The sequence below is a fragment of the Tetrao urogallus genome, assembly GCF_951394365.1.
Source record: "Tetrao urogallus genome assembly, chromosome: 2".
In the NCBI taxonomy this organism is placed as follows: Eukaryota; Metazoa; Chordata; class Aves; order Galliformes; family Phasianidae; genus Tetrao; species Tetrao urogallus.
The window spans coordinates 78,070,596-78,142,684 of NC_136814.1; the positions used below are offsets into that span (position 1 = coordinate 78,070,596).

The window sequence follows — 72,089 nt, forward strand, 5'->3', positions numbered from 1 at the left end:
ATGGTGTCTGAAGGAATCAGCTGTTGGTTGCTCACACCAGCATTTAACTCAAGCCATACCATGACCCAGATAGCAGCAGGAAAAGTGACTTGGCATTCTGTTAGCTGGCACAGCTGAAATGAACTGTGTGGCAATGGAGAGGATCATATGGAAAAGGAGAGTTAAACACTATACAGATGTCATTAGGAAATTATCTGGCACATGAGAGAGTGACATGAAAAGAAGCAGGGAAAACATAAACATGAAGTGAATTGTGTGAATATTTGCATTTGAGGTAACCGTGATTTTATTGCTTCCCGTGTGGCAAAGCAGAAAGGTAAGCTCAGCACATGATCATAGAATCATCCAATCATCAAGTTGGAAAAGACCTCTAAGATCATCTACTTCAAGCATCAACTCATCCCTACCATGCCCACTAACCATGTCCCTCAGTGCCACAATATCTACACCTTTTTTGAACACCTCCATGTACGGTGACTCCATCACCTTCCTGGGCAGCCCGTTCACGTGCTCACCACTCTTTCTGAGAACATTTTTTCCAAATATGCAGCTCAAATCTTTCCTGGTACAACTTAGGCCACTACCTCTCATTCTATCACTGCTACCCACCTCACTACCACTTCCTTTCAGGCAGTTGTAGCCTCCTCTTCTCTAGACTAAATAATCCCAGTTTGTTCAACTGTTCATAAAACTCATGCTCCAGAACATTTGCCAGCTTTGCTGCCATTCTTTAGACATGCTCCAGGGCCTTTCTAAGACCATAAGAGCTGTTCGGCAGGCATGCCAGTAGGGAGTAAAGTCAGGAGAGGAGAGGGGTAATTTAGGCAAAAATATGCAACAATCCGTACTGTGGATACATGCAACAAATCCATATTTAAGATAACTAAAGTCATCACGTGAAACTTATCGAAGATGTGAACAAAGCCCAGTCTGTATCAGTCCTAATACACTGATGGCCAAGGATGTTCAATAATCCTGAACTGAAGTCATCTACACCAGCAAGCTACTAAAATGGTCCCTTCATGTTTTCTGCCTGAATCAATCAGCCTTCTCTGTGTGCACTTTGTTTCAGTACCTGGGAACCTTCATGTTCATACCTGGGAACATGCCATTTACAGATATAAAATGTAGCCTCTGTTGTCAGTAGACACGCAATCACCCAGTATAACTTCATTTACACATTCATGTAGAAGGAAAAGGAAAAGAGGCATATGCTGTATTTCTTTGATTAAAGGGTCCTGCAGAATCCAGACATGTCAGTCATTTGGATACACAAACATCTCAAGCATCTGGAATAGGAATCTGACCCTTGCCCTGTCCTTTGTCAATCTGGCTAGATATATACCAAGTTAATGTGTGCTTGGTGTGAACACATCAGGAATTATCCTGCACACATCACACCTCAACCTATTTACTTTGAATAGGGCAGAAGCAAGCACTATATTACACCGTATTGACTTGTGAGCCACACCTTGTTATTACCTTATCTTTGGGCTACAACTGTGAGGCATCCTCTGGTATTTACATTTATGCCAATTGGTTTTCTCTGCAACCTGGGACAACTTATTTAAACATGTTATGGCTGTATTTCTTCATCTCTAAATTGTGGTTAATTCTTTCCTCATGAGATTGTTATGAATCCACATTAATTAATGTTTATAGAGCACACAGACAATATTCTGGGGTGAATGATATAGATGTGTGAAAAGTATTCTTATTGTTCATAATAGGACAGCACATTCAACTTGTATGTATATAAAGGTGCAATTCCTTTTCTTTAGCCATCCAGAAGTTGGGTATCATAGCTTAGTCACTCTTCTAAGCTGTTTACATTATTGCTAGAGGCAAAAAACCTCAGGCTATGACTTATTTTACCTGACAGTAGAAGGATTCGTGTTCCTCTAAAGTGTCTGTTTCTCCCCATTAGCTATGAAACCTAAACTAGCTCTCACAAGATACCCAGGGAAACAAAGTGAGATTAACTGCAGACTTACTATTTTGTTTACTCAACTACTTTGAGCAAATATGCTCATAAGAATGACATGGCTAAAATCTCAAAATCATGACATGCATTCTACCCACCACAATTCTCCATACCCTTTAAGTCAAGCTGGACCACATTACAAGAATCATACAAATGCATTCATATCTCCAGCATTGCAAGTAGGTTATTATTACGATGTGCTCTTAGTGTACAGAAGTGACACACGAGAACCTACCTGGGTTCTCCAAGTCCTGCAGGCATGAGCTCAGGTTTCCTCACTGAATACATTACAAGCCCAAACCACAGAAATTGAATATGGTGCAAGAATCTATTTAGACTTAGCATCAAAGTGAGCTCGTGTTTGAGAAAAGGAGGAATGGGAAGAGGTGAAGGAGGAAGAAACACCTCAGGTACAGCAGTAAGATCAGTGAATCATTATGTGAGGTCACTATACCTATACAGAAGTGTTTTCTTGGCAGTCTCTGCTCTACCATTTTCCTTAGCTTCCCCTCCTATGGTCAAAGCATTTTTCATCAAGCATGTCAGAGGATTTTGAAACCGGCCATATCAGACTTGCCATTAGGATATTTTTATCCAAATCTATGTTGTAAGTTCCTTATGGCAAAGGGCTGTGCCCTTGTTGTAGGTGTAAGTCATCTTTAGCATGCAAGTTGTAGAGTTTCTTATTTCTATGGCATTATAGTTAAGCTACTATTATTCATAAATAATAAAGTCTTTTTTAAACCTCTATAATCCGTAGCTGTGATAGCTGGGTATATTCCACTTGGGGATCAAATTCCATTCATATGTATATTCAACATGCTGACTATTCACACTTCAGGAAATAATAAATGCAATTTATTTTATACTTTAGGAAATAATAAATGCAATTCTGACATTGAATATGTAGAAACCCTGTATATTCACAGGTAATCAACTGGCGATAAAATTTGCTGTCACTACCACTATTAATACTTACAGAACTGTAATTCCATAACAGTAGCATATTTGTAATTCCTATCACAGCTGACAAATATTCCTTTACAGTTTGTCTTATGTGTATCATTCATGAATGTGGGGAAACTTGGAGTTAATAACATTGTCAGGCCATAAATACTGTGACATAGTGTGAGACGGCATATATGTCCTATACTGGAAGTACATCTCAGGGCATGCTACATTTTAACCTGTTTTCTAGGGTATTTGTACATATAAATATATATATATATATTTATAGTTATATATGGATTTCAGTTTTAGTTACCCTACAAAAACTTTACTGTCATTTCTGACACATCAAATGCAATACACCTTGAACAGAATGGAACTTGCACCCCAGCTGGCCACACATCATAAGCCACTATGTGAAGCTGTCACGCCTGAAAGAATGGAAGTAATATAATTATTGGATACAGATCTGTAGTTTCACTGGTAGTTTCATAAATTAAAAATGCAAATAAATACAGGAATGAAGAAACAGTCTCGAAGAGTACTGAAGTAGGAAAATGGTCAAAAAGCTATCTGAAAGATTAAAGTTGATTTTTGTCTAATCTTGAAAAGTTCATTTTCAGTTCATTATGATAAAGACATCCAAATGTTAAACTGGTTGATTTTAGAAATTTGTAAGGCATAAAGTAAACAAATATTCAGGACTACCTAAAAAGGTAGCAAAAGGATGCCATAAGAAAGAAAATAAAATATGTGGACAGTTAATGTCCATCAACCTGGTGTTATGAAATATGGATTTCTTCAGCTAGGCTTGCTATTTGAAGATCAAAAGTTGGATTTAACAAGGTAATGGTGCTAATAAGTAAGAAAAAGTTTTTGTAGGCGCCTAAATTGTACAAGCTTGTGAAAAAATAGGGAAGTATAAATTTCTCAAATTATATGGATTAACAAGTAGTAGTGACAGAAAAAAAAAAATGGGTAAATGCAAATGGATTGCCATTCAGCTCTAAGGATTAAGGCTATTTCTAAAGTACTGTGGTCAGATCTGACATTCACATTTCTAAAAAACCTACTGAAAATATGTAAAACCTTTGGTGAACAGTGTAACATCTGTAATATATGCCTGATGTTAACATACTAAATAAGATTAATCTTTTTCCATACAATCAAAAATCAAGAGATTACAGAACAGGGATACTGTGTTAGAAGGGATCCCACGAATTCATTAAATCCAACCCTCTGTTCGAAGCTGGGACATCTTTGACTTTGGAACAGATTGCTCAGGTTGGGTTCAGAACAACTTTTTCTAAGCTGCAGCTTCTGTCTCTTGCCTTCAATCCTTTCCCTGTGCACCTCTATGGAGAGCCTGACTCTGACATTTGTGTCCCTTCCCTGGAGGTACCTGTAGACAGTGTAAGTTCTTCCTGAAGCTCTCTCTTCTCCACACTGACCAAACACCCATCCCACCCCTTTTGCTGAGATGGATGTTCCAGTGCCTGTCCATCTGGGTGGTCCTCACATAGGCTCACACTATTATATCCATACTTCTCTTGTATGAGAACCCAAAGCTGTGCACAGTACTGCAGATGCTGTCTCACGAGAGTCGAACAGAGGAAAGAATAGCCTCCCTTGTCCCACTGGCTTCATTTTTAAGGCCCAGGAGTGGTTGACCTTCTTCACCTGTGACTCATAGCTAGCTCACCATTCAGGACTCCCAGGTCTTTTTCTGAAGAGTTGCTTAATTTCTCAGTTTCTACTGCGTACTGTTACAAGACATTATGCCATCCAACACGCAGGACTCACTTTTTCCTCTCTGAATTTCATATAATTTTTGTTAGCACATTTCTCCAACATGTCAAGGTATCTCGGACAGCAGCCCCATCCAGCACTGATCTGATATCATCTGTGAACTTGTGAAGGATGCATCCCCTTCCACTGCCAAAGCCATTAATGGGGCTGTTAAGCAGTGTTGTCCCGGTATGAGTACCAAAGGGATGCCACTCTTAAATAACCATCACATTTTCAACCTCTTGTTCCAGCCTTTTTTTTTTTTTTTTAACCTTGTAATTCATGCAGATAGTCCATATCTCTGCAGTTTAGCTACAGAGAAGCTGCAGGAGACAAAGTCAAAATCTTGCCTAAGTGAAGGTGAAAGAAATCCACTGCTCTGCTTTCATCCAAAAATTCAGTCATTTTATTTGTAAACGTAATTAGGTTGGTCACTTTTTCTGCCAATCTGCACTTGGCAAATCCATGCTGTTTTCTCCCATCCGCCTTTTTCTCCATCATATGCTTGGACACAGCTTACAGAAGGATTTGCTCCTTCTGTAATAATCTTCACAGGGAATGAAGTACAACCAGCTGGCTTGGCTTTCCCCAGCTTTCTCTTCTTGGCTTTCTGCAAGACAGGTATGACATTTGCTGCTGTGGTCACAGGAACTTACAAACACCACAAGCTGTTGGAGAGACAGAGAACAGCCTTACAACTGAAAGTTAGCAGTCTGTGTTTCCAATCCCCGACTTCTGAGCTAAGATAATACTGGGTGCACTGCTCCCACAGGCTCCACCAGGAACCACTTCTCCACATTGTTGAATCTTCACTGTTTGATTCCTTCCAGAACTGTGACAGTTAACAATCTACTTAAGGAGCTTGTCCCTCCCAGGAATGGGAACCTGCCTTTGCTACCTTATTGCATTTCCTCACCTTTTTCTTTTCACTGAAGCAGTATATAAGCCAGGTCTGTGCAGCCACATCCCAGAGAATAGGGGAGCAGATGGAGAGATGCTGCCTGAAAGGTTCTTTCACTACAATCACAGCTAAAAAAGCTTTTGATTGGCTTGTCTTAACTTTTAGTTACATGATTACATTCTTGAAGCCCCTATATTCTCTGACACAATACGATATCACGGGCATGATATCAGCTATACATACCATTTGGCTTTGTGTTCAGGTTTCTTAAGTAATCCCTAATCCACTCTTTCTCTAACATCAGTTGCATTCCACTAAACACATGGAAGGACTGAGAACAGACCTTGCCAGTGTGGGCTGGGCATAAAAACTTCAGCCTTTCTGTTTCCATCATCACTAGGTCAGCCTCAGTCTTCCTTTTCCCTGTTCTGCTCCTATAGAAGCTGCTTCTGAATTCCTGCATGTCTTTTACCTGTTTATACTCTGTCCAATCTTTGAATTTCCCAATTGAATCCCTGCATGCCTGGGCATTTCTCTTTTATTCCTGCTGAGTAGCTCATCCCTGCTTCCACCTCCCATATGCTTCATTTCTGCAACTGAGCTCTGAAGTTTCCTATTCAGCTGGTCTGGCCTCTTCACACCTGCATCATGTCCTGCAGACACGAGTGGAAGCTTCCTGCGCTTTGAGGGTGTTGTCACTGTACATCAAGCAGCTCTCCTGAGCTCCCCTGTCTTTCAGAGTGGCAGCCCTTGAAAACTAACCCACCAGAAATTGTCCTGAGGTCTCCATTGAGAGCCTCTATTGACACTCTAAATCACTATTCTGCTATGTGCCTTTTTTTCTTCCCATCTTCAAATCATATGACTTTCTTAGGAGTAAACCAGACAAGCCCAATTCTATCAATATTAGATTAGATTAGATCTGATTAGAATCAGATAGGAAGAAATAAAAACAAATGTATGTGATTCAACAAATTAATTTTTTTTAAAAAGGATTTTTTTCATATTGATCTGTATTAGTTAAACTGATCCTGAGTCGATGTTAATTTAATTATATAAATTTTACTGTGCTCATCTAGTGCAGTTTCTTTGGCTTCCTTCACACTTTCAATTGACACTTCATTAATGAAAAGGCAAGTAGTATGTTTCTGTTGGTGTTTCTTTCTGTATATTTCATAAAATATGTACCCAAAAGACTCCACTGAATTTGACATAGTATTCATTTGTACAAGCTGAGAATCTTGTCTGAATGTTGCTTCGTGAATTCTTGAGATAAGTCTCTGTCTTGGAGCTCTTCAGAAGCTACGTGGATATGGTCCTCTCTCTGGTGCCCTGCTCTGGGTGCCCCTGCTCAAGCAGAGACTGGGACAGATGGATCCAGAGGTCCCTTCCCAACCATTTTGATCTTGTGGTTCAGTGAATAGAGACTCATTGAAGATTTCTGTGTCCAATGTCCACAGTAGCATTTTCTCCTATTATTTTGGGGCAGGTATCTGCTTGATCTTTGTTTTGGGGGCATATGTTGACATTGGAGGATTGATCCTCTTCCAGTGTCATGCTTTCCAAGTTTTGTTTTTAAGTGTCCTGCTCTGCTATGTAGATATGACCTAGAACTCTAAGAACTAAGGGAAAATAAAGGTTTGTGGCTAGATACAAAATTGACTGGGGCTGACTGCAAGCACAGTTCACAGCAAATAAAATATATATATTATGTCCACCTATTCATATTTAATAGCTGCCTTTATGAAAGCTCAACAGTTTAGGGTGTTACCTTCCCTTCTGGGACTCTATTTAGCTGCCAGGTTGAGCTGTGACTCCTACCCTACAGACAGGTGACTTCACTCCCACCAGAGCTTTACAACCTTCGTAAAATCTTCCTGGATATTAATTGCATCTTGTTGTAAGAATGAATTGCTCACAGGCTAACACCAAGCCCAGCATCACAACACCCTTGGCCAAGCATTACAAACCCAAGCAAGGAAGCGCAGCATACCTGAACCGCAGCCCTTGTTAGGGATTTCCCTGCCTGTCCTCACGCCAGAGAGATGGCTGTGTGGCAACATCAGTGAGCATGTACAGGGGCTCTTAGAAGACAACCTCAAGGTCCTCTACAAGGTAATGACTGTTTTTCTGTCTCCCAGCATTTAGCAGCTAAAAATCCTCATGTTGTAATGGCTTTTTCTGCTTTTGTTTTGTACAACACTGTTCTCTTAAAACAGCATTGTTACGCAGGCACCCGTCCACTGTATGTTCTGTTGAGAGCCCAGCCAACTGAAATGCTTTAGAGCTGCCACTGCATGAAACATACAGGAAAATTCTTGCACTTTTATAAGAAATCTGAAATTGCATTATCCAGTATAGGAAATGTTACATTTTTATGTGTATGGCTTGCCTAGAACTGCTTAGTGGGTGTCCAGGCTCTTTCAAAACAGGGTGATGTGACCAATGCCCTAATTGACAATGCCTGAATATCGCACTGGCAGGATAGGTGAGCCATGAGCTTAGATGAGTGAGTGTACCAGATTTAGTTAACCTAAGGGAAATACCACCATTTTTTCTTGATTCCATTCCAAAGAGCTGGGATTGACACTGCTTTTCTCTAGGCTTATTTCACCATACAAAAAAATGATGTTAATAATGATACCCACTTGTCTCACTAGGGTGCTATATAGCAATGGTTAAACCATTGTTAATAAAATGGTATTCTCCTATGGTGAATACTTCCCGTGATCTTCTGGAGATAGAGCACAGTGAGCCTCTAATGAGGACTGGCTCTCTGCCTCTCTACCAAGAACGTTTGGGTGTTCAGAATACCCCTGTTCCAGAGCAAGAGCTTGAATGTGCGCTAGGTTGTGCAGCTTAAGAGACCCAAAGGCTGACACTTCCTTTATGTAACTCATTCACCACAATTTTGTTCTTTTCACATCACACAGATAAGGGGTATGCCCAGCACCAGGCTTACCACCCATACTCCGAGTTACAGAAGCAGCCAAAGTCGGTGTAATAGTGCATATCTTGTGCAATCAGCACCCCTCCGCCTAACGACATTGCTCTAAGAGGCTTCTGCAGGGGACTGTGCCCTACATTTCAGGCCATTACTAGTACAGAAGCAAAGATGCAAAATCATCCCTACAAACAGCTACACGCCTTCAGGTGGCTGACACACCCAGCAGAGTGGGAGCAGTAGCAGTGACACACACCTATGGAAAAAGCTGGATTTGGTAGTTAGCGAGGTGCTGCAGATCTGACTATACATGTTGCTGTCATTTCAACATAGTGCCCTCAAAACATCAGCTGATATTTGGGCATCACCATTCTACGGCATGTACACATATGAATCCTTCATTGCAAAAGTGTGTTTGCCACACCTCACAAATGATAGATGCTGTGACAGATATCACTGCAGATAAAAATCTTAGCTGTGTAAAAGTATGAGAAACCCTGTAGAAAAGTATCAGTAGGGCAGAATTTGAGATAGTATGCAGACAGGGTTTTATCATCCTTTTGCCCACAGAACACTTCTTTTTAAAATAAAGTTATGAACTTATACCTGTCAAGTATACAGTGCATCTCATATACTGTGCATTACACATCAGCTTTGTGGTTGGGGAGAAATCTCCCACAGAGGAAATAATTATATGTAAATCTCTTAGAATGGGGCTGGGAAGCATTGACCTAATGTCTCCTCTTCCAAACCAGCACAGAGCAGGAACAGCTTGAGCTGAACGCAGCCCAGAACTGTGGTCCAGAGCCTCTACTCACTGTCCAGATTTGCAGTCAACAGGCTTAGCTCTGCAGTGTGAACCTGCAGAGTTCTGCCCTCATTGGGCAGAAAGGAGGAGAAGAAATGTCTGTGTGTATATCACATCCTCTGCAAAACAAAATTGTATTTCTGTCACTAGGAATTCTTTCTGTTGGATCTGGCCATTCAGTGATTAAGCTGCAATATTGAATATATTTAAATTCTGATTCCAGATACAGTCGCAGCAAAAATGGTTAAGATTTAAAACTTACAGTTGGTACAGGCCAGAAAATAAATTCATTATTGCTGCAGGCAGATGCAAGTTAGGCAGAACTCATTGGGAACTTACATCAAAGATTAATTTTGGCCAAAGTCCTCACTGAGTACTAACATCTCTTGATACTTTCTCCAATATATCACTCCAATATATTTGCTTTGGAAAAATCTGTTTTGAAGCAGTAAAATCTGCAAGAGGGCAGATAGCATTAAGCAGACTTTAGAATACAAAAAGCTGAACACATTTCAGGTCCTGAAACTGACGATTCCCTTCATAAAAGCTGTGAAATCCCTGTTACCCCACCTCAAATTACAGATGTAGCAATGTTTGTTATTAATTAACAAACAAAATTAATTAGTGTTGAAAGAGACATTGTTGGTATTAATGTTATTTTAAAAAATTATGGTTGTTTTAAAAATTGTCTCTTTAAACTTGTATAGTATAAAAAAGGCCTTAAACCAGCCTCTGTATTGAAGCAGATAGCAGCTGTGCTATTGCATAAGCAAATATTGAATTCTGTACTTGTTGATTCAAAGATCGGACAGGCTTATTTGGCACAGCTAGCCATCTTCACAAGAAGGCTTTGATGCAAGGAGCATACAAATTAACAGGCTTTGTATGGAAATTCTATATTTGCTGATTTATTTCAGTTTTTCCCTCTTAAAACACTTATGAAATCAAAGGAGAAATATGACAGTTCAGTATTTAAAATATGTAAACCACACATATTTCTGAAGTTAAGGTTTTTTGAACTATTTTAGTTTGGCTATGCTTTACACATAAAATATTTTGTATACATTCTTTACTGGTAAATGAGTGAGTTGTATCCTGCGCATGGCCTAACATGTAGATATATCAAAATTGATTCAATGACTCTTATGACTCTTTTCCCCACTGGGAAAGTTCTTGGTTATTATGATTTTCTTTGTAGCTAAGGAAAGCTCCTCACTTCTGTTTATATCTTTTGGTGAGCTATCTGGAGGAAATCACTGGTGACAACACACAAAGTTCCATCTGCATTCTTCCTCATATACCTCATAAAGATTATCCAGCACATCTGTATGTCACTTTCCCCTCACAACAACCTCACTGCTAACCTGAAGTGAACCTCAAGTCTGAAAACATTTGATAATTGCCGCAGCATTTGCTCATTCATCAAATACTGTAATAGGACATACTTCCCTGAAATTCATGAATAAATGCTTTTTCATGATCACTGTACAGATCATCTGGACTTTGAAACAGAATCTCAGAATCCCAGAAGGTTTTGCATTGGCAGGGACCTCTGGGTCCATCTGGTCTAAGGCCTGTTCAAGCAGGGTGTCCAGGACCATGTCCAGGTAGTTTCTGAAGATCTCCAAAAAGTACAACCTGTGCTCAGTCACCTGGACAGTGCAGAAGTGTTTGCAGACATTTAGAGGGAACCTCCTGTATTCCCATTTGCCTCTTTTCCTATCCCTGGGTATCACTGAAAAGAGTATTTTGTTTGCACCTTTCCTGTAGGTATTTACAGGCATTTATGAGATTCTGGGTCTCCTTCATGCTGAGCAGTCCTGCTCTCTCTGCCTTTTCTTGTAGGAGAGATTCTCCAGTCTCTTCATCATCTTAGTGGACTTACATTGGATCTTCTTCAGTATGTCCATGTCTCTGTATTAATGGGGAGCCCAGAACTGGCCACAGCACATCATGTCTAGCCTTTCCAGTGCCAAGCAGAAGTGAAGGATCACCTTCTCTGACATGCTAGCAATGCTTTGCCTAATGAAGTCCATAATGCCACTAACTTTCTTTGTGACAATGCTGGTTCATGTTTAGCTTGGTGTCTGCCAGGCTTTTTCATTGAGCTTTTTTTTAGCTGCGTGGTCCGCAGCACATACTGGTGCCTGACAATGTTCCTCCCCAGATGTTTCTGGTGTTTCTCCCAAGGTAACATTTATATTGTTCGTTATTTTTATCATGAAGAAGGAGAAAATGACTTGAAAGTTCTGAAATATCACATTGGTTTTTTTAGCAGAAAGGTCTGGAAGGAATAAAAAGTTTGTGTCTTGGGGTATAAGCATGCCTCTAATAGCAGCTGGGAGGAGACTTTCCTTGGAGCTAGCTATCCCACAACTTCCTGTTACCTTTCGCACCTTTCCTGAAGCAATCTGGCTCTCCTGCTGTCAGCACAAGTATCCTGAAGTGCTGGACAAGTGGCTGGAGCTTAGCTGGGCATTCATCCACTCCTTTGGGGTTGAGTGAAACAGGCCTTCCTTTTCCAAGAAGAAATTTGCTCATCTGAGATGTCAGGTTTTAGGAATGTGTGGATTACATAGGTACCAAGTAGAAGATGACAGAACTGGCCAATTAATAGCATTAAAAAGCCATCTTTTTCTGACTACCATTTTGCAGATTTCCTTGCATGTTACTTTGATGCTCTGACTTTGGTTGCCTTCCTCCTTCTCCTCTAAGGAGAGGACATTGTTCTCACCTGTGTTAGAGCCAGCACATCTAGCTGGGTGCACAAACACAGGAAACAAGCTGAGGTGTGTTTGGATGCCTTCAGACCCAGATCTAATTTTAAAACCGTGTTTGCATTCTCTCAGGTTGAAAGTTAAACTAATGAGAATAGTTAGCCATATATGAAATTACATTTTTTAGCCAGTGTCAGTCCTTCAAGCACAAGGGAAGTTACTCTGATCAGACTGATCATCTTCTCCCTGCGGTCCATTCTCTGTAGTTCTGTTGTTGCTGTTTTTCAAGGCTTAATTGCCTTGTAAAGTTGTGTATGTGCAATCATATTGCTAATATAAAGAAAGCAATTGCAACAAATTAAAATGCATTTAAAATTAAATAGATGAAGCTCTAAAATGTATCATATAAATATTTCTTATATTATAATTATTTTTTCATGTTAATTGTGCAAAAATACATTCATGGAATAAATATATAATCATTCTAATAACAAAGTAGGCATATCTATATTATAATACAAATAATAGCTATTATGAACATGTATTTATATTGCTAATATGCCTTGTTCCTTTTTATTCCTTGGTAGGCTGTGGTTCTTTACTCTCTGTGCCAATGCACTGTGCTCAATTCACATCTTGCCTGATATCAGGGATAGTAGGGGACTGATCTTTGGGATGCTGAGTAATTCAGTAGCCCATTCTGTTTCAAACATTCATTCAAGATAAATGCCAGTGTAAGGATCACAACTTGCTCTTCTGGTTTCCTTCTGATTTAAGAGATAACATTAAAGAAAATCCAAATTCTTGCTTTAGGTGATGCCCAACACACAAGTTTCTAACTGTTCGACAATAAGCTGCAGCAGTTTCACCTGAAGGCGGCACAGGAACAACAGCAAACACTTTGCTGCCTTCCTGCAAGCTGCAGGTTGGTGTTTTCTGTGCCCTACTCAGTGACAGATCCACTTCAAAGCTTCCACCAGGCCTTCTGCAGAGATCAGCACCATCAGAATAGAACATAATCAAAGTCAGTATCGTCTATGCAGAATTTTGATTGACTCTTCCCACATGAGAAAAGTAGCTGTCCATACAGGTTGGTATATGGCAACCTTGCTTCAGCTCCAACTTTCAAGCAGCAGTGGGATAAACCAGGCTGCCATCACGATCCAGACCTCCAGGAGTTGACGTGTCTCTTCTTTCTCTCTCCAGAGCACGCAGTCCCAACTCTGAAACAGCTGCTGGCATCCAAGCTGCAAAGGCAACAGACCTCATCATGGGGAAGACAGCAATGGCTAGTGTGCCTCTCTCATCCATAACACTGGGACCACAGCTGCCAAGGCAGTACAGGAACCAAGTTGATGGTGACTCACCCAGGCAGGAGGAGTGCAAACCATGCTCACAGAGACCAAGTGACAAGTGACACACGGTAACAGTGTACTGGGGGAGGAAGAGGTAGATACTATCTGATTTACTGTCTGCCAGAAGGAAAAGCTCGCAACACGGGCGGAGAAGCTCTCCTCCAGTCCCTCAGTGAGGAAACCATTCCCAAGCATGTCATCTACGCTACGTGGATCATAGGAGAGAGAGAGACAAGTTGGCAGGAGATAAGAAGGAAAGGGTGTCAGGAACATCTGGTGCACCCACATCAGGCAGAGAGCTTGTTTGTTTGGGCTGAAGTGCTGGGTGCAGAACAGTCTCACCAGCCTTTGCCATAGGAGCTTCTTCTGCAGCCTTCAGAGATAGACTGGGTGGGCAAACCCCTCTGAGCCAAGAAATAACCATAAAAGCTCTTGGGGAAGAGGTGGACGAGGCATGTGGGTGGGAGACATGCTTTGATGGCAGGCAGAGAAGTGTGGGTGTGCTGCTTTGTTACGGCAGTGCCACCAACAGCCCATCAGCAGTGGATGGGATGATGGTGAGGTTTCTTGGAGTAATGGTGAGCTTTCTTGGGGAAAGCTGTAAGGCCCACACCTTCATGCCAGCAACCTGAGGTGGAGTGGGTACGGCTCACACAAGTGCCTCAGTAAGGAGTATTGGAACAGGCTGCACAGGGAGGTGGTGGAGTCACTGCCCCTAAGCAAGAAATGCGTGGATGTGGCACTGAGGGACATTGTTAGCAGGCACGGTGGAGGAGGGCTGACTGTTGAAGTAGACGATCTTAGCAGTCTTTTCCAACATTAACGACTTTATGATCCTAAGAGGAGAAAGACGGGATGAAGAAAGTAAAAGCTGAATGACACATTTATTCCTCCGACCAGTTAAAAAAACGATCGATTAGAGAAAGAAAAAGAAAGGCAAGACGAGACGCGGCCGCCCATCCCGGCCCTGCACCTGCTCCCCGCAGCCGGGGGCCGCCGTGCGCCTGCGCGCAGGGACCGATGCTCCGCGGCCGCCGCGCCGCGCCCCCCCCCGCCTCCTCCCCGCCCGCCTCTGCCTCCGCGCCCTCCTCCCTGCCCGCGGGGCACGGGAGCCGGTGACGGGAGCGAGGCGGAGTCTAGAGGGAAGATACCGAGAGATAGAGATTTAAATCACATCCCCGGCTGTAGAAGGGCAGCAGCAGCAGCAGCCCCGGCGCAGAGGCACGGACGCAAGCACCGAGGACAGGTCTGCCGGCTCCGCCGCTGCTGCTGCTGCTCGCCATGGGTGCCGCCGCCGCCGCCGAGCCCCCCCGCGCCGCGGGCCTGGTGTCCAGCGTGCTGAACGACACGCTCGAGTTCTACCGCTGGACCTGGAGCATCCGAGGTAACGCGCCAGGCCGTGTCCCGCGCCCACCGCCCCGCGCCCCCGCCGCAGCGCCGCCGTCGCCATCGACGCCCCGCGCCCCCCGCCCGCGGGCACTGTCGCGCTCAAAATGGCTCCGTTGCCACGGCGACGCGGCGCGGCCGAGGGGTCGGGACCGGCTCCTGCCGGGGTGCCCGGGCGCGTCCTCTCGAGGCGCGGGGGTTCGCTATCCGCTTTAATCCCCCGAGGCACGGGCGGTCTCGGAGCCGCGAGGTGAAGGGCTGCCCACGGGCCGGGGGTGCCGCTTCTCTGGCCGCGAACCTTGCAGCGGAGCCTCCCCGGGCGGCCGCGTTCTTCTGGGGTCCCTCGGTTCCCTCCGGAGCTCCGGCGGCCCGGGACCTGCGCGGCAGCCGGGAGCCCTCTGACAGCATCCCTCGCGCTTTGCAAATGGTGGAGTTCAGCGATTCGGCGAGGAAATGGCTGTTACCATCGCTGCGGCAGCGTTTCGCTTTGTATTAAGTGCGTCGGGGGTCGTTCTGCTGTATTCCGATTTCAGTGTGCTCAGTTTTCGTATTGACACCCAGCATGGAAGATGCTGAAGGAAGAGGAAATGCCTTGAGAGTCGGTATGGGGACGGCAGATGAGGCAGTAAGTCACCCGCTGACAGGTAGCTCCGCAGGTACTGCTGCGTGTCAATGGCGGCCTCAAGCTGGTCAGTGAAACGAGTGGGGTAGAGTTTCTGTTCATTGCTGCCATGAGTGGGCCTGCGCAGCTGACAGAACAACAGCACCTCTCTGGATGTTTCCATCGTGTTTTAGTTGACTGCACAGTGATGAGCTCTAGACTAGTTAGATGTAAGCCTACAATCGCATGGAGCACTCTGGAGCAAATGTTTGTGGGAGGCTGCTAAGGGGAAGCGTGCAGCCTTGGTTTGGGCCGGGAGCTTATACTGCATCAGCAGTCGTTGCTTCTCTGCCCCCCTCTGTTTTGCCATCTGCCAAATAACAAACTGATCTGTCATAGGTGTAGAGGCTTGCTTTTTTTCTCCTGAGCTGCCTTCCCAGTCTATCCACTGGGTCTTACCGTATTTTAAAAATTGTTAAACCTATATACATATTCGTTTCGTCTTTACTTGCAGCCTGTGAGAATATGAGATCAAATGAAAGTGCTTGCAGCAGCAGTAAGTTGTGAGCTGTCAGTGCCTGCTCTGCCTCTTGCTGCATACAGTTTTTGTAGGTTCCCAGGTAATGCATTCCATCCCATTAAGAGCATTTTTGGGTGGACGTAAATACAAATATGGTTATTAAGTTTATGTCCTTATATCCTTACTTGCTTTGTTTGGAAGAGAGTTTCAAGTTCTCATATATTTCCTGAACTTCAAATGCTTTATTTAAATCTGTATACAGACTATGTGTGTTGTAAGGAAAAGAAGGGAAGTATGAAAAAAATGAAGTTTGTCTAAGGAAGGTAAAGATAAGTTACTTACATTGGCACTACATGTTGAGCAAACTTTTGTTTCCTCTTTCGCTACTTAAGAGCACCTTAAGTGGTAGGATGTTCTTGTGATGCTTGTAGAGCATGCTCAAGTCCTTGCTAATCCTATGCAAAACTTTTAAGTTATTACACTAAGATCAGTGGCGTTGCTGTTAATGCAGGAATCCTCTATAATGAAGTGCATTAACTGCATTTGGCATAAGGGACTGAGAGTTTTTTTTCGTGTTCTGAATTTCGTGATTCCATGCAGGGACAGTTTTGGACAGAGCCTAAGTCACATTGTACTCATATTACCACCCTTGTTTATACCCAGCAGTCTGTAAAAACAAGGTCCTGCTGTACTTACGACCAGGTGTGGGTATGTGAAATGTAGCATCATACCATGCAATTACCATGTAGCTCTGGATAAGAAAGTGCCATTATTGCTATCTAATAAAATCATCTTTTAATGTCAAAGTTTGGCTAAAATACTCTCTCAGTTTGCAGCTTTTCTGCATGCGTCTTCATTCAGAGCAAGATATTGTATCCATTTGTCATCTTTGAGTGAATGTGCGCTAAGATCATGAATTTCACGCTGTTGTGTGAATTCACCTTTGTGTCAAGAGTGGCAGTGATGTTGCTCAACAGCCAACACAAATTATGGCATGCAAGACCATTGCCTAACATTCAATATCATTAAATAAAAAACTATACCACGCAGCAAAGTTGCTCAAGAAATGATGCCATGCAATAGCATTACACAATAAATCATACTGAAACACTACTACACAGCAAAATTACACAATGAAATGTGAAGAAATTTTATTCCCACTACAACTCCTACACAAAGGCTTCTCATTCATATAAAACCAAAATTATTTGTTCTCCAATACTTGCTTCCATCTTCTATTGGATGCCTAGATCTGTCTTTCTCTCTGATCTCCATGCACAAATAGATTGTCTTCCCAGCAGATGTTTTACTCTGTTGTCCCATACTCCTGTGATGGGACTGTATGTAACTGCCAGAATATCCCACTGAGTACTGTGTTGCTTCAGTTTTATGCAGTAAAGATTTGGTCTTTTTCCACCTTGCTCTGTGATGTTTAAAAAGCAACCAACCCTTTCTGAGGTCAAAAAGATATCTGATAAATCCTGTTTCTTTTGTTTGCTTGTTTGTTTTTTAATATGTCACAGATTTTAGTATTAAGCATTCTATCCAAAACAATTGCCATTGGGCTTGGAGTTCTTTTTCTTCTTCTTGTTTTGGTGTTTTTTGGGTTTTTTTTTTTTTTTTGTTTTGTTTTGTTTTGTTTTGTTTTTGGCTTTGTGTTTAATCTTTAATCTTGTATGGTTAGCAACAGTCTGTCTTTTCCTCCATATTTATTATTCAAATATATTTTCAGCCTTAGCAATACTTAAATGTGTTTTTACTCTTGCTAATTTATTTAAAATACATATTTTCTTCTTCTCTTCTTTGACAGTCTTTTTAAACACCTCTTCATGAAAACCTAAAATCCATTGTCAGCGTATCTTCATCTGAGGAGGCTGAAGGAGATCATTTAGGAAGCCATACATTTTAAAGGGAGGCAGAAATGGCAAAAACATTATCAACATTACCAAGGGATAAAAAAAGGTTGTTGGGGGAACAATTATTATCAGGAAAGATGATCTAGGAAATTCCATGCCATTATTCCTGTAAGGGCATGGGAGCAGGAATGTGTAATAGATAGGGCAGGGCTTCTTCTTTCTTCTGGCTCAGATAGCTGGTTGGGGTTAGATCTGGGCAGGAAGGATTAAGGGTATGATTAGATGACTGAGCAAATGACTTAAAGGGAGGTTCCAGGCTGAGTCCAGGAGAACTATTAAGATGAATAACTCAGGACAAAATCCAAGAAAGAATGTGGAAATCTCAAAACATGGGTGAAGAGACTGTTGACACTTAGGGAGGAGGAGTAGGAGACTGGCCTGAAAAGGAAGTGTGTGAAACCCATTATCAAAAAGAGGTATTTTAGGGGAATGAGTTAATTTGAATGTGCTGAGCTAAATAACAGAAGGATTTATGGACTTTGGGTGAGAATTATTGTTCTTGGAACTCCAAGTTAAAAGAAGGCAGGGCTAGCCCAGGCCATGTGCGACTGCTTTGGAACAGCACTTATTTACAGCTGTTGCAGTTAATAAGATTAGAGTTTTTCCATCAAGAGGAAAGAGAGGCAAAAGATGCTGCTTAGAGAACCATCCTACCACTGAAGTGGAAGTTTACATCTTATTCAGGAGTGACATCAGCTGTATCAGTTGGGCCAGAAGTGTAAGGGCATGAGGATAGGGAATATGGGGGAAACTCACAGCTACTTACATTTACAGTGATCTGGTGGAGCTGCTCTCATGGAACTCTAATTGCTGTAAAATCTTGTGCTGGGAAAGTCTTGAGACTACAGCTTTATGTGAGGAATCTATCCTAGTTTGTTTTTCAGCCCATGGAAAAGAACTGGAAGAAAGCACGTTTCTTCTTCTTCCCTTATTCTTTACCCCATGGAGAAAGTGAAAATGGCCAAATGATCCTGGATATTTATGCCTGGAGAAAGTTCATTGAGGTGGTTGGCAGAACAGTGGATTTATCTGAGTGAAAGCAGTATATTGTTGTATTGGAGTATTTGTGCCAGAGCTGGAAGCCAGAAGCATCCTGATGAAAGTTCTTCAGAAACTGAAGGTGGGGAGAGAGATAGAAGAACGAGACAAAAATTCTTGCAGGCTGCTTCACAGAAGGGAAACAGAATGTGCTCCTAAGTTTTTGGAGCATCAGACTTGGTGATTTGGGCGATACTTGATTTGCAAATGCAATTTTCTTCTCAAATAAACAGTTTTTTGATCTGTGACCATGACTGTAAAACAAGGATTAGGCGTGGGAAGACTTAGACTTCCTTGTAAAACAGGGAAGACCAATGCCAGAAAATATAGAACTGGGTAAGTGTAATTGGGTTTGGCTGCCCTGGGGCAGAAGCAGCATTTAGAGAAGTTGATTGCAGAAGTAAAGAATGCTGAAGGCGAGAACACGTGAATCCACTGTCAACCAAACCAAAGAATAGGAGCATCCCAATTTGCTTCATTTGCATTTCATTAAGCATCCTTCATAACTGCCAGTGAAGGAACTTATTTGATGTAAAAAAACCAGCTATTGTTTTTTTCGGGGGGGAGTTTTTTGCTGGGTGTTTGAGGGAAGCCTCACCCATGTTTCATCACCAGAAGATATCAAGTTGCAGAACTCAAAGGAGAGCTAATCAGAGCAAAACAGGTGCAAGAACATTTGGAAATGGAGCATAATTCAGAAAAGTGTGTTCCTGAAGTGGAAGCTCCCATTCAGAGGTTTTGGATCACCAACCTTGAAGAAGTGGAGCCTTAGGGAGTAGCCTGAAGCAAGGCTAATGATGTGAGCAAGAAGCTGAGTTGTAAAAGGAAGACTCCTCTTTCATAAAATGAAGAAGTGATAAACTGCAAGTCTCAGCTCCAGCAGAGAGATGAAACAAGAAAAAGGCCTTCAGAGCACCTGTAAGAATGTGATACAAAGTTCTGTTTGATTTATGAAGTTAGTGTTAAATAAGACAATACTGCTAAAGCAGTTTCCTTAAAAATGGCTGAAAAACTAAACAGAATTTAACCAAGCTGATTGCATGACCTTAGTATCTACTGTAGCTAATCCAAATGACATTTAATATTACCGCACACCGTGAACCACTGTTGTGGAGCTCTTGGCAGATCACGTTTCTCAGCTGAGGCCACGTGCCATCAGTGAGGTGCAAATCAGAACATTGTGCAGGAGCCTTACACTGCAACAGGAGGGAGGGAGCTCTTAAGCAGTTGAAATATCTGTGGCGTGAAGCAGAGTCGTTCATCTTGGGGACAGCACTGGTTGCGTACATTAATGGAGCCCAGGAATTGAAGTGTTGTTTGTAGGTGGTTGTCTCTGATTAGTGGAACTTGACTACAGATTGATTGTGGTAGTCATTCTATATTTATGCTGTGCTCAGGGTTATAGTTATCGTGATGGCATTCAGAAGAGGTGGTATCGAACACAGCTCTGTGTTGAAACCAGGAAAGACTGTCAAAGGCAACTTAAGGACAACCAGTAGAGGAAGAGGTAGGTTAGAGATGCTTCTAAGGACTTGAAGATCAAGGGCCATGAGATGTGGATGAGGCAAGATTCTACTTTTGCCAGTCCAGACAGGTTTTTGGAGTCATTAGATTCACATGGAAAGAATAAGGAGTGTTGAGATGAAAGATGGATGAGTGAAAAGGCTCCAAGCAGACATTGGGAAAACTTTGTGAGGAAGAATTTGCTAGGATGCAACATTAGGGGGAAATGGTTGTAGTGTGTGCTGTAGAGCTTTTGAACTGGGAAAAACTGGGGCTGAATGATAATTCATTTAGCTAAAAAGAACTGGCCACAGAAAGAACAAGCTATCTGGCTTCTAGAGAGTGTTGGTGTGATCAGAGCGTGCCTGGAGCGTAGAAGTTGGGACAGTGTGCTTGAAAGGGCTTTGGACAGTAAACTGCTGTGCTATGGGGCTTTCAGCCTGTATTTTATTTAAAACAAAGCTGAAGCTACCATGACATTTAATAAGGAATTCACTTTAGTGTGTGATACAGACTGACCTCCTTGGCAAGATATAGACAGATAATAGCTAGTTTCTTGATCTTATTTAGGTGTGATGTGTAACTGTGCTTAATTTTGTCAAGACGTGTGTGCATTTGAGCACATGGACTGCAAGTACTTTTGGCATTTTTTAGACAGAAATTAAGGTGGGTATGAGGCTCATCCTGCTGATGGTCAGAAAGCAGCCCTATGAGAATTCTCAAGACTGCACCCAGTAGAGCAGGAAAAGTGATATATAGCTGCAAGGCAAGCCCAGAGCTACAGTGCGCTATGTGCTTTGTATTAAATCCCACTGTGTGAGCTTGGATCTCAAGATAAACATGAGGTAGTTTACCTTTCTTTCACAGAAGGTGTGAGGTAACAAACTATGTCAATTTGGCTTGCGTTTATTGCAGAACAGTGTCAGGCCTATGGGCATTGACTGCTCTGGGTTGTGGTGAGCTACTCACTTAGGTGCCTAGTGCTCAGCTCTTTTCTTCATGCAGTTGGTTTTAGTGGCCTGATCCTTAAGTCCTGGCTGTGAATGTTCTCTCTTGGTGGCATTGTGTCGGCTTGTACGGTGAGCTCCTCACCTGGTTCACTCCCTCCATCCACCTCCCACATGCATTTCTCTGTTTCATCATAACCTTGAGTTCTGACAGTTTGGTTTATATCCATCTTGTTTTCCTCTTCCCTTTATCTCTTCCTGCATTTCTCAAAAGTGCCTTTTTCTGTGTCTTGTACGTATTATGCTTCAGATATTCTGATTGAGAACACTGAGAGCATTTTCCTCTGGGTTATTTATTTTTTTTCCTGAATGTGAATATCATTTCCTCATATCCCACTGCCAGTTACAGCAAGTGTGAGTGATTGCTCTGTTGATGGTTATAAAATATTGCTGGAAGAAGACATTTATAGCCCATTTCTTTCATCTCATCTGTTGAGCCAGTAAATCTTGTCTTTGCAAAAAAAAATTTATTGTGTCCTTCTATTCCTCTATCATAATTATAATACTTCCTTTTAAGATGGTTTAATATACCACTCTATAGGAAAAAATAAAAAAGAAATACAGGTGCTAACTTGAATAGCTGGGCTGAAAATAAGAGACTGTTTTATTGTATTTTCTGGGTTTGCATGTAATACTTAATATTTTGCTAGGAACAAATGCATCCCTTTGAAGTACTTCATGCAGAGTGCCCTGATGGACTTTGATACTTAGGCCAAATTTTCTTTTATATACTGTCTAACCACTGTGTCAGTGATCTATGAATTTTTGATCAAGGGTGAGAAAGTATTTCAGAAATCATCAAAGTTTAGATCTGGGGACCATATGTGACCGTGAAAGATAACCATGAAAAGCAGAGAGACTTAATTGTGGCAGTCATTTGGATATGGCATTACACAGCAGCCAAACTCATTGTTTTTTCTACTCGTATACTTAGTGAAAGACTCCGATATTTATAATTGTTCTGAACATCTTTGGGCAGGAGAACACTTTCTTGTTCAGTTTACATTTTCAAAAACAACTTTTCCAGAATTGTTATTTTTTTTTCCCCTGGATTTGTCATTGCTGATATTGAAAGCATGTTGAGGCTTATAGTGTTATTCTTCTGTGAGGGATTCTTTTGTGGAGGCAGATGTACCAACAGAAGACCTGCTATACCTCACTACTGTAAATGTTACTTCTGCCCTTGAATTTGGAAGATAAGAGCTAATGCATTTTAATATCTTCTTATGCAGTTGTACTCCAAACAAACTTTTGACCTTGTTTATCCTTCTACAACCAAGTTAGTTAGCAGCACCCTCGTGCTGATGCAAACAAAAGCAGGCAGTTTTATCAGCAGGATTTATTGTGCAGCTCCTTGCAAATGTTCTCTGGTATCTTTTTTCTTTCGTTGTTTTTTTTTAAATAGATTTCATTTGCCATTCCTGGTCCTCCGACATGTTTGCGCACTGCATCTAGGAGTCTCTAAATACTCATCTGAAATCCCAAATCATTCTTAGTTATGAGAACAACAGTGTAAGTTGTTTGCAGTCGCTGTGTAGTTAAGCAACTGTATGCTTCTGCTGTGTTAGCATATCAGCAAGATATTTCAGTGCTGCACTTAATGTTCCATTAGTGCTGAGTGTGTAACTTCTCTCTACAGAGGGTAAGACCTTGCAGAGATTTTAATTTAAAGGATTATTAATAACAGTTAATTTTCAAGGATGTTAGCTTCTATCTGAGGGAATCTAATATAGATCTGTCTATGGAGAAAATCTGTTCTGCGGTCATCTACCCTGTGCCATTACAAAAGCCCCAGTTTATACTAGGTGGGCCAATACTCCAGTCTGCTATTGCAACACTGAATGTGTGTACATCGTATGCTTGTATGACTGCTTACTAATACTCTAATACTCATGCAGGTATTTTAATTGTACTAAAAGATAGAACATGGTTTAAAGAGAAGTTCTGATAAGGAAAACATTGCAGAAGAAAATCTTTTCAAAGTGTATTTCATGCTGCACATATTTCTGTAGAAATAGAGAGACATGCTTGATCACAGCACTGTGCACCTAGTTCATAAAATTGCAGCCTGTGCTTTTTGTTTGTCTATTTTGTTTTTTGTTCTGTTTGCATCTGTATCTTGTAATCTTTCAGGAAAGGCATGCAGGTGTCACTGCGTTGGGAATGTATCTTGCTTTTGTGATGGTTGGGAAAGTCAGATTTGACAAATGAATGAAAACAAGCCTTGAGGGCTTATTATCTTGCACATCTTGTGTAAGCTTTAGCAAGGATTACATTTTTATTATTCCTTGAAGCAGAGTTTTTGTAGTCCCCACGAGTAATCATAATCAATGGAGGAGGTAAATAAAAAATAATTGGAACAAGGCAGTCTTGTTGACTTGAAAATCCTGATGAAATGCTGAACTGATGTGACTCCTGAGCTTAATTTCATTTCAATCTTTGCCTCGAGAGAAGTGCGTCCTGTAATTGCTGTGCACAGGCTCAAAGGTGGTATGATACTAGCAGCTGAGTTATAGGAGTCCCAAGAAGACTAGGATGCTACTTACAATACCAGTTACACCACACCTGACCTTATAACAACAAAATGGGATTATGCGTCCTGTTACTTTAATGGGAGTTTATGAAATATGCATGTTGCCCTGATGTTTAGTAGCTGCAGGAGATGTTCTTCATACCTGTGTGGTATCTTGATTTTATATTAGGTTCATGTATTGCTGTGTATAGTTTTATATTAGGATAAGTAGTCAATTGAAAAGCCCTGAAGTACAAAGGAAAACCACAGTTTATTGCATGCAGTACCTGTTAGTCTTGTCTATACCTCTTTTGGTTTGGGCAGGCACCTCTAATTTCTGGATGAAACAGTATTTAGTTTTTCCTGCAAATTTCTAAAACCTATTTTGGTTTTATTTGGTGTGGTTTTTTTTTGGGGGGGGGAAGGAGAAGGAGGAGAGATTGTTTTGTTTTGGAGTATATATTTTTATTATTTGCTGTGCTATAGAAGAACATTTTTTCTTCTTGCATGTTGGTGTTTCAAAGCTTGTTATAACGATAACACTTGGCCATGAAATTGTGATGCTTCTTTATTCTCAACCCGACCAAATTCAGTGATTGAACTAGATGACCCTCCTGGTCTTCTCCAACTTTAATTATTCTTTGATTCTATGAGATTAAATTGTTCTTGTTAAAGCTTGAGCATAGATGAAATACTTGACTCGCATATTCCTGTTTATTCTCTAAGATCTAAGTGAATGTGACATCTTTGTACCATTGTGTGCTAAAAAGGGACCAAAGTGAAGCCTGCTGTTGTGCTCCCTTGTTGGAAGTGTTGTCCATACAGCAACAGACTCTTTAGCAGGATCTGTTGTGATAGGACAAAGGGAAATGTTTTCAGATGGAAAAAGGGGAAATAGCAATTGGGTCTAAGAAAACAAATATTTTACAGCGTGGGTAAGGAAGCACTGAAACAGGTTTCCAGAGAGGTGGTGGATTCTCCATCCTTTGGAGGCATTCAAAGTCAGACTGGATGGGGCTCTGAGCAACCTGATCTAGCTGAAGGTATCCCTTTCATTGCAGGGGAGGTGAACTAGGTGACCTTTAAAGGTCATGTCCAACGCAAACAATTCTCTGACCATGCACGTGTGCACGATGATACAGAGCTCTACTGTGAGGGAAAGTGGCACAAACTTCATTGGCACAGTGGCCATTTTCCCATCAAACAGGTGCTAGGCTAATTTCAGTGTTGGAGGCTAGCCAGAGTAGAGCTATGAGAATGGTTAAAGGTCTGAGAATATGCCTTTCAGTGAATAGGGGGAAAAATGCGAGCAAGCTGAAAACTGCTTGTAAGTACACAAATGAGAGGAAAAATGATGTGTCTTCAGTCTACCATGGAAAATTATGATTAATTGACTGGCTTCAAGCTTAATTCTAATTTTTGCAGTAGGTGTAATTAACAGTTTATAGCAATAGGTTTTTTTAGGGTTCTCTGCCTCTGGAAATACATACTGGAAAGTAAAATGAGAAATTTTTCTCAGGGAGGTATCTAAGCTAGAACAAACGAGTTAAAGGAGATTGGAAGGCCTTTGTTTTGTAAAGTATAGTGCATATCTGTATTCCTCAACAAATACAGGTATCTTTGACCTGTCAGACTCCTTTAGAAATACCTGTAGCGCCTGCAGACTGCAGACATCACTAAATATGATGGGTGAGATAAAGGCAACAAGCATAAACTAGGCATTCCCGGTGTCCCAGCCCTTCTGCTTTCCTGCACTGCCCCACCTGGGAATCTATACAGAGTTTTTGATGAATCAGATATGGTATGGGCATGTTTGTGCTCTGGCTTTGGTCCTTTATTGTAGGATTTCCCATGAGGAAGGTTGATAACCTGAGGCATTTGAGGACTGGAGCGCAATGAATATGTGTAATAAGTAATCTGCATCAGAACAGACAAGCTAATTCAAGAGCTGGAGGACTTTAAAAGAATATTTAATTTCAAACTGTATAGATGCTTTCTTGAAATTACAATAAATAAATGCATAAAAATCTTTTATTTCTGTTGGTATTCAATCAACCTGTTTTGAGTGTGCAATTTTCAGTCTCAGGTTATGGAGCCCACGCAGTTCTACCGTTGTATAGCTTACATTTGTAGCTTCAGCTGTTTCATTTGTGTGTTCTGCGGCTTCAGTTTGTCAGACTGAAGTAGTGGTTTTTGCTTATTTGTATTTTCTTAGAATCTCCACAAACTGGTAATGATAAATGCACTGCTCAGTGGTTCTGATGTGTTACTCCAATTAATTTAAAAAGCCTGGGCTCTGACCACGGAGATGTTTACTTGAGCTGAACTAGTCTGCAAGTGGTTGTGTAGCCACAGTGAGTATTTTATTCATTTGTAAGCATTTAAGGGGCTGAGCCAGTGGTTATAACACAAAAGTAGGAAGAGAAATATGTAGTATAGAACATTATTAATCATCACCAGAAATAAAAAGTAGAGAAGAACGCTGGAATACTATGAAGGAATTTAATCCTGTAACTTTGTATGCATTACGTTACAAGGTGCACGAAGGTGTTTCTCACGTGTTTTCTTACAAAATGAAAACACAGATCAGAACTCTGAATTGTAGTGCTACTGGAGCTGACAAGCGAAATTGTTTGATTAATACCACAGAGTTTTTCATTGAACAACCAAATACTGCTTACTGGTTTGCCTTCCTTATCTTGCAGGACCTAAATTTAACTTCTTTGAGGAACTCTTTTTCAAACGTGTGATGGGGCTTTGGGAGGGCTTCTCGTTTGAAATAAACAGCCTGATCTGCAGAGAACTCTCACTGCTAAGAACCACTTTTAAACAGCCACCGTCATTTCTGCAGTGTCTTTAGAAATGTGATTGGACAGATGGATGTGCTGGATTGGCACTGTAAGTGTCTTTGCGCTGAGAATAGTATCAATAGCTATTAATAACTTCGAAAGGCTCTCCAGATAAATTAGTGAGTAGCAACCTCATAGCTAAGGAGTACACATGTCGTTGAGCTAAAAACTTGCATTGATTTTATTGTTTTTATTTTTATAAAACAAATGTGAGTGCAAGGAATTTCAGAAGTCGTGTCTTTTAGTTGTATTTCCTCTAAAGCTAATATTAAATGCAGAGATAGTCACCATTGTATCGGTTCAGGATTTCTCCTGATGGGTGTTCAAGTTACTGTGCTGTGCATTTTTTGCTTACTTTTAAAGTTTGTACTTCTTCATTGGGGGGAAAAAATCATAGGCTCAGTAACATGCAGAAAATGTAATGACCTAAATCCGTCTCAATTGACAAGGAAATGCTGAATCACACATAATAGAAGCATTTGCTTATTAAAACACATACAGTGCTCTTCATAGACATTTCTAATGATTTTAAATTCAGGTCTCTGTCAGTACAGCCTTGCTTGTGAAGTTCATCTTCTTTTGCCTTCTATATTTCAGTATAGGTATATAGGACAATTACATCCTGTTCAAACAGTGGATGGTAGAATATTCAGTCCTTTTAATGGTTCTACTCTCAACCTTGCATTTGAGGAGCAGTTCCTGCATATATTTCCTGTTGATTGCCTCACACAATAAAGATATAAATCCTGAAAAAATTAGATGCTTTGAGGCAATTTCAAATATGTGTGTTCTCCTCTCTCTTGTGTTGCCTTTGCAACGTGAGACTTAAAAATGTGTGTATGCAAAATGGCAGGTAAATCTCATGCATGTGAAGATTCTTGCCTTACATAACATGTTCCTGCTAGAAAACTGCTGTTAAAAGATGCCTTCCTTTATTCTGGATTCACTTTGCAATTGAGTACTGCTTTAAATGTCTGGTCTACAAAACTTGTACCACCTTACAACAAAGCACTGTACTACAGGTTGTACCATCACAACAATCGTTTCATTTGTGATCAAATTAGAATCTGGGTCTTAGGATTTGAAAGACAAACGCATTAATCCCCTGAAAGATGCAGTCACTCTCTGTCAATTCTAATCAAGTGAAGGCATTGCTCATTTTGCTTCCAGGCAATTGGAGGGGTTGGGGTTTTTTTTGTTGTTGTTGTTGTTGTTTGTTCGTTTCTTTGTTTTTTAATATGGGGAGCTGGGCTTTTTGTTTTTGTTTATTTTGTTTTTGTTTATTTTGTTTTTCGGGTAATAATGCACCTATTACATGTAAAATAATGCAGGATTTGGCACCCTTGTATGTCCTTTCAAACTATCACAGTTCTCTGTAATTTGCAGAAATCCTTTGTGGCCGTCTGTACCAGAGAATAAATGGGATACAAAATTCTGCTGTTTTTGCTAAAACAAGGGTGGGGTGAGGTTATTATTATTTTGAGTAGCTTGGAAAATTTGTCACTTTAAACAGATGATTTAATTTCTCTTGATTTGAAAGAGTTTATCTTACTATCCTGAAAGGAAATTTGGGAAAAAGCTGTGTGTGTAACTGTTTTCTGCATAGATCTTGGGTAGGAAGTCTTGCCCAGTAAACTGAAAGGAAACTGTGTTTGTAATGCTTTCTGTGCAACAAGAATGATATATTCAGCTGATCTAAAAGTTAACTAGTTACTTTGTATTGTCCAGGCAAGATAGTAGGATGAATAAGTTGTATTGTTTCATGTTGTTTTGTTTGCATGTCTGTTTGTTTATATCTAGAATTTCTGGGATAAAAATTACCATGTTTTCTAACACCATCAAGTTAATCAAAAGTAATCAGATATAGAGTCTTTCAAATGCCCTTAAAATGAATGCAGTGTTTCTGTTTTGATTATCTATGATACAGAAGTGAACTGACTTGTAATATTGAGTCTTCTCTTCAAACAGGTGTGTTATGCTGAGAATGTTTTTAGTTATCCTAGGAGAGGTCAGGCTCAAATGCTAGTCAGGCACCTTCCCAGGGCAATAGGATGTGCAATCTGTGCTTTGTAAAGGCTGGTATTTGAGCTGTAGTGGTTCACAGACCAGGAACCCCATGTAGAGGGAAGGTAACAAGAAAACATGCAGGTATGGAAGCATACCATCCGCTTCTATGCTGGGAGATGTACTTATGTATTTCTTTGGTTTTTTTTTCTCCAGCAAAGTGGGTGAAATATTGGTTGACAGCTCTGATGAAGCGTGAGGAGGACCCGACTTGCGAGTGGGCTTTCATAAAAGATTTCATTGTTCCCCTTCCTTTCGCCTACAGGCATAATCTTTGCCTCCTGACACAGAAAGAGGTCTGAGATAGATTATGCTTTCTTGTTTTGGGCAGTGGGCAATAATGTTCATCTCCTGTTCATCTCAAATCTTCCACTTTCCTGTCTTCAGAGTCATCACTTTAGCAGTTAGGATGCAATGAAATGCCAGGTCAGAAAATAGAAGCCACTGTGTCCCTGACTTTTTATACTGCTTAAACAACATAAGGAGACTGGGAAAGCCTCTTGCTTTTCTTGCTCTTTACATTTTGTGCACTATAGTGTCTGAAGCAAGATGCAGATTTGATTAAAGCTTGTCACGTTGACTATTCCCGAACTGTCTTAATTAAGAAGTGAAATCTTTCTCCTTACTTGGCAGAAATAAATCTCTGCCCACTGCCTCATATCATGTGGAAATGACAATCTCCTTTACTATGTTTTTTTTTTAATGGTCTTTTAAATAACTGTGGTTTTTTAGCTAAGTTTTGTTGAGTGATCACTAAAAGCAAGAGGAAATTGAATTAAAAGGGAGATCATAGTGTAATAATTGCAACACAGCAGTGTCATTTCAGTTTCAGTAGGTAATATTCTATGAGGGGTGGAAAATGGGGCAGTTCTTTCTGTGTCAACTCACTGTATACTATACTGGACAGCAGTTATTTTACACAGAGTACATTATATTGCAATAGAATTGCCTGTCCCAGGGACTTGCTGAAGTGTAGAAGGCAACTTTTCTTTTTTTTCTTCCATTGTATTTAACTGCCTCTATTTTCACAGCCAGATTTTTTTATTTTTTTTTGCCAGTCCTCCCCATGCTCCTTGCTCTGTTTGCCTGTGGCTTCTGTCAGGGGCTGCAGTGCCAAGTCTGACTGCTATCACTCTGGCAGTATCCAGCTCACTGCAGGTTTCCATGCACAAAAACAACGCTGCCTCTCTCTTGTTTGTCTCTTTTGTTAACAGTCATAATGGAAGCAGCTAGGCTAGTTTCTATTTCTCCTTTTCCGCTTCTTATTAAGACTGATGGCTTCAGTCCTAAAAAGCACTGTATTTGCAATTTGCAGGTTAAATATTGTAAAATCAACAGGAAGCGAGATGAGTCAGTGCTGTACATGCTGTCTTTCTGTAGACTACAATGTGTGGGATTTATTAGAAATACAGAAAGTCTCCTGACATCTGCTTCTAAAAATATGGTTCTAATGTATGTTCTTAACCACCAAGGCAAGGTGGCTGGAGAATGGAATGAGAAGGAATGGCAGTGCTGTTCTGTTCCTACCTCATTGCCCCAGAGTTCTGTGCAAAACAGACTCAGTCTAGAGAGATTCGTGTGATTTATTACCTACTGGTAATAGACCAGAGCTGTGAGAACTAAAAGCAAACTACAAACACCTTCCTCCTATCCACCCTTACCTGCCTTCTCCCCACAAGTGACACATGGGAATGGGAAATGGGGACTGAAATCTGTCTGTAGTGTTTGGTTTCTGCCACTCCCTCATGGTCACTCTCTGCCCATGTTCCACAAGGTTCCTCCCATGGGATGCTGTCCTTCCCAAACTGATCCTGCGTGCGCTTCCCACGGGCTACAGCTCTCTTAGCACTGCCCCAACATGGCTCCATACCACAGGGCCCACCCTTTGGGCACTGCTCCCCAGGAGTGCAGCTCCCCCAGCCCTCCCACCCCACTACAGGCCGCTCCCCACAGGTTGCAGCTCTGGTCTGGCTGCTTCTCTGGGGGTATCCATGGCTGTGGCTCCTTTGGGCCTCATCCACCACTGCACTGTGGGCTCCTCTGTGACTGCATGTGGAGATCCACTCCATGTGGTGCTTGTGGCTGCCTGGAACACCTTTTGCCCTCCTTCTGCACTGACTTCAGCATCTGCCGGGCTGTTAGTAATGGAACAGTTACTTTCTATCTATTGCTATAGCCAGAGATTAGCCTTCATAAGAAGGGCAGAAGAAAACACTGAGAAAATGAGGAAAGAGACATTACTGTAGTCACTTCCATCTGTCCTCTGTGGCAAAGCCATCTTTTAATCCTGAATTTCACTGGTTTTTCAGGCTGAATGCTTCTTTTGACATAGATCCAGGACTTTATATAGCAAATTCTGGGCCCTAGAGTATGTGCAATGCTAGATCCCAAGAGTGACTCTAAGGCAGTTTAAAAAAACCCTGTTGTCTCCAGTACAGAAGCATAGACTACTCTAAGCTGAGCATTTTGAACTGTTCTATCTAGTATTTTTTCAATAATGTTATTACTTTTTTTTTTTTGTCTGAAACACGTCAGACAGATATGCGTCAAATAGGAAAGTTATTTGACAGCATATACTCTATATAAAGTATATATAGTGGGAGATTTTTATGCCAAATTTTAAAATAAGAAATCTGTTAACTTTATCAGCATTTGCCAAATTTATGTGTCTTCCATTTGCAGAAGTTCTCTTCTTTTTAAAACACTTCTTAAAAGTGTTTTTACAAACAATCTAGTCTCAAGACTCAAATGCGTACATAGTAGGTTTGCAGGTGATACTAAATTGGGAAGAGCAGTTGATTCCCTTGAGAGTAGAGAAGTCTTGCAGAGTGTTCTTGAGAAATATAGCGACATGGTTATTGGATGTTACGATGACAGACCTACTGCTGGACTAGATGACGTTAATGGTCCTTTCTAGCCTTAATGATTTTATGATTGGAGGGCAGGGCAATCAGCAACCGCACGAAGTTTAACAAGAGCAGTGCTGGATTCTGCATTTGGGACAGGGCAATCTCTATGTATAGCCCTGGAGGATGCAGGAGAGCAGCCCCATGGGAAAAGAAGTCTGGTAGTTCTGGCTGAGAGAAAGTTGAACATGAGCCAGCAGTGTGCCCTGAAAGCCAAAAGGGCCAACCATACCCTGGAGTGTATCAGGCATTGCCAACAGGTGAGGGGAGGGGTTTTGTCCTGTTCTGCTCTGTGCTGTGTGGCCTCACCTCCAGCACTGGGTGCAGGTTTGGGCACCAAGATATAAGAAGGATGCAAAACTGTTAAAGAGCATCCAAAGGATTTAGATGAAGGATCTGGAGGGTAAGATCTCTGAGGAGCAGCCGAGGTCCCTTAGATATCTTCAATTTAGAAAATATAAGGCTGGGAGGAGGCCTCATAGTGGCTGCAGCTCCTCACAGGGAGCGGATGGGCAGCGCTGAGCTCTGCTCTCTGTGAGTGCAGCAAGACCTGACAGAATGGTATAGTGCTGTGGCAGGGGAGGGTCAGGTTAGGAAAATGTTCTGCACCAGAGGGTAGTCGAGCCCTGGAACTGGCTGCCCAGGGCACTGGACATGGCCCCAAGCTGCTGGAGTTCAAGGGTCATTTGGACAGTGGTCTCAGACACAGGGTTTGAATTTTGGATGGTGCTGTGAGGAGCTGAGAGTTGGACGCAGTGATCCTTGTGGGTCCCTTCTAACTTAGAATATTCTATGATTCAATGAACGGTGTTGAATGTTTGGTTATATTGCTGCTGCGGTCACCGATCATTGTAAGTAAAACGCTTTTTGGGGGATTACTGGATTGAGTTTGGGCTACCTGATATATTTTTTTTTACTGTTTTGGATTGTAGAATTGGAATGTAGAACTTGTTTAGCTTAATGAGTCTCTATACGAAGTAATGTGATTTTTTAAACTATTTTCTTTATTCTAATTCCGTTAGAATGAATATATTGTGTTTCTGCTATGTGATGCAGATATTCTAGGAGAAAATAATATTTAATGAATGCAATGCCTAAAATAATGATGAAATTTGTTTAGAGTTTGACTCCTTCTGTTTGCTTCATCCTCCCCAGACAAACGTGTCGATGATTGGCCCTTGATGCAGTCTCCATTTCCAACACTGACTATAAGCACTATTTATCTCCTCACTGTTTGGCTGGGCCCCAAATGGATGAAGACAAGAGAGCCCTTCCAGTTACGTTTCCTGTTGGTTGTTTACAACTTTGGAATGGTTCTACTCAACTTCTTCATTTTCAAAGAGGTGTGTATGCACTCTTAGAGGAGGGAGTTCCTACTAAGGTTTGAAGGCATCTACAGATGCAAAATTAAAATAATCTTATGCGTTTTATGTCTGTTGTAGAGGGTTTGGCCCAGATTTTTAAAACGGAATCTGTGTTTCACGTGAGCATTTAGGTAGTTAGGTACATTGAGATTTGAATAAAATACCTAGATGGATATGTATAAAGAATTTGTACACTATCTAGACCAAGATTTTCTTAGATTTCTGTTAACGTAAATACTGGGGAGAATAACTGGAATCCACAAAGATTTAAGGGGAATTATTTAACAGTTTGGAAATCATTTTTCTAGAATAGTGATTCAGAATACATATGATCCTAAGAAGTAGTTTTTGTTACGGTGATTTTGCTCATGTGGGTTAAGGGCCTTCCTGAAAGACTGTGGATCCTGAAAGATTGTGGATTTACAAGATGTATTTCCAGAAATAAGGAAACAGATAACATGGTTAAAATTACAGAATTTCTTTTCAAGATGGCCTGTTCAACACTTTTGCCAGGAAAACGGGATTTTTCTTTATATTGACCTTTCTCCAAATCCTCGTACTAGTTGATTAGTTGTTTTTAAGTCATAATTCTTTGCCATAACACCTCATTCATAATTTCCTCTAAATTGTCTCCTTGCACTATTCAGATGTGTAATAAGATATTGCAGATAACTCAGAATTTAGTGCTGTCACCTAAAGATAATTGTGAAAATGGATAAAATTGATGAGGCATCTTGGCAGGTTAAAACTGAAATTCCTCTGAAATGAGTTCACTGCCTTTTTTTTTTTTTTTTTCCTGTATCTGTCTCTTTCACCTTTTTCTTAGTGAGTCTGTATTATCCATAAGCTGAATTACACCAAGCTTATGGTCAGTTCATATTCAAAGCTCTGTTGCTTATGAGATAATAAATGTATTTGTGTAGCATTGCCAAACCACTGAATTCATATACAAATGAATGTAACTGCCCAGCTGCAGACAGAGGTTCTAATTTCCTGCTATTTCAAATGGGTCCAATTGGTTATTCAATGGATGTTAAACCAAACAAGCTGTTCATACAACACTTGTAATAAGAAGTGATTTTCTCAGTCTTAGGGACTGATACAAGTATTCAAGTTTCAAATGTTGTCGTTAGCCAGGCAACTTCTACTTCAGCCCATATGAGGTTTACATTACCTATGTGCTCCTGTTGTAATTGTCATGAGTAATGTAGTTGATACAGCTAAAATGATACTCTATTTGTATTTTGTGAATGGCTGAAGTTTCTGTGTATTGCTAAGAATAGGATTTGAATGTGAAGTGCTTTTGATAAGATCCATAGATTTTGTTTTTAAATTTAAATGTTATTTAAATATTCATCCTGGTTACTAAGTGCATTGTTCAATTTGATAACAGAGATTAAAATGATGAATCATAAAATGCTGCTAGATTTTTCAGTCCAAAACTCTCATATATTGGTCTCAACTTCAGATTGAGATCTAGATGCAAATTGATCTTCAAACACTCAGAAGTCTCAGGCTCAGAGCCCCATTTTGCCACAAAATCATGTATTTCTTACTCCATTTTGAAGAAGTAGCTTCAGGCTAGGGAAGTAAATTTATTATTGCCTTTGCCAAGTGAACTTTGGAGAAATTACCTAATTATCACAGACCACAGTAGAAAATGGTTAGTTTCTGTAACGATGCACACAAAGCTATTCTGTAGTTCTCTGATATGTTCAGATGTGCTCATGCCCATGTGGAACCACAGGAAGAATAGTGGTTTTACAGTAGCTTGTAAACAAGCTTTGGTGACACAGAAATAGTTGAATTTCTTTCTTGAGATCTTTGATTGTTTTAGAGATGTTCTTGCATTAATTTTCTTTACTGTAACAGTTCCCAGTTTACAAGTTATGTTATCTTTTTGCACCTTAACAGAGTGGGATTACCTGGCTATAAACAATCTTGGATCATGGCATATGCAAACATCAAAATTAAAAGTATTACTTGAGCCTTTTACAGCTCTAGGCAAGTGCACTTCTTTCCAATGAAAACTTGCTCAAATGTCAAGTTTATCTTTTCCTGCTTTGATTATTGCAATACACTTTATTTGGCATGGCTCTACAGGAGCACATGATATGCTTTACACCATTCCAAACTTGGCACAAACTGGGGCAGTTCTCTTCATGCAGTGTCTCTAAATATGTTTTACAGGTGCTCAGCATTGGCTTTTCAGGGATTTTTTTCTGGATTTTGATTGGTACATTGTTCTAAGAATGGTAGAAGCAGATTGTCTAATCCCTGTCTGTTGGAGAGAATTCTTTTTTCTCTGAGCTGTCACAGCATTTGTGTTTCTATCATTCTTCATGAAAGCAACTAGGTGTTTTTTGTTTCTGAATCGAGAGCCCTCTAAGAGAAGAATCATGTTTGAGTATCTTAAGGTCGTATTTGTTCAGGTCTCTAATTATCTGGTGAAATACATGCAAGGAAATTAGTACTTTTAATATAATAGGGAAAAAATGCTCAGTGTTAGATTGTTAAAACTAAATACTGGTTTTCTTCATTATTAAGACAAATTAGGACAGTTAAAGTACTATATACAGGTAAGTTTGATGCAGCAAGAAACTTGTTGATAACTGTTTTCAACTTGGTTTATATAGTATCTTCCTCCTCATGTATGGCTTTAATATTTTCAGCTGTTTTTATCATCAAGAGCTCGAGGGTACAGCTATGTCTGCCAGACTGTGGATTATTCAGATAATGTTTACGAAGTTAGGGTGAGTATTTCTTTATTATTATTGTTATTATTATTATTATTATTATTATTATTATTATTATTGGTGTGTGTGTGTGTGTAATATATAAGACTATGTTTTAAGTTTTGTCTGAAAATACAGTTTCCAAACTCGTGCTGTCAGCCATACTGTATCCCGTTACATTCTCAGACTGCTTCAGGCTTCATTAGGTTACACATAGCTGGGTTAATCACAAACATCAGTGTGTTTGCATTAACTTTCATCTGACTGCTGCAAGGAAGCGTAGCCTTAAAGATACCATCCCTGGCTTCAGCCCCTGTTGCATGAGCCAGGATAAATTTTGTGTGCGTGCTTTGGTTGCCAGCCTATGCTGCAGTTTATGATGCAGTGTAACCACAGTAAAGGTGTAGTTCTAGATCAAAGCAGGTAAGATTTGTCAGCACATACTGTGGTTGCACTTCGCTGATACTGGTGAGGCAACTTTTTGTCTTCTTTATTGTGTTTGGCTTCATGAACTCTTGCTAGCTTCTGGCAAATGTTTTATCAGTACATTTTGTTGCAGAAGCTTAGATTTCAAATGCGTGTATTTTGGAAAGCATTCAAATTAAAATCAAAGTGCGGATGCTTGTTAGCTTAAGTAATTCTGTTGACTAGCTCATGTGTTAAACCTTATCTTCCAGCAGAGCTGACTCTTGAGAATCTTGCAGCTGTCATTGCAAGTTTCATCCACTACAGATTATAACATGTTTCTAAAAATGCAATGGAAGCGTGTTGTGATCTGAGTACCTTGGATGGCTATAGCACATCTTGAAAAAAATGTTTCAACAAAATGACTGTTCATGGGTACTCAAACACCTGTGTAAGTGGCAGGAGTGGTAGTGAGAAAGACAACTTGGTGTCTTAAAACTTCTGTATAATGGCTGATATTGAAGAACAGCAGTGATAGTCACTTGTCTTTTGTCTTTACCAGTATTGTGGATTCATTGTGTTGTTCACTTAAATACTTCTATTATTTTGTTTAAAAGCAAATAATTGAAGTGTGAAAAATGCTTGAAGGTTTTTTGTTGTTGTTGTTTATTTGTGTTTTTTTTCTTTTTCCAATAGACAGGCAAAATAGAATGCCCTGATACTCAGCTGAATGATAGCGAGGGACAGTGGTGAAATAAATTAAAGGCATTTTTATTATAGTTAAGCAGAAAAGATGTAGCAGTTTGTACATGAAAGCTATTTAATAGCTTCACTTTTAGGTGTACGTGTAGACAGGCTGTACAGATATGAAACCCAATCAACAGAATTATCTTCTAATTTGTTTATTATGAGGAACAAAGGATTATTAAATAATGAAGACAAAATGACCAGTACAATATATTAATTGCCTATGGTATGTGTGGCCAAGATTCTTTTTATTTCTCAGCTTTTTAAGATTTCGCAACTTTGTGGATTTGCATAAACTTTATTTCTAAACTTCTAGGTTGTAATATGCTCAATTTGCAGTGATGAGTTGGGAAAAATGCTGAGTTTTCTGAAGTGTTTCAGTAGTTGTTTAATCTGCTATTGGACAAGATAGCAGCATCTTGTCATGATCATAATCTCGTAGTTCTGAGTAAATTCTCAATTTAAGGCCATAAGCAGTGAGTAGAAAACTATACTTCTACACTTGTACTGAATTTAACCAAGGAGTCTAAAGTAAGCATCTGGCCAACTTCTCAGAGTATCATGCTTTATTACAGAGGCTGGGAAGCTGGAACAAATACTGTCAAACTAATTGCATGTGGCAATCTGAATGGAAATTTAGAAGTCCTGATATCTTCTCTGTATCTTTATCATTTCTGGATAAAGTGCAAATAGGAAGTTGACATGTAGTGGCCTGCTCAAAGGATCTTTTTTTGCCTACAGGGAGTCCAGAGAGCTGGTTAGCGGTTCCAAAGCAAAGATTTGGCAGTCTTGGATGACAGAGGGATGTTTTCCTTCTCCTCTCTAAACCACTTTTGTCTTAAGACAAATAACCAGAGGTTATTTCAAGGGAGCAGTGTAAGACAGGACATGTGGTGGCACTTGCCCTGTGGAGTGCAGTGCCAGCAATCCACAGCTTACAGACCTCCTGAGGCAGAGATAGTCTCTTTGTTTCCCTGATTATTCAGGGGGTGTGCTTCCATGAATTAGTCTGTAAGTTTTCTTTAACTTTACCAGGCTTCTGACATCCACTGACAGTTAATTCTTCAGTTAGTTTACACATGGTGTGAAGAAGTTGGACCACTACTTACTGTTTTGAACCTCTATCTATACTGTAATCTCATCTGAGTTCGACTGGCTTTTGTCCTACAAGAGGGAGTGGGCAACTGGAGGGGATGGAAACTAGACTTCAAAAGTGCAAGAAATATCTTCTGGATATAGTGGATAGCCATCTTACTGTGCTGGTGGGTTGCTGAGGACTGTGTTTCATGATTCGTTTTTTTAAAAAAACAGCATTCAAGAAAAAATGGGGAAAAATCCTCAACAGGGGCTTTTGATGGAGCTGCATCTTAGAGGAATATTTTGGTTATAATTTCAGAGTAAATAAAAGCAAAAAGGTGAGATGTAGCTCACTCTGAAAGTAATGCCTCCTATTTATTTTCTATTTATGAAAATACACCAAGTACAAAGAGCAAGATAACACCATTTGATAGAGCACATTCTCAGCTACAAAGCACTGAATTTCAATATATTCACCACAATTAGCTCTGCATTTTTGCCAGCGATGAACAGGATCCTGCATACCCATACCATGCTCATAAACATATGCACCAGCAAAGGTGACCCACTGTTTCACAGCTGCTATGGTGACGTCATTGCTAGGAAAATGCTGTGCATACAGTCAATCTTTCATCAGCCCAAAGAGATTTAACTCAGAAGGTACCAAATATGGACTATATGGTGGGTGTGATAAAACAGTCCAGCCAAGTTTGGCAGTGTGCTCCATGGTCTTCGAACTGATATAGAGACTGGCATTATTGTGTTGCAAGGGAAAGATTGTCTTCTCTGGCCTGACACTGGATGTTTGAGCCTTCAGCTTAGTCAGCATTGCAACGTAGCAGTCAGAGTTGATGGTTTGTCCATATTTTGGGAAATCCAAAAAGATCATCCCTTTCCTATCCCAAAAGATAGTGCACATCGTTTTACCCATGGGGGGCTATGTCTTGAACTTTTCCTTCAATGGGGAATTCACATGTTGCCACTCTGTGAACTGCAGTTTTGATCCAGCTGGTAATGGTGACACCGTTTCTCGTCCCTGTTAATGACAGTGATTCAGGAAACCATCACCTTCAGCCTAATATTGGTTCAGTAGGTCCTGACAGACTTGCATATAGTATTCTTTCTGTTCCTGTGTGAGCGTTTGTGGGACTCACCTGGCATAAACTTTGTCACCATTGTTTCCAAGGCATTGAAGTCAATATTAAGCTCAATGTACAGTTCCCTGTTTGTAATCTACTGATCTGCACAGATGAGCTGATGGAGACACGGTATGATATTTCATAGTATGACAGCTCTGTATGGCCATCCAGAACATGGTTTGTCTTTCATGTTACCACTGCTGAAATGCACCATCTACTGCTTCACTTTGCCAACTTCCACTGTTTCGTCTCCATAAACGTTCAGTGAATGGGTGTCATTTTTTCTTCATGGAGAAATTCAGTGGTACTCATTTGCTTCATATGCACTTCCATGTCAGATGCCATTCTGTCATCAGAGATGCCCCTCTGCTGCCATCTGTTGCACAGCAACAAAATGTAATGGAATATTGGCGAAAAGGCTCAACCTCTACTGCCATCCCACCAACACTTGCCTCTGACATCGTGGCCCAACGTAATAACATAGGAGACATTAATTTCAGAGCAGCCCTTGTAAATCCAGGCAAGGAGTTCTCCGTTAGATGCTCCAGTATTTGATGTAAAGGATTTCGTAATTCTGTGTGAATTAAGATGTTTTAATGTCTGTGAATAGTCACTTGCACCCTCTGCTTATGCATGCGTGTTCTTGTTTTGCAGAACAGGTTGATATCTTCTGTTGGTATTTCTGGAGAGATGAGAATTAAAAGTCAGAATCTGCAGTGAATTAGTTTTTAGTTTTAAGTGTGCTGATTGTAATCGCAATGATGAGTTGTGGTTGTAACTGTAGTCTGCTTGCTTTTACTTGCGTTCTTTAAATGAGTCTACAGATTGAATAGTTTCCTCTAAATTTCTGTGAAAAGAGAACTTCAATTTTAATAAAATAAGCCCCATGGTTCTATAAATAAAATTCTATAAATGAAGCAGAAGGAATATGACTTCTCTTTAAAAAAGAAGTCCTGTTCCCTACACCCCCTTTCTGGATGGCTGCCTCAACCTCAAACGAGAAAAGAGGGTTCAGGAGCAGAGTTCCATGTTAAAACAGCCCTCTGTTCAAAAACCCTGCAGCAAGCAGAGTTCATAGGATTGGACCTCTTGTTGACTCCCTTAATCCTAGGCTATAGTGTAATCTTTTGTGCCATCTGGTGTTTTAATAGATTTACATTTGATGCATCTGAAAACTGACAGAAATTGTATGGTCATAAATAGTATTATTCATTACAGGAGTACATCTGTTTTAATGCATATTTTTCTCTTAAGCTATATCTTTCTTTCATGCTATGTCCAAAGAAAGACTCTGGATTAGGTCATAACTTTTGATGCTTTACAGGAACAGTTTTACAGTAACCATCCACTCCTTAAATAGCTTACATGTCGGTGTATTGTTCTACTTTCCACCTTCTGTCACTGATAGCTTGCATGTCTTTGGGGAACAAATGTAACATCTGTTTGATTTTTTTCTGCATTTGTAAGCTAATGATCAAAATGCCTTCATAAAACTTTGGGAGCTCTGAGATTAGATCAATACCTGTCCATTGTACGAATAAATAGTAGTAAAACCTCAGAATGGAAAGCAGGAGGACAAAAAAAAAGAGCTTTCAGGCAAAAAATCTATATAAACATAATAATCAGCAGTTATTATCCTGTGGAGAAAAGGAGGCTATTTTTATTCTTAAGTAATGGGAAGCATTTTGATAAAAAGTTAAGCCGACTTCGATCCACGTGCTGTAATTGCTTTCTCTGCAAGACAGTTAGAATTAAAAAGAGGAGAAATAAAGTGCTAAATGACTTTCCAGAAACATCCTGGGCATAAAGTAGTTTAATGTTGGATTTTTCTCATACATTTTGCTGTATGTCATGCAGTAAATTTACCAGTTATTCCACTGTTTCTTTAACAAAATACACAGCAGCTTTGAGCTTTTCAGGCAGTTTGCTTGTAGCTGACCTATTGATTCTTTGCAGTTTTCTCAGAAGACAGCACTTCCAACGAGTGTGAGTGCTGGTCTGTCCATGGATACAGTCCAAAGCGTTTACTGTCAACTCATGAGATGAGAAGATGTTTATCTTAATTTATTTAAAAGATGCAGCTTTAGCAAAGATCTGTAAAAGATGCTGTGCTGTAATGCTAATCCATGGGTGTGAGACAAAGCCTTGATGTGGGTGTTGTTGTATGCATGCCTATTTGTCCCAGAGGCAGAACTGTACTGGGTATTGGGTAACATGTATTGATAGTTCTTGCGACTTGCATGGATGTCTGGGAGCTCCACTATCTGTGGGCGTCCTTTCTCTCTCATCAAGTATCTCTGCAACTTTGCCATGTATCTTTTGATACAAAATTGACAACATTTGTGTCTTCTTCCTGAGATCTGAGCTGTACTGGGTCTGCTAGGGAGAAGGGTGTAGAGTAACAGTTACACAGAAGTCTGCAGCTTGGCATCGGTGAGTTGTGCAGTCCCTTTGGGAAACTGCAGTCTGCAATGCAGAACTGCGGCACTCTTCTGCCTTCTTTTTTTTTTTTTTGGGCTTCTGCTGTAATTTCTTAAAATGTTCCCAGTCCACTTATGGTTGTGACAAGCTTATTCTGAGGAGAGATATGTTTCTTTCTGGCTCTTTTGGAGACATGAAGGAAAACAGCAGACAGGGCTGTATCGTTCGTGTTTCTGTGATTGTTCTCTGCTGCTTATTCTTCCAGTTTCTATTGTCTCACTCAGCCATACTCTTAAATATTCCCATCAGGGAAGCTGCTGTCCTCTTATTAATTTTTTTCTTTTATCTATCTTCCCTGGGGACTGAGTGGGTGGTGGAGTTATTTCACACGTTAAGGTAAGAAAGCGTGATTTGCCTTCAGATGAGTCCTGAAAAATGATGTACACTTCTTGCAAATAGGTGTGTTATGACATTGCCTGCTTTTCTTGCAGGTGGTGCCATTTCCATCTTTTTTGTTTGTTTGTTTGTTTATTTTGAAATTCTATTTATGAGTCACCATCTGGGATACATTCTGGTCCCACCCTTGCATATCAAACTAGTCGACTTGCAGTGCCAGGAACTACAGTCATTGCTATGCTTCATGATCTGGAAGGGAGTCCCCACAAACAGTGTACTCCAACATCACTGTATTAGCAAATTACTACACAGAACTTCTGTGCTAAACCTGGTATAGCAATATTCTGGTTTCAACAGGAGGCCGTGTTCATGTTTTATCTGCTGCAATTGGTGGACTGAGAGTGGGGGAAGTTTAGGTGTGCTACACTACTGTATTGGATAGATGGGTTATATGTGTGGCTTGTGTGGCTGCCATGATCTCATTTCTTCCATTCCCTGAATGGAATACAGCCACTAGGGGAATGTTGATTTCCAAAGAGTGTTATTGAATAGACCAGAAGAAACTAAGTAGAATATTTCCCTAACAGATGTGAAATCTTTACCTCAGCCTAGCTTGTTGAATGATTTGGTGTCCTCCCATCCATGTGCTTGTGATACTGAAAAACTTAGTATGAAGTTTCAGCCTTTGCAGCTCATTTCACCATGAATTTTCAGCCTCATTGTTCTGACTGTATCAGTGTTGCTCTGTAAGTATGGGAAGCTCTGGTAGTCTCCCACAAAGCTCAAGATTCAGAATGAGGACACAAACTCCTTGGGTGAACTGTTCAGAGATAGCAATGATCTTAATACTTTTAGTTCTTTTTTGTGGTAATGATTTGTGAGCAGTGCACTCAGAATACTACTACTACATCCAGAGTAGATGAATGGAGTATTGGTTTTGTTCTTACTGGTACTTTCAGATATTTGATGATTCCACAGCAACACTTTCCAGCATTTGGAGAGATGGAAGAGATGTTCTTCTCTTGCATTAGATAGCTGGAGATAATTTAATTCCATTCAAACTGTAAATTGAAACCACTGATTTATTTATTTATTTTCTCATTACAGATAGCTGCTGCTTTATGGTGGTATTATGTCTCGAAAGGAATTGAATACCTAGATACAGTGTTCTTCATCCTGAGGAAGAAATTCAACCAAATTAGTTTTCTTCATGTCTATCACCATTTCACCATGTTCACTTTGTGGTGGATTGGTATTAAGTGGGTTGCAGGTGGACAAGGTGAGTTTCCATCCTCCCGTATTTTGAGTGGACATATAACAGAATTATTGTTGTTTATAATCAATGGAAAAAAGTTCTACTGGACTTAGGATTATTATGTAGAAGGCTGTTTAAATAGCATTGAAGAAGTGCAGTAACTTTAATGTGTATTATCTTCCTCTGTGGGAAATGTGGGGGAGGAAAAGATACCAGGGCCCATAGTCTAATGAATTGCAAAACTTCTTTTTTTTTCCTCGTGGGCATCAACTGCAAGCATGAAGTTCTGTTTTCAAAACTGTCTTTGTTCTGTATGAAATAGAAAGACGAATGTGTCTTGCCTAACTTCAATTTTTGCAGATACAAAGATCTGCAAAATCTAATTATGAACAACAATCTGTGTGCAAATGTAATGAAGTTAACAGAGATGTTATTTTGGCATTATGTCTGAGTTTGGGGTTTGCTATCTTTTTGTAAAAAGAGACATATAAAGTTCTGAAACCTTCCCTTGAAGGTGAGCCAATAAATCCATCAATTAACTTTTAAAACCTATTCACGGCACAAGTCTGTATTTCATTATCAGCCTTTTTTTTTTGTCCTTAATTTCTAAGACCTACGTCAATGAATTTTATTCCATTGTTCCTGCCACATCCTCTCTTTCCTAAACTGTACCTTCTTTGCCATTTTTTTTTTGTTGTGGCGTTTTTTTGTTGTTGTTTGTCTCAAATTATATGCTCTACAGAGCTGATGGTTTGGGGAAAATACCCAATTCTGTTAGTAATGTGCTTTTAGGCTTAAGATACTTAGAATAACATACAGTAAACTCCAAACGTAACTTTTTGTCAAACCACCCTAAAACTTTATGGCTCTCATTTACTATAAATATCTCATGCTTGTAGATGAGATATTGTATGCCTAGATAGAGCTGTTATAAATTATCTAGCATTTAGATTATCCTAGTAGTTTGCCACAGATGGGTATCCAAGTTGTCTGATTTCAGCAGCTACTCTTTGCATTATCTTGATCTTATACATCACCTCCCTTTTTAGCCTCTCTGGTAGAGTAACAAGACCTGAAAATGATCTAGTTTGTCACTGTTAAATGCAAAGAGCAAAGAGATCTTAATGCAAACATGAACACTGATCTTTGTTTCCAGCATGGATCATCCTGGAAAAAGTACTATACTTTTATTTAAGAATGCTGGATTTTGTAAGTCATAAACAAAAAAAACAGAGATGAGCTATCTGAACAAACTAATTTTGCAATTCTCTTAAAAGTCTTACAGCCACAAGTGAGGTTTTGCTTTGTGTTGTTTTTTGGCCTCTTTATTCAAACTTCCATGTGGGTTTCTTGATGTCTTGCTGAGATGTTAACTTTACACATTTCATTACAGCTTAACAAACTGAAGTTCAGATGCAACTGCTTTATACTTTACACTGTCAAATACTGCTTTTAATAGCTCCCTTAGCAAAGCCATTGCTTTTACACTACAATAACTAACGTGTAATGCATGACTTCAATCTATTCAACAAAAACATTATATAAAGCTTTTGCTTAAGTAATTCCATGAGAGCAGTGACACCTATTTGCACAAACAGCTATTTCAATGCATGTCATCAGTGAGGTCTGCACTACACAACCGAATGTTTCAAAGATGGAAGTCCAGCATGCCCTGTGCTTTGTGATGCTTACTATCGTGTGAATAATACTAGAACAGATTCTTTTTTTTTTTTTTTAATTACATGGAAATCTTCCTTCTGTTTCTGGACAGCTTTTTTTGGAGCTCAGATGAATTCATTTATTCATGTTATTATGTACATGTATTACGGATTAGCTGCCTGTGGCCCTAAAGTTCAGAAATATCTGTGGTGGAAACGGTACTTGACTATATTGCAGTTGGTAAGTAAAATTTCTCCATTCGTTTGAGGAGCTATTGCCCCTGAGTAGATTTGCTTCTGTACAGCTTTGGAACAGGTGCTGTCCCTATCTAAAGTTCTTAGCTGTCCTCTACTCACAAGTCTAGTTAGAAATGATTATATTTTTAAATGTAATTAAGCAGTTAAAGTAATTGCTTAAGTATACAACCGTTGTTGTGTGAAGAAGTCTTCTTAAATACTTATTACTGATCATGGGCATTTTTAAGCTCTAAGAGGTTTTTATTTTCAACAAACAATGACTTATTTATTAATGGCATAATAAGAGTCATTATTAGACTGGAAAAGGGCTAAAGATGACTTCACAGCTCAACCTCAGACTGGCATTAACAACTCTCCTCAGCACTCATATCTGCAAGCAGTCAGTTACCAAGGATGTGGTTATCCTATTCTGAGTACCATGAAATCACCACTGTGTTTTAAGGAAAAATCTAAAGGAATATCTATTACAATTGAATATATCTCTGTATGTTTTTATTTATTTGTTTGTTTGTTTGTTTGAGTTTTCAAATCCACTTTAGAGCTAGTAGGTTGCATATTGTGACAGCCAAATATAGTTTCCCCCTGCTTCGCTGTTTCTCAGTTTTCATGAGTTAATACATTAGCATGCACGGGTGCAGACCTACAAAATATATCCAAACCTTTTTGATTACGTGCTTGCTGTCTTTCAGGTGCAGTTCCATGTGACTATTGGCCACACAGCTTTGTCTATTTATATTGATTGTCCTTTTCCTAAATGGATGCACTGGGGTGTAATTTTCTATGCTATCACCTTCATTTTCTTGTTTGGTAACTTCTACTATCGGACATATAAGCTGCCCAAGGAACCTGTAAAGAATGGCAAAATAGCAAACGGTGCTGTTGCAAATGGAGTAAGCAAACCAGAAAATAATCCAGTGGTGGAAAATGGAAAAAAGCAGAAAAAGGGAAAAGCAAAAGGAGAGTAACTTGATCCAGGCCTTAACCATTGTTGGCTGTGAGGAACCTACAGTTTGGTTTATAAAAGGAAGAAAAAAACACTATCTGTACCAATTAACCTTAGGTTACTGAAGAGCTAGAACACAGATATTTTCATTATTTATGAAGATTGTTTTAAGAACAAAACTTAAAGTTGAATTTCTATTGTAATTATGTAATTATCATGCATATGATCTCTGTGTAAACTTGTAGACTGCTGGTGTTGGTGAATGTAAGGAAGAATTGCAGTTAATTCTATGTTTAGCAGTCCAAAAGTTAAAACTACCATTGATGCAACCAGCTTTGTTGGCACCCACATTTCTCTGGGGAAGGGAGGGGGGAAGGAAGTAGCGTTTGAATACTTGTGTTTTCTTTCCAGAAATTTATTAAATTTCAATTTACAATGTATTATCTAACCAGAACGCGCAACTTTTCTTGTCCTCCTTGAAGAGTATCTTCAGAAACATCATGTTTATGTATTGTCAGAACAGTGTTTGACTTTTCAGAAATTACTTGATTTAATTTAGTGTCTGTTACAGGTTTATTTTGTTTTTTTTTGATTTTTTTTTTTGATTTTTTTTTTAATTTTGTTTTTGTTTTTTCCTTGTGTGGAAATATACCTACCTCTTCATCTGCTGAAAAGAATATTGAGCATTAAATAACTGATTTCTGAAATACAGAGTCTTCTAATATAAATATCCATTAACATAATTGAGGAGGAAATTTTTCCTTCGGAGTAAAAGAGATTTTATTTCCAGGTATTTTGGGTCAAATCATCAATATTTTCATTTAATGTGAACTCAAGTTTTGGAGTGGTGTGCTTAGCATGGCTAAGTGAAGAAAACATTTTAAGAATTTATAAATATGAGACAGTCGTTGTGTGAAGCAAGCAATTTAAACAGGCCTGTGGCTTTGTTATCTGTGACCTACATTAACCCTGTGGTGCTGATTGACATTGAAACTTGTAAGATAACATTATGATGGAGAGAAAACAACATTGACGTCTGTTCAAAAGTACAGTGTGTAGTGTCATGCTAACAACAGGACAGGTACTTTACTGGGGGAAAGAGAATTTAATTATAAAGTTCTACATACAGCAAACACAATGCTGAAAATGCTGCTACTGTTTGATGCCCATCGATACTCGATTGATGATTTGCCTGCTAGACACTTACAGGCAAAATATTGCTGGCAGTCAGGCCACCATTTTAATGTGAATATCAGAATTGGGCTTCTGAAAATCTGGTCCCTAAATATTCTTGGTTCTTCTCAACCTGATTGACAAAGTGATTCTGCTAATCAGATTTTAGTCATAACTGCTACTACAAGCCTCTTTTAGTAGCTTTTCATCTTACTTGATGCATTAATGGACTTCTTCCTACTCCTTTTGTGAAGTAAACATGGATACGAGTTAATTCCCTTCCACACAAAACGAAAATTTTGACAGAGTTTTTGTGTTGCTGCAGATGTGGTGAGTATAATGCAACTGGAGTTAGAAACCACATCCTGAACTCTCAGGGTCCTTATTCATCACTGCAGGAGCTGCACTGTTGCTGTTGAAATGCACTTTGCCCAGCTCTGTCCAGAAACGCTCATTGTCAGTGATGAACTTACATGGAGGAAGTGGTGACGTTATTGAGGGACAAAAGAACACACAGCTCTAAGTATAGAGAGTTACACACGTGGCACACATTCATGCATCTCAAATACCAATTTTGTATGTTGTGACCTATTTTGCACAATATGGACGTTTTTCGTTTTTTCTGTCCTGGGTTTGTAGCTTGTCACTTTGATGAAAACTATCTAAGCCTAAAAAATGGGTTGTAGGGAAAAAAGGGCTGGTTATGATCTGTTCTACTGGGAAATAATTCCTAGTGCTGGACTTCATTCGACTGCCAGAGTGGTTCATCAGTAATATCCACTGCTGTGGATTTTATGGCAGAATATAGGATTCGGAGAGAATGCCTCTGCTGAGCTGTAACGTGACCATTCGTTTTCCTACGTGTTATGTCTCATGATTTTTCTTCCAGCCTTTGTAATGATGCTTTTATTTTATATATTTTTTTCATTTCTGTGATTCTTATGCATTTATGCAATATGGCATGAGGAAGAGGGAACATGCTCTGTTCTTCTTTCTTGCACAGATGCCACTACAAGCCAAAAAGTTGGCTGGCTCTGGAATGGCTAACGGAGCAAATAACTACAAAGCAAGTTGGACAGCAGATTTACAGCACACCTGCCATTCCAGGTTAATGGCTGGTGTGGGTACTCTCACCCTAGTGTTAATTCCAGGTAGCTTACTCCACTTTGATAAAGAGTAGCTTCTTTCTGTTTGATATGGGATGTGGACAGCTTACCATTAAGTTTGTATCATTCCTTGTCTTGTGTTAAATTGGTTGTTTACTTCGTCTTTCTTTCTGTAAGCCAGATTGGATAACCTGATAGGTTTAATGTGATCTGGCTCCAGAAAGAGCATACCGAGAAATATTGTAGTACAAGTTTGACTACATTTGCTACACTTCATAAAGTAAGAATTGTTTCTTGCATGTTGGCAAATACTTAAAAGAGTTGAAAGTCAAATCCTCTCTTCCCCTCAGCGCACATGGAATCCTGCCCTCAAATTCTGGGTCATTTGATACAAAAAAAAAAAAAAGAGAGAGAGACAATGCTTTGGGAGAATGCATGCATAGATGCACATCATGTCTGGACACGTGAATAAAACCAGCTTGAGAGATTGGCAGTTCTATGGGGAAAAAAAATCACACTGAGTTTCTGCAGTGCTGCTGTTTTGAGTCCTTCTCCTGCTACACTGTTTCTGACTATGCAGGTTTCTCTTTCTCAAGATTTGCATATGTGAGATACTGCCAGTTCTGCTAAAGTCATCACTTAGTCCAAGGCTCCACAGAATTTTGCCACAAAAGTATGTGTATGTGTAAAAATGTTTCTGCTGTACACAGAATTGAAATTGAAATTATAATTATTTGCTAACAGTTTCAAAACTCTTGGACCAACCATACAATTATTTGGTGCCATATAAGTGATACCAATTGACTTATCCTCATCTCTAGTGGTGACAGTTGTTGGATTCTTTTAGCACTTTGCTCAGTGTACAAAAATAAAACAAATTCTGCATGTATACACATACACACACATATAGTATGTGTGCATACATGTGTGTATCTATGTATGCATACATGAGTTCTTAGCAGGTTCTTTCAGAGTGTGAAGTAAATTATATTTCTTTGGTGTGAGGTTGGCAGGAACTAATAGCATAGTTCCTACAACTCGAGCACTGAAATGAAGCAATTTTCATTGATCTATAGATCCAATATCAGTCTTATATACATGGATAGTATTTGTCAGTCATTTTAGATGTAGAGTGGTGGACAAGCCAGAGCTGTTTCTCCCAGAGTAATAAATTGAGGTAGCAATTCCTCAGAGGAGCTGAGGAATTAGGCTGTCTTCTAGTGGGAAGCAGTGTGAGTAATCTGCTCCAGGTAAGTCTCTGAAGTCATTGCAATCACATACTTAATAAACCCTTATAAATAAATAAAAGTTTATCTACAGATTCAAAAGCATGGACTATTTGAGTATATGACCATTACCAGATCAAGAGGAAAAGATGAAGACAAAATAAAAATACTACACATTTTTTTGGGTTAATCTTGTTTCTCTAGAGTAAGCATTTGACATCCAGATGTGGGGGAGACAGGTAAGAAAAGAGTAAAAAACTGCTGTGCTCAAAGAACTCACTCTTAAAAATGTTTTTGAGCACACTTGCTGTCCTTTAAAAACTTGAGAAAAATTGTTCATGGTACATAAAATTAAGCCTCACGTCACGTTAGCATGGTATCAGTCATCATGTGTAAACAGTACTTGGATCAGTTTCTCTTGAAATTGAAGAGAATGGGGAGGTCATGAAGAATCTGGATAGTTCACTCTGCTTGAAGCACAGGTTATGACATTTTGGCACTTGGAGCAAGTCACCACCATGACATTTCAGCATGTTGCGCTCTGACAGGTCTCCCTTTTGCTAGTGTAAGCAGTCAGAGCTCTGGAAATCAGGGCGGCTCCTTTTTACATCACCAGAGTGTGTTTAACCCTAAAGAACAGGAAAAAAAATACTTGCTTTCTGCCAATATCCCATGAGGATGAGGGAAATATATGGGTCAGAATGCTGCTTTTGCATAAGGTGTTAATGCTTTTGTAAACAAGAAAAATAAACATTACTTTTTTTTTTCATGCTGTCTGGAGTTTGATTTAATGCATCCCCCAGAACATTCTGTCCCATCTTTGAATTACATGCTGATTTTAAAGTGTTGCATTGATGGCATCTGTCAGGTAGCCCAAAGGTTCAAGGGACGTTTTTCTGGTACATCCCTTCTCATTTGAAGTTTGGAGATTCTCTACTGTTGGATGTCTCCCTGAAAGGATAGCATACTGGGTCTGCAGTCCCTTGGCAGAACTAGCTGAAAACAGGATGTCCACTTATCCTACGTGTCTCCTGGGGTATATTCTGTCTTTGCAGCACATGTATCAGCTTCAGTTGTGGTCCATGTGTTCATGTGAAACAGAAGGTTGGGTGAAAGGCGTTTCTCTTATGCTCCCAGCATCACGCAGTGCCGGGCTCCTGCTCTGGGTGTGCAGGAGAGGGGGGGAACAATCAGCATGGTGCAAGGTGGGTGCAACACCTGGACACATAAGCATAATGGTTCTTTCTTAAAGTCCCAGTCAGTCTTACATCTGATTTAAGAAGGTGGTGGTAAGTGAAAATGAACTCAGTTTAAGGCTACCAGTTCTTTGGTCTTAGACGTGTTAACACATGGGGTACAACAGAAAGCCATGTAGTTTAGCTTTTGTTGGATGCTGTGCTGTGTTACTGTCGGGTCTCTCATCCCACAGACTATCAAGCACTTTTGACAGGAGATACAACTCACAAGTACATGTTTCTGTGTACGACAAGTTCCTTCACAGCTCACCCCTAACTACCATCTCTGTAAGCAAGCTTGTAATATTGAGTTGCACCCGTGTTGCGCTCCTGGCACCAGAATGCAAATAGACACTGCGTGCCAGGTAGTGGGGAATCAAGTCTGCCATCATAGCAGAATGTGGTGTGGTCAATTATTTCTTACATCATTTGCAATTGTTGCTTCAACTCACTGCTTGCATCCTCCTAGAAAATGCACACAGCACACAGAGCAGGACTTGTTCATTAGGTGATTAACATACACTGATAGTAACACTCTATCCAGGTATCTTTCCCATAGTATTTCTGCCCTACTACCAATTAATATAAACATATGTGATTCAGTTAGAGAAATCAGATGACTCAAAAGAACAGAATGGACCTCTTGTTTTTCATGTTAGGTTTTTTTTTACAGCATCATTTGCTTCTTTGAGGACATTTTGGTAGGGGAAGGATTGCATTACCTGCTTGCTTGCTCAGCTCCTGTCATCAGAATGATGACAGCAGTCCTGGATGCAAACCAAGCACTTTCTCCAAGGCACTTCTGATGGCAGAGCTTTCTGTCTTTGGACCAGTGCCTTCCTCTGCCTTTTCATGTGTAAGATTTTGAAGTATCCCCAGTGAACACATACGTACAGACACCCAGCGATTGCCTCATATGCCAGAGATGTCCCATTGCGATTGATTATCAAGATGGTTGCAAATGGTATCTATGGGCAAGATTGCCACTGCGTCCGTCACTGTGGTGTCAGTTGTCTAGGGCCTGACTGAGGCATGCTGACTGGATGGTGTTAAAACAGCAGTTCTTGACAGATAAAGAGGATATTTGAAGAAAAAGAGCAATTTGACTTTTGGTTCAGTATGTGGGAACTGATAGAACCTGGTACGGAGTCACTGCTGCCTGTTAAATCCTGATCAAGCAGGTTTCAGTCTGTTGAATGGAAGGAAATCTTTGGTTCTTTGAGTTGCTCAAAGATGTGCTCTGCCTGTCCTTACCTTTGGAGTGTATTGGTCAGAGGAAACGAGACCAGTGTCAACATTTAAGTCAAAGACTTTAGGGAGTCAAAAGCCTGGGGCTGTGCAGTGCTGGCTCCTCTGGTTCTTGCCTTTGCCTCCATGTTCTAAAGGAGTTTAACTACTGTTGTACAGCTGTTGTCTAGCTGTTGCTGCCATACATCTATTATTCATGGACATCGTAGAAGCATACGAGTAATGTATTTATGCATAACTAGATTCTGAAGTACTTAAAAAGAATGCTTTCTGTCTTACATTGCAACAAACAGAAGGGGAGCCTGCAGTCTCCAACCACAAGTGCTTGTAGTGGAACCATGGCAAGTAATAATTACTCTGGAGCCTCTGATCAATAGCCTTTTGCAGAGCTCCCAGGTAGCTTCTTACAGCAACACAGTGCTTAGTGAAGATGAAAATTGCAATGTAACTGCTAAAGTAGTACTTGCAGGGCTCCTCTTGCCTACTTTCTTCTCTGTATGTGTCTTCAGGTCAGACACATGCTTACTGAAGTTATTCCAAAGTGAGGAGGGCTTCACAGCAGGATCTTATAGTAGTTGTGAGTGAGACAATCAGGGCCAGGATAAGTATTTGGGCCTAAGAGGAATTTTGTTCCAGTTTTACTCACCCTCAGGGAGTGAGGCTTTATGTAGCTCTCTTTTTCCCCCTTAGGTGTCTTGAAGCCATGTGTGCTCCTGCACTGCTGCTGCATGGCTGCATCTTCTTGGGTCAAGGGCGCTGTGTGTGTTCAGGAGCTGATTTCCTGCTGTGCTCTGTCACTGGGGCGTTTGAGCTGACTTATCCACAGTCTGAAATGCCCCCCAGCAGCTGTGCGTTCATGTACAATGCTCTCAAAGCATCTCTGCAAAGCTGGATGTTCTAGTTATACTGAGATGTAGACTTTTTCAGTGTGCTGGAGTGACCAAATCTCATTATTTCCTCCTGCTCAAAATAATAATAGTAATAATAAACTCCAACAAGAAACTCCAGTTTTGGATTCTGTGATACTGACAATGTGTGTTGTGTACTCCTAACCTTGTGGCTGTGGGAGATGGACAGAACCCTGCATTATAATGTCACTTTGTTAGAGACTTCATACTAAGCTATTCTCTTTTGTGACTAGAGTCTAATAAAAACTGGATTTCTATATAAATTTTTATTTCAAATTCAGGTAACAAATTCAAGTATTTTATTGCACAGATATCAGTTTTCATACTGAAATTCATGGTGTTTTGCTGCTTGCTTTCTAGGCAAGTTTCACTCCAGTGGGAATTCTCACTCGCTAAGAACACTCGATGGTGTTACAGCATTTTTAACAGTTCACTGACTGTGTAACCTACTTTGCAGGCTAAGAAGTTCAGAGAATAATAGAAAAATCAGTACAGAAAACTTTTATCTTTTTCTATACTGATTTTATTTAAAGCTTTTGCAATGATGAAATGATCACTTTGGTAAAGCCCCAGGACAAGACGGGTGATATATTTTGAACTTCTACAGAGTTGACTGTGGCAGATTCCTTACTGAGGAAAAACCTGCTTCATGCAGCAGTGCACGCAGAGATATTTTTTCACTTGCTTTCTGACATTTTCAAGGTGATGGAGGTGATTGTTGTTTATTCTGCCCTTGTGAGACCCCATCTTCAGAACTATGCCCAGGACTGGGCCCCGTCTAGCACAAGAAGGATAAGGAGCTGTTGGAGTGTGTCCAGAGGGGGCCATGGAGATGGTCAGAGAGCTGGAGCACCTCTGTTATAAGGAAAGGCTGAAGGAGCCACACTTGTTGAACTTTGAGAGGGTTCCGAGAAGACCTTATCGCAAACTTCCAGTATTTGAAGGGAGCTTGTAAGCAGGAGAAGGACCAACATTTTACATGGTCTAATAGTGATAGAACAAGGGGGAAAGTCTTTAATCTTTTTAGCTAGGAGAAATTTAAATTAGATATAAGGAGGAAGTTCTTTACTCAGGGGGCGGTGAGGCGCTGGCACAGCAGTCCAGAGAGCTGTGTGTGCCCCATCCCTGGAAGTACCCAAGGCCAGGTTGGATGGGCCCTTGGAAGATGAGCTGGTGGGGGGCAGCCCTGCCTACGACAGGGTGTTGGAACTGGGTGAGTTTAAGGTCCCTTCCATCCCAAACCATTCTGTGATTCTATGATATGATTCTATTATTTTATTAAATATGCTTCAGGCAGGAGTTTGCATGTGCAGTATTTTAATCTGGCAAAAATGTTGCTGATGTTTACTGCACATCACATCTTGACACATGCTGCCTGTGAAGGGCTGAGTTATGGATGCACAAAGCAAGGATGATGAAAGTAATGCATCAGCTTGGCTGAAATAGGACTTGGGGCTCTACTCTCACTTTAAGTGTTGGTGTAATAAGTTTGGCAGCACAGCACCTTAAGCTAATGGAATCCTTCTGTTGTTTGTTAGCAGGGAGCACAGCAGAGCGCTGGTGCAGGACCTGTTCTGCTAAGCACAGCTCTGTTTGTAAGCCTGGTGCTGGGCACAAAGGTTATGCAGCAAAACGGTTTAGGCCTGATAAGCGGGGTGTTCTGCATCTGAGCTCAGGATGAAAAACAGCTTTTCTGTGTGTCCTAAATCCTTGATTTAAATAAATAAATAAGTAGTGATAATAGTAAATAATAAATAATTTTTTAAAAAAACCTCATATTCAGCACAGCTTTACCATCACTTCCTTCAGAACTGAGGAATAAGGTAAACAAAAAAATCCATGGGATGTGCTTACTGCTTGTTACTTGTCCTCTTTGTGCCCTCTGCTATTTGACTAGCGGAAGCAGTCGAAATAAGAACTGTCTCCATTGTTGCTTATTAATGCTCTTTATTTTAAGAAAGCCAGGACCCTGCGTTTTAAAGCCCCAGCTGTTACTCTTTATTGTACTGATAAAGTTGCCCTCATGGTTGTGGACAATGCTTTGGAAAGATGTTGATAACAGACTCAACCAAAGATGGGGGGTCAACTGTATTTCTTTTTTTTTTCTTTTTTTTCCCAGCCATTTTCAATGCAGCCTGAATATTTGAGTCAGAATTTAAGTTCTTGAGGCTGGAAATTCTGCAGCAAAGTAAACATTTTTCCTTAGCCCACAAATCCATAAGCCCACAAGCCCAGCAGAATCACCCTTGTGTCCAGTAGAAAGTATAAGTCCAGTAACAAGATTATAGATCATAAAAAACTTAGATCTCAACCCCTCTTTAAATGATGGTGCGCTCATTGCTGATTTCATCCTTAGGCTTAGTTTAGTTTTCAAAGAATCATAAAATCATTAAGGTTGGAAAACACCTCTAAGATCACCAAGTCCAACTGTCAGCCCATCCCCACCATGTGCTCACTGACCTCAGTGCCACATTCACAAGGCTCTTGAACATCTCCATGGATGGTGACTCCACCACCTCCCTGGCAGCGTGTTCCTCTCTTTCTGAGAAGAAATTTTTCCCAATATCCAATCACTGGTCTATTTAAATAAGTAAATACATCAAAATATGCACGGAATGTCTTTTACAGGCAGTTCCATAGGGAAGGAGGAAATCCCAACTGCTGAAGACTGCGACCACTTACAAAACATTTTCTGTGTGGCACTTGAATTTTGTAAGTTTCACACAAGCAGTAAACTATTAACAGGTTGCCTTGTATGGGGCTGACATAATTTAGTGGTGACAGAGTTACACCCAGCTTGAAGGTATATATCACTGTGGTGTTTCCTTAGGAAAATCTGGAGCCTTTCCCAGCTCCTGCAGTTCACTGAGGAGGAGGTTTGTAAGTAGCAACAGGCTGGGTATTTCTGCAGCTCCACCTCCCTAGCGTGAAAGATTTAACTGATGGGCATTCAGAAATTGTCCACATATCACCAAAAACAAATGCTCTCAGCTTCTATTTCAGGAGATCCTCTGCGTTGGTTGAAGACCACTTTCAGGTGCTTCCCTTGTATATTTTTTTGTCTGTTGTACTTTTTTACCTTGTGGGAAGAAAGATTGAAAGATGAGCCCTGTATTGTATCTTCCGAGGCTTCGTGATGGGTAGCAGCAGAAGCTGTGTGTGTTTTCCAGCTGTTACAGGCAGGGATGAGCGAACCAAACAAGTTTGGAGAAGACAGTGTAGTCATGCCCTAACCATAGTGTTATCCCTCCTGGCAGCACTATAAAGTAAGGAGATTATTCATTAAATAATAAAAAGCAGGGCAGGTAATTTGTGTGTGTTAGCTCTTCATTAATTTTTATTCTAATTAAAAAAAAAAAAAAAAAAGGAGTTTATAACATGGTTGGCACACACAGAAACAAGACTGGCAAGAACTTGGGCAGTGCTGGCTCTGCCCTTTGATCCTGCTCCTTGATGACTCACACCCTTATTCCATGTGCAGGTTCTGCTTCTTGAGTGAGAAGAGACCCAATCAGTTCCTGCAGTGTGAAACAGGAATTTTGCTGAATGCTGGAAGCAAACTCCAAAGCCCATCACTTTATTCCTTTTTGTTCCGGGCTGCTCTTCACTCCCTTTGCCTCGTTTGCTCCCCTGCTCCCTGCTGACTGGTCTGCAGAAGAGCTGCCCAAGCACAGCTGAGCAGTGGGACAGCACTAGACCCGGTTCTGGTGTCACACAGCCCCCTGCTCTGGGCCTGCCAGCGAGAGCCTTATCTGCTCCGCCATCCTTCTCATGTTCTAGTTCTGCTTTGCTCCATCAGTGACTCAGGCTATTAAATGGGCGTCGTGTTTTATTACAAATCCCAGGTGATTAATTACATGCTGTTAGGCAAAAAAATGCGGGGCAGATGTGGAGGGGGGGATGACGCAATGGGAGCTCAAACAGAGAAACTGTCACTTCTGGAAAGAAAGAAAAACAGAGGAAAGAGCCATGGTGTGAACTTAACAAGAAAAGTACAGCAGTGACTTGAGATATCTGTGTTAAATAATAAAAAGGGTAATGCTTTTTGGGAAAGAGTCTGAAGGTTCTTCCAAAGAGTGGGTGAATGTTGAGGGCCTGGACACAGGGTGCCCTGTGGTAACCTGGTAACTTTGCAGCCTAACTTTGCAGCAGAATTATATCCTTGCATTCCAGTTGGAGAACAGTGAAAGTGTTGGGGAAAGCCAGCAGGTCCCCATGGGCCAGGTGTCCCTCACGTCACAGGAGGATGTAGGACCAGCCCTTCACAGGTGTGGGCAGCAAGGAAGCTGGCTTGGGTGCAGTGTGCTGTGCACTGGGGGGAAGCTCACATCCCACTGCCAGCCTGGCTGCTGAAGTCCCTTTTAAATCCTTTTAAAACTGTGGGTCCAAGACAAAGACTTCTGACAAGTCCAGCACGTCAGTAGATGGGAGCATGAGACACTGGAGCAGCCTTTTGCAAAAGAAAGTGGCAGGTATTGGGTGAAAATTAACTTTAGGTGGTAGCTCGCTCACTCTCTTTGAAATGCTGGTAAAGCCAATGTATTTTTGCTACTGATGTTTATGCCTGAGACTGTGCATAAATAAGCACTGTTGCTTGTTCTATACAGCAGACTGCTGTCCGTGGCTGAAACTGGCACATCCCTGCTATGTGAAACTCACCAAAGGCTGTTGAGTGAGCAAAAAGGCAGGCATTCTTTCATCCACCACGTCCTCTCTTACCCACCACTCAGACCCATTGGCTCTCTGGAGAAAGCCACACAAAAATCTTATGTTTTAGATAAATACTTCCAGATTGTGTCAGAAAAGCCACGGCTATGTATCTGTCGAGGGCCAGTTAGAAAACCACTTCCAGCCTCGGCTGATGATGGTTGGAAGTCTGCCTGCAGTCCCATGCTGTCTTGTAGGTGTCTTGGCCAAAATACAGCCAAAAATTATGCAGAATTAGTGAATCTGAGTTGACCCTTCACCTTTAAAACAGCAGTAATAGCACTGCCTACTTCACTGAGGAGCTTGAGACTCCTTGTATCAGAAGTTCTAAGAGGGGAAACCATTGGGGTGCTTGCTATACCTTTGGTCAGTAGCACTGCAACATGGCCTTAATGGAGAAACTTCAAAGCAGCTAGAAATCCTCAAATCAGAAAATATAAAAATGAGACATGCTAAGGGCCGAATCTGATGAATCTCCCTGAAAATCAGCAAATCCATTGTAAGGAGATGGAGGAAGAGAGGTAAAGAAAGCCGAATATCTCTGTTATGCATTTAGAAAGAGGCTATATTCAAAATCAGAGAGAAATGATATAAGTAACATGTTAGATAAATGATAAGTGAAGATATTAAAAATATGTAGCACATAAATATTAAGTCTTGCTACATACTCAGAAGACCTGGAAGATCTGCTTACAGATAATTGGCCTATTTATCTTCATTGTGAACACATCCTGGTGTTCAAGGGAAATTCCCAAAGCTTTACAGTGTTAACATCAGGCCGCTGTTAAAATGGCATGAGGATGAGCCCAGTAATTGTAAGGCGTTTAGTCTGACACCCAAAGCAAAGTGATGAGAGTGCTGAGAGAGCAGCCAAGCTGGTGGCACGGCACCTCCGTGGGACATGTTAGGGCAGAAAACACGGGATAGGCAGGGAAGGCAGAAGTCAGAAACAAGGGAGGGAACACCAAGGTCAGAATAGGAGAAGGAAGCAGGGAGGATGAGGGACTCCAAGCACTGCAGACCCCCACCACAAGCTGGAGAGGAACTCCCTGGTGCAGGGCTGTCATTCACCTGTACCTCTCAGGGGAGGAGGTAGAGAAGTCAGAGCTGGAGGAGTGAAGGTGAGTCGAGGAAAATGGAGAAGGAGACTTGCTATCTCAATGTTTGTTTCTCACTACTCAAATCTATTTTTGTTGGCAACAAAGTACTTTTTTTTTCCCCAGGTCATGTCTGTCTTGCCTGTGATAGTAACTTGTAAGTGGTCTTTGTGTTGACATAAGAGCTTCTCCTCCTGAGGAGGGGAAGGGAAGGAGTGACCGGGAGTGATCGTGACCCACCACTTACACATGGGAAAAGAAATGTTTGAAGTATTGGAACTACATTAATAGCTAATTATTAAATTCGTAACAACCCCACTTACTTAATAATTTCACTCATAAATTATTAAATTCATTAATAAATACGTAGATAAGTGGATAGACGCATTAATGGCTGATTACAAAAAGAGGAGATTAATAAATCTAATTGATAACAGGTGAGGAGGATCTGTCCTGCTCCTCCCAGTGCTCCCATCCAGTGTGTTCCCCAGAGACCACAGGCCAGGGCCCAGCTCCAGCTCAGGTTCCTCCTGGCAATGAACGCTGCTGGCAGATTGATTTTGCCTTGCAGGTATTTCTGCCCTTGTGTGTTGCCACATCCAGCAGTTCAAATAAACCGAGAAGTTTCTCTCTGATGTATTGATTTTTCATCTTGTTTGCCCTTCATATTTGATTTCACTAAAGAGTAGAAGCTCTTATCTTTGCAGCTTCTAGTGTGTGCTGTGCTTACTGTAATCCATCCCCGTGTATCCTAACCAGAAACACGCGGCTTTTCCGAGAGCCGCTGCTGTCTCCTGAGAGCTGTGGGAGCTATTTTCCCAGAACATCCACTAGATGGTACTCAACGACCTTCCAGTGAAAGCAATTCGCAACCCAGCGACTGCAAGAGGAAGGAGAGATAGAGAAAATGTCCCTGCCAGATGCACGAACAATAGCAGCAAACAGCTCAGCGCCCACCAGCAGGATTTCGGCTGAAAGCAGCGCTGGGCGATCTGAAGTCCAGCATGTGCCACGACCCCAAGCTGCCGGGTGGGAACAGGACATTTCTATTGCCGTTGGGGGTTCTGGTGGGACTCCACAGTGGGACTGTAAGCTTGGGTTTGCTTTCCATCTCTCTGCTCCTGCTGTCCTACCTGCTAGTGAGACGGTCAGTATTGGGGTATGAACCACTGCCTCATCAGCGATGGCTGTTCTATGTGTGATGTATTTGTACTGTACTAATCGCTCGTGACTATTGTAAATGGGTGACAGAGGATTGTCCCTTGAAGGTGGGCTGAAAAATGAAGCAATTTTAACACGCAGCTAAGCACGAATATCCGCAGAGGCTTTGTAAACCTGAAGAATTTCCTAGTCATGACTTTCTATTCGTATTGTTATTCCAAGCTTTTATTTCCCCATTAAATGCTACAAAGGGCATGTAAAATGCTACAAATGGTCTCAAAAATCTGTCCCTGCAAAAATATGCTGTTCATCTTTTGACTTCTGCTTCAAAAAAAATCAATAATAAGCATCTTATTTCAGGGTTGAAAGGGAAGATTTTTACTACCCAGTGGGACATCTGAGTTATTGACCTTGAACACTAATCAGTATGTTTGAATGTTCTCACCAGGTTTAGAGCTGAAGCTACAAAAGAAAAAAAAAAATCTAATTAAATCAGCAGGGGGCACGATTTCTTCAAAATATCACAGGATTATCAGAGCTGTGTGCTGGGTTTCCATTCTATCAGGCAGCACAAAGCTGCTCACCAGTACCATTTTTAAAGATCTAATGGGATTTTTCTCAGCCTGTTCAGTCCAATGCCTTGAACTCGGGTGTCACTTTAGGGCCTGTTGTGGGATCCTGGGCAGCCTCTGGGGGCACTGATTCGCAGCATGCAGAAGTCCATGGTCATAACTGCCCATGGCAGTGAGACTTGGCACCACCACCAAGTGTCCTGGTTCAGGATGGGAAGCTTGCCAGCACCCCAAAGCCTTTCTTAGCAATAAGAGAGAGGCAAAAGCAAGATGAAAATAGGCTGGTATGCAACATATAAGAGAACAGGTGCCTCTTTGTTCAGGAAAAGGCTTCAGGCCTGTAATGAGGAAGCAGGAAAACATTTTGGGACACTGCCCTCCCAGCTGAGGCTACATATGGCTTTCTTTCTTGTACCTTGTGGTCCTGATCCTTCTTGCAATTTTGTCTTTAAATGAATGGCAGACAAGCCACCTCATAATATCTGATGACCAGAGAGGCACTGGCACTTGCACATCACCTGCATAATGCAGGCTCTGCCTGAGGCTCATTCCTGCTCCTAGATAGGATTTAGCTCCTTGTAGGGGCCTAACATAGGATCACTGAGCAGAAAAGAAAAGGCAGATACCACCACAAGGATTTATTCCACAATCTCTCCAGAAAACCCTCTCCTTTTAATCTGTGCAACTACATGACACGAATGTTGGTAGCCGTTCCAGACCACTGGACATTCAGACATGGCAAAACTCAGCATGAAAGGAGATGCGATCCTGTTAACAGAGGCTCCTTTTGGGAGCACTGACATGGCACTGGCTTCTGGGTTCAGAGTGAAATAGCCATAGGGGCCAAAAGGAGGGTGGGGATGGATGATATGCAATGTGATGGGATGTGATGGGACAGGGTAAGATGGGATGGGATGTCCCCACCACTCCTGACCACAGCAATGAAAGATGCTGAACAATGTGTGTAATTGGTCCCACCTAATGGCTTTATGTACAAATGGAGGGGATGAATTACTGAAAATTTTAACTCTTCTCATTTTTAATTGATGTTCTCTTATTAATCGCTGTCAAATGGCTTTCTGGTATACATATGTATATATAGTTCTTGGGTTACGTCATTATCAGAGCCTCCTCTGAGGAATACACCTGCAGATAGGATTCAAAAATGAAGAATAAAGGAAAGTTATGTTCACACATAAAGGAAATTTATGTCCAAGGGTAACTGCAGATGAGAGGAATTTACCCCCTTTCAGTTTGTGATAATGCAAATTCCCAGTTCTCTAACACAACAACTGGATGAATTTGCCCTTCCTTCACCACTTGTACCCCTGGCTGCTTTGCTCGGTTTTCACCTACAGAACAGGTAGCATAAAAGCAGTGAATGTGCTGAACATGTACTTTGAGATGGGGAGCAGTCAGGTCTGAGTGCCCACAGGGCTCTGGAGCCGTGGCAAAAGAAGGAGAAGTTTCTTTAGTATTTTCAATGTGTTACCTTAACTCCATGATCCAAAGGCCCAGACCATTTCCATTTTTATAAGCTCCAGCACAGGTTCTTGGAAAGTTCAAGTTCGCCTTCTGTCTTTGATCATTAGGGAAGGGGATTTTGCCCTTGGAATCAGTGACACCATGTCGATGTGGGGGCTGGACTGACTGTTTGCTTTGTCTTGCAATAAAATGTTACAATTAAGACATAACTGTGTAAGTAAATCAAACTTCGGAACACAGCATAACAGTAAATACGTATTTCATCATGGATTATAAAACAGCATGTTGATTGTATAAATAATTGCACAGTGAATTTTTGTTTAAACTGTATTGCCCTGTCTTCCCTTCAGCACGCTTATCTAGGCTTCTAATCAGCTGTTTTTGATCCAGCCTCTGTAACTTTCATACGTACTTCCCTGCTCTCAGTTTCTTGATACAGAAAATAAACTGGTAACAGTTTGGGCTTCACTTTGCAGGTCTGATGTCAACGTGACATTTCAGTTTCTACTGAGATGATACCAGAAGGAGAGCTGCACTCTAAATCAGACTTCCCAGGAAATGAAGTACCTTAGCTTTACTGGTTCCCAAGGGAGTATGCAGGTGTGGATCAAGGGCCACCCACCTTACATCTCAGTAAATAATGCACCCTGAAGTGGCTGCATGTTACTGTGGCTGTCAGTTGCTGGGAAAACTTAGCAATGCATTTAAAAACAGCTATTTAAAGCTGAAAAAAAAAAAAATTAAATAAATAGAACAGAATAGAATGATTATATTCCAGGTAAATGTTAAGTTCAAGATGCTCATCTTGTAAAATGTTTATGAACTTAAGGCCTGGGAGAGAAAGGTGTGCTTGCAAACCTGCCTGATTGTAGTTTTTGATGTATGCATATACATAGATATGTGCTTTATAGCTCTGCTGCCCTCCAGAAGAGGGATGCCACATCCAAGCTGTCCCCTGGGAGCAGCAGAGTTATCTGGGCCCTCTCCCAGCACTGTCCCTGCTATCAGGCCCATGCTCCAACAGGCACATTGAGCTGGAGCAAACTGCAGGCCTTAAGCACACACCTCTTTTTCAGCTTGGAATGAATTTGGTTTTGGAGACCAGCAGGAGAACCCCATCCCTTCACATACATCTGGTCCCATTTTTCAAAAATGGATGCCTGCTCATCCATTAATCCACTTATCATACACACCCGTTGGGGTTGGATTTTTGAAGAAAAACTAGTGATATTGCAGCAGGGATGGGCTTCTCGATTTACTAGATTATGTCATCATACCGATGTATGAACAGCCAGGAACGCATCTGTCTTGATTTACTCATTACAAATGGACAATACTCTCTTTGTTTTCCAAGTTCTCAGCAATGCGAGTCATTAATTAAAATGTATGGCTCTCTCAAGTACTGTTTTAATTGCATTTCAATTCCAACTTAAAAGGCTAACAAATAATATAACTGGGTATTACGTACACTTTGAAATGTTGAGACACATAGGGGAGCATACAGCTCTTGAAATCAATTTGTTCTCCCACACTGTCCAATTCCGTGGAGTGCCATTTGCTTGATTAATAGGCTTTTTTTTTTTTTTTTCTGTAAAAATCAACAACTTTAATATTGTTTTCCAGCAGGGTTTCTTTGTGGCTTGCTTGCGAATTAAGGAGAGAGTACTGCAAAATCAGAGTGTACTGCCTACTTGATCCTGTTCATTGCTACATTGCCTATCCCCTATCTTCTCCTACACAGCCCCACCTTGCCTTTTCCTCTTTGTCTTCTTTCTCCCTTCTTAATCCTCATCCAGCATGCTGTTCCTGCAAAATGATGAGTAGTGAGCCTGGGATGTCATGGCCACGTCACATACCCTCTTCTTCAGGGTTTCCCTGTCTGCCATTTTGTCTCATTCTGCTCAGCGTTTATCAGCAGTGCTTTAAACTTCCCCTCATCAGAAAATGTCATGGTTTGATCTTGATAGAGGTAAGGCACTTCCAGCGTGGTTGTGCAGCTACATTCCGCTCCTGGACACCACTGACTCCATCAGAAGCATCTGTCATCAGTATTTCTTCCCACACAAAAGTTCCCATTAATGCTCTTGTTAGAGGTGCTGAAATAGATATATTTTTCCAAATCAAAGCCTACCTTCACTGCTGGAGGCCCCTGGTCAATTGTCAGTTGACTGGTTCATAACCTAGGGCAAGACACAGCTGGCGTGGAGGTCAGTCGTGTTTCAGATTCAGCTCTCATGAATTCAGTCCTCAATGTCCCTCTTTCCCATCTCCAAAATGTTGCTGACAGAATTTCATGGCTTCAGAAAGGGACAGTCATTGACAAAGAGTTTTGGTAGGCTGAAAGCTATAGAGGATACATATAGAAAGGCAGATTAAAGCTGGTATATGTACATATATTTGCAGGAGCCATACTTACGGCAGAAGTCATGGTTTCCTGCTCTGTTCTCAAATTCATACCTTCCAGTAACATCTTACATGTCCAGAATATAGCATACATCTACTCATTGATATCACTTTCATATATATTAAAATCAGGGTTCTTAAATCATCATTGTAGAGGAAATGTTTTCCTTTGCTAACTGTTAGCCTGGGAGTGGACCATTTGGATGCAGTTCACTTTGCTCTCTCATAAATTTTATAGCACTCTGAGGAATATATAGATTAGTCCTGCGTTTAAGAGTGCAGCTGGCATCAGAAAAGGCTGAACAGATGAAGAGAGACCATTGACTTTGACAAGAAGAGGCTGCATTATTCACATGCGAGCAACTGAAATGGGCTATGTTTGATGCCTACTTTAATATCCCATTACTGAACGTCAGACATATTTATCATATAAAAACTGTGAGGTATTGTAGATTTCATGCCAAGACCCTGAAATTCTCACTCTGAGACTTCTCATTTTCTATCTGAGAATATTACCATCTTGGCAGACCCAATTATTAAATTTTAAAAAATCCAATTGAAACAGATGCTTCTTCAACTTACCTCATATCATAATTTTGCTCCCTATTTCACTCCTTATTTCATAATATTTAATCCAATCTGACACCTGTATCACATGTTAAAGCTCATCTTCTTCAGCAAAGGGAAGTATTCCTGATTCAGAGAGTAGCAGATTTCTGATTTATTGAAATTTCCTCTCCCTCTCTTTAATTAAGATGAACAAAACTTCATCTAGCAAAGAGAAGAGCATGACTAGTCACTTACTAGACAGTCTTAATTTGCTTAGTATTCCTTTAAATATTTTAATGAGATGAGTGGGAAGGGAGAGCTTGGTCCCGCTAATCAGTACACTGAAAATGTTCTTGGATAAGCTCCTGAAGGAAGAATTGCTGGATGCAGGTTATTTTAAGCAGCATTTGTCTGCCTGTACAGCACTGAAAATGTGTGTGATCTACTACAGCTGACAAAAATTTGGCAATTATGTGAAGCCAAGGAAACATCTCCGTGCTGGTTTTGTCAGAGGTGTTCTGATCATGTTCCTCTATGACTAGTGGCTGCTGAGCTTTATCCCAGTGCAGGTCTGCTTTATATTTCTTTCTCTACTAATCAAGGAAGCAGTATGCCACCTTCTGCCACCAGTAACATAAATGACTGATCTGATGGCTCTGATGCTCACCACTGGGTGCTGCAGGAGCTGTTCGATGTCCTGGTGGGTTTTGTTAGGGCAGTGAGTCCCAGGGTACCAAGAATGGCTCTTCTAGTCCAGCACATTGGTGTGCCAGAAAGGATGGAGAAAAACAACAGCATCCTCTCCAGACTCGCAGTACCACAGGATTTTGCCAAGGAGGGCTTCAGGGAGGATCTTAGGCCCATGTACACTTCAGCAGAATTCACCAGAGCTTCCTCCTTATCCCTCCTGCCATTGCTGCGAGCCCAGCAAGGCCAACCACACATGGGTGGCTGTCTGCCTCATGGCGCTGTGCCCAGCAGGGCCAGAGATGAGGCCTGCGGTGCCTCTCCACTGTGTGCTAAGGAGATGATCTGTTAATTAATGTTTGTGAAGCAGCCATGCTACGGGGTAACAGCTGCCACAGAGGAAAAAAAAAGTATTAATAAATTAGTGTTTTGGAGGAAGATTTGGCTTGCAGGCAGTAAATCGGCCTGAGGCTACCCATCTGGCAATGAGGGTGTGCTTGGGGAGCGCAGTGAGATCCAGCACTGGCGTTCTCTGCATTCACTGTCATGTGGCCACGGCACAGATGAAGGGAGTTTGTGGTGTGTTTCAGGCACTCAGACACCTTCCCCACCATCAGGCCAGCCTGCAGGCTGCTGAGAGCAATCCCATCAGCATCCATGCAGCCAGATCATGCTATCTGTGATGCTAATATCAACCCATGGGTAGAACAGAGGTAACAATTCCATCCATCATGTTTTAAAATAACTTAATCACACCATATATTGTGGGTAAACATAAAGAAAAAGCTTTCTGAACAGAAAGATGATTAATAGTAGGCAGGAACGCGTTATGCATTTTCCCACAACAACAATACAGGTCCAAGCATAAATACTCCACACATATAATGAAGCATGAATATTAATCCACCAAACAATTTACTTTATTCCTGTGAGGATTAGTGCCTGTAAAAGAACCCAAAGCAAACACAGCTCCGTTTTATCTCCAGGGGGTGAGGAAATGCCTGCCCACACCTCCCAGCCCCTGCTTCCCTCTTCCCCAATCCCGCTCCCTGCCACAGCTTTGCCTCCCTGGGGAGCCTGGCAGCACTAAACTGCTCAGAGCTTTATCTTCTGACTCATCTGCAGGAGGATTTTCCAGCCAGGCATCTTCTGCCTCCTGTGTCTGCAAGGTCCTGCTGACCCGAGGGTATTCTCAGAGCCTGCCTGCTGAGCCAAGCAGAAGGCTCAGGTGCTCTCCCGAATCATGCAAATACGGTTTTAAAACCCTGGCTTCCCCAGTTCGATCTGAAGCACTTGCCCCTGAAAAAATACCCAGTCCTCATGTCTCTAGCTGGGGTGCACATCCCCATCTTATCATCTGCTATGCACAAGTGACCACTGGCACAGGGGCTGTCTGACAGGGGCCAGCTCTGTGCCTCTGGCACTGTCATTCAGACTATCCTCTGAAAAATTAATTCTACCATGTATGTCCTCACAAGTAAGGCAGCTTATGTACTTACTGCATCCTTCTCATTCGTTGCTTAAATTCTGCTTTGCAAGCAGATGTGCTCTGAGATTCTCTCAGGGCTGTCTATCCTCAAGCAACTCAGGCATGCAATGAGTGCAGCATGTCCCCAGAAACAGCACCAAAAGGTGTGTGCCCCAGTGTAGGCACCTCCCTGCAGGCTGAGCCCTTGTCCCTGGGAGTTGCCCTGGTCTGGATCCAGAGAAGTACCTGCAGAGGTCAATGCATTATTTGGAGGTTCAAGCAAAGGTGTCATTTACATTTTCAGATGCACGTTTCTGGTAAGAAATACTGCCCCAAAGTAGGCAGAGAATGGCAAGGCCTAGGTGGAATTTCCAAACTGTAGAAGGAGAAAATAAAGTCAGCTAAGTCATGTTTTTCCCTCATGTTATCTCAGAATTCTCACAAGCTAAGATCAGATGTCAAATATTTCATGTATTACACAAGCTCAGATTGCTCACACAAGCTAGCAGATATCATTTCAATTCCAAATAATGCTGGATGAGGCATTATTGCAATCAAAGTGAAAATACACGTGTTTTCATTCACCAATTACAGAACCTGCAGGCACAGGACAAACATTGTCTCTGGCTTCCTAGTGAGCTGTTTGATACCCTATGTCTGTCAGTGTTCAAGGGGCATTCAAATAATGCCTCCATTATATGCTGTAACTTTTCCTTAAACCTGAAAGGTCAGGCAGGACTTGATGATATTTGTGGTTTTTTTCCAACTAAACAGTTATGTACTAATTCCATCTTGGTTGGTAAGTGCAGAAGGATTTGGATACAGGTCTTCCAGGCTAAGGAAGGCTAACACTCCCCTAAAGCTCTCTGCTCTTGCTTTGACTTCCCTGACAAGAAAAGAAAAGAAAAAGAAAATATGGGAATTCAAAAATGCATCTAAAATCCCAGAGAAATGGGATTCAGATTCCCTCATACTATAGAGCTGGTTACAGGAAATATATGAAATATAGGCACTCTGAATTGGAATAAAAGTTGGTGTAGGGGCAGGCACTGTGGAGTAAACTTTCTTTTTTTACTACCTACTTCAAAACTAAGATATTTTACTTGAAATAAGGTGCACATTGTCTTTCAACGAAAAGCAGGCTCCAGCCTTGCTACTTCTTTGTGACTGCACTAACAAATCCTTGCAGGAGCATATCACCCAGAGAAGCAATGTGACTGCTTTCCAGCAGAGATAACACATGCTACTAGAGCAGAGCTTTCAGTGAAATGGTAGGAGCAGGTTGCATCCCCTGGCTTTATAAAAGATACCTTTCAATCACACAGCTTACATTCCTGCTGCTTTATCTGTGGCAGTCAACTAAAAATAATGCAAAATGGATTAGAAGTATGGCGTAGACTCCTTCTGAGAAGCTACTTTGTGAGTTACTTGCCAGAAAATGGAAGATAGAAGGAACCGTAAATGACAACTAGATTTAGGATTTCAAAGCTGTAATTATAAAAGATGAATGCACTTGGAAAATGGAGAAGACTTTGAGAGAAGCCTCTCTCAGAAGAGGAGAAAAGAATGAACAGCAAGCCCGCAGGTCTGCAACTGCTACGCAGAGAAGATGAGTGCAGAAAGACAGAGTAAGGAATGTCTAAAAGTCTATCACAAAGAGAAAGGGAATTATCCATTCTCGTGTTTACAGTGACAAAGATGAAGAGCACAAGCCTTAGCCACAGGGAGCTGGGAAGCTGCAACTGAAGGATCAGAAGGAGCACTCCAGCCATGAGGGTGATGAAGCCCTAGCATGGGTCACCCAGGGAGCAGCAGGGGTTTCCACCAAGGAAAGCTTTCAGGTCACTGAGACTTCCGTTGAGGATGCTTCAGGTATGCTAGTGAGTGGGTTAAATGGTCTCCAGGGAGAACATATTTGTATCTGTATATTCTTAATCCTCACTAGCTACAGTAAATCTGAGTACATCACTGGAAATCAAAAGTACAAAATATATCACTAATTTTAGCCATCTCAGAGCTGATACTTGGTCATTTAGGTATCTGTGGCACTCAGGCACAAGAGACAGGACTGAGCTAGAAGTTACCATATTGTCCTTGCAAAAGACTCAAAGTAGCAATTTTCAGAGGCACAGATCAGTCCTAGAGATCAGCCCACGCTGTGCTGCCTGGGCCACAGCCAGATTTCATCCCCACATAGAGTGCAGGCCACTCATTTAACCTTTGTGGTCAAATTTAAATTGTGAATAATAGTGATGCATAATTCTTAAACATGGCTCTCATGCTGCATTAATCATGAAATATCTTCCCATGCTGTCCAGGGGCTGAATTCACCATTCTCATACTCACATGGCCGTTACCATCCGAAGAGAAGGAATTATGTTCCTAAGCCCTATTAAAGCAGGGTATGCTTTTTACATTGCAACAATAGTTGTGGAGATCAAATAAGAGAAGGGAGACAGAGGATTAGGAGAAAGACGTGGGTAGACTTAATATGAACTCTTACTAGATAATATTTCTGCTCTTCTGTGTCCAGTGATTTAAATTTTTGCTGTGATTTTCTAAAATAGGTAGTTCAGGAATCTGACTTCATGCTTCTCCTAGTGCAGTGGATGCCCTTGGCCAATCCCCTCCGACAAAACATTTCACAATCAACTTTGATTTACCGCTCAGTTTTGAGTGCCAAAATTCTCCTAAAAATGAGAGCTTAGGATGTAAATCACATATGTAATTTTCACTATTTTACATTTTTTTATTAAATTATGAGAATTTCCTTTCAGACTGAACAAATTGGGCAGGACTAAAAAAATTTCTCCATTGTCTAAAAACATCTGAATTGATTATCCTATAACAGCTTTGAAGTAATAAGTCATCCACACTGTACTATTAGTAGTATCTTGATATGGAAAAATCACTTCTGTTCTTAAAGTTCATTTAATTTAGAACTTGAAGTAAACATTCTTTTATTCTTTAAAAAATGTACATCTAATTGCACTTATCTAGTCCAGAAGCTCATGTTTTGAAAAAATGTGCAGTGTTCTCCATTTGCAAATGCAATCAACAACACTCACTTTTGGGAGTTTCCCAGAAGCCAGGTTTTTAACACCTTTTTTTTTCACTTCAGTCTAGGAGTGAAGGAGCAGGCCTGGCTGCCTGAACAATTTTACTTGTTTTCTTTTTTTTCTTGCTCCACAATTTTGTTGTTCTGGGGGTCCAAGAACTGACTGCTGTACTTTAGGTGGGGTCTCACAAGAGCAGAGGGTAAGAATCATCTCCCTTGACCTACTGGCTATAGTGCAGGCCAGGATATGGTTGGCTTTCTGGGCTGCAAGATCTCACTATTGACTCACCTTCAATTTTTCAACCACTAATATCCCCAGCTCCTTTGTGTCTAGTTTCCATTCATTCATCCCCCAGCCCAAACTGATATTTGAGGTTGCCCCACGTCAAGATGCAGCACTTTTTACTTGGCCTTGTTGAACTTCATGAGGTTCACATGGGCCAAGATTTGTAAAATCAAACTGGAAATATGAATTTGATGAGTAGCCTCATGAGAGCTAGAAAAGTAGTGAAAACACTAACGTTACTGGAGAAAATATATTAAAAGTAGTCATCAGTGTGTAGCTTTGGTCATTAACTGCAGAAAAAAATAAATTGAAATGAAGCTGTTAGCAGAATTCAAATTAACTAGACCTACGCACATATAACAGTTTCTTCCCAGTGGATATTTAGGACTAATTGTGCAGGCTGTCTGCAAGCAAAGGCGTATTTACCATGTCAAGACATAGAATATCAGAACATGTAGAGTTAGTAAAAAATCAATGATTAAAAGGAATGAATCCATATGCTTCTCAAGTGTGAATCTTAAATGAACTCAGAGTCTGTATATAGCTGATAAAATCAGAGATTCCCATCAACAATTTTTTTGTTTGTTTGTTTCAAGAAAAAATCTATGTGCAAACCCTCAGAGAGCTACATGGAGTACGCATTTGCAATGCCTTTTCCTTCTCCAGCCTCTCACCAGAGAAAGTTCAAAGGATCACGGGCCATCAGCCAGCGTCCCAGAAATGATGAAGGTAGTACCATATGTTTACCCACATAGTCATGTGTTGTTCAAGGTATCACAGGATGTCTGAGATGTCGTGTGGTGCTGTTGGCAGTGGCTCAGAACCCAGGCAGGTAGATGCCTGGAGCATCCTGACACACCAAACATAACTTTATGGGCAACCAAGCCGAGGCCAATCTGTCCTGTCAAGCCAGAATAGCACAAACTTCAGAAAAACTGAAGTCTTCTTTCAGAGAAGTGAGGATTCTTCAGAAGAAAACCCACTTTTAAAAAAGGAATGCATCCATGGCAGCAAGAAAGGCAGTCTGGTTTACTTGGCTTCTTAAAAGCTTTCAGTATTTCTGTTGTGAAAATGCTGATAGAATAGAGCCCAACAAAAAGAACACAATTTCAGAATGGCCAGAGGTCTGTTGAAATATCAGGAATCACAGCAGGTGTCTGCCCCTGCACACTGAGATGTTTTTAACCTCTTTGCTGAGTAAGTACAGGTTTTCCCCAAAGGGACTTTTAAGGAGCTCTGTGTTAATGTCTGGGCAAGGTGGTAGAAACACAAGAGATGAAGTTTGCTATGAGCACAAATAATTCAATCTTTTTCCAGAGGTGAATGGATGAGGCACAGCAATGTTTTTAAATTGGGAATGGAGTTATAATTCCTGTAAAACCGTGAATAAACCTTGCACAAATCTTTGCCAAATCCAGCTTAAAAACAAACAGAAATTCAATAATTCCTGGCTCCCAGCATATGGAAATCTGTCCTCATTCTCCATTTCCCACACGTGCTGGTTTCTCATTTCTCATTTATGTGTAAGATGAGAAATAGAATATGACTTCATTTCACAAGAACGTTATTTTCTTC

The 72,089-nt window shown here is 40.8% G+C and overlaps 1 protein-coding gene across 1 annotated transcript; it reads left to right on the top strand.

The window, feature by feature from the left end:
- Positions 1-14,726: 14,726 nt before the first annotated feature.
- On the top strand, positions 14,727-46,167 carry ELOVL4 (ELOVL fatty acid elongase 4; the record flags this gene model as incomplete). Its single annotated transcript, XM_079550237.1, has 6 exons — positions 14,727-14,829; positions 32,903-33,090; positions 35,784-35,864; positions 43,139-43,310; positions 45,058-45,185; positions 45,892-46,167. 6 exons carry the CDS (start codon positions 14,727-14,729, stop codon positions 46,165-46,167), a joined length of 948 nt encoding a protein of 315 aa, XP_079406363.1.
- Positions 46,168-72,089: the final 25,922 nt, after the last annotated feature.